Source organism: Pelodiscus sinensis, chromosome 10 (genome assembly GCF_052426305.1).
Source record: "Pelodiscus sinensis isolate ZL-2025 chromosome 10, ASM5242630v1, whole genome shotgun sequence".
NCBI lineage: Eukaryota > Metazoa > Chordata > Testudines > Trionychidae > Pelodiscus > Pelodiscus sinensis.
The window spans coordinates 21,383,683-21,455,771 of record NC_143061.1 but is presented as its reverse complement, the minus strand read 5'-3'; the positions used below and the strand labels follow the sequence as shown (position 1 = coordinate 21,455,771).

Sequence of the window (72,089 nt, the reverse complement as noted above, 5' to 3'; positions counted from 1 at the left end):
ATGACAGTTCAGAGGATTCCCTTTCAAGTGCAGATGTAAAAGGTCTTTGTAGCAGAATGCAGGTAGTTAAGTCATTGAGACAGTGTCCTTTCTGGTTGAAATGGCAAGAAATTGTTTTTTCTTTGTGATCCTGTCTGGCCCACGAAAGCTCATCATCTAATAAACCATCTTGTTAGTCTTTAAAGTGCCACATAGTCCTGCATTTTGCTTCAAAGGAAGAGTAGGCAGAGATCTAGCTCTTCCCTACCTCCACCTACCACAGATAGGCCAGAAGAGCTGGTCTGTTATGTGGGGAGAGTATTCTGAATCCATAAAGAGAGTGGGGTTTGACTGCCTCTTGGTGCCTCCCCAGATGTATTTGTGCCCCAGCCTTTATCTAAGGCTGTGTCTACAGATACAATCTAGCCCCTTATGTGGGGGACATGTAGGCTATGTCTACACTGCAGGCATTTTGAGAGATCTTCCACAAAAACTTCTGCCACAAAAGCACGTCCACACTACAAAAGCGCATCACAAAAGTGATGCACTTTTGCGCAAGAGAGCATCCACACTGCATGGATACTCTTGTACAAGAAAGCTCTGATGGCCATTCACAGAATGGCCATTAGAGTACCTGTGCTTTTTTGCACAAGAAACCCCTGCTGAGCTCTGTCGATGGAGCCAGGTAGATTAGTTTACTCAACAAAGGGAAATGAAACTGTGATTTAAATAATCGCTGCTTCATTTAAATCAAAATGGTCACCACGCTGTGCCGATCAACTGTTTGTCGGCACAGTACGGCAGTCTAGGTGGGGATCTGCCAGCCCCAGAACCCTTTGTCGGCAGATCCTGTAAGTCTCATTTCATGAGGCATAAAGGATCTGCCGACAAAGGGTTCTGGGGTCTAGACCCCGTCTAGACAGCTGTTTGTCGGCACAGCGCGGTGGCCATTTTGATTTAAATGAAGCGGTGATTATTTAAATCACAGCTTCATTTCCCTTTGTCATCCTGACTCATCTACATGGCTCCATCAAGAATTCTTGTGCAAAAAGGAGTTATTCCTTGTAGAAAGAGGTGTACATATACCGCAAAAAGCTTTCTGTTCTGCCATTTTACTGTAAATTTTCACGTGCAAAAACACACTTAAAGTGTGGATGCTCCATGGGGTTTTGTGCAAAAACCCTGTAGTGTAGACATAGATATAGATGTAGAAGTGTTAATGGGCTCACACCTCAGCCCAGCATAGTAGAATTCTAGCAACTAATTATTATTTGGTGAACAGTTTTTCCCCAGATGTTTTTTGCTGCTAATGAACCAAATTAAAAAAAAAAAAAACCCTAGAGAGTCCTAAAAGAATTTTTAAACAAAATGATAGATGCACGAATTAGCCAGGTTCTGGTGTTAATAGGATTTTTCTTATAGTTAAATAAATAACTTGTCCATACTGCTCTGGAGAACACATTCAAAGGGAAAATATTTGGATGGGAAAATGTACAAATAATTATTTGTTTTTTCTGAAAGACAGACTGTGCAATCTAAGCAAGCAGAAATAACAATCTTAAAATAGCAAATATTGTTTCTGTTTGTATTGCTTCATCAGCTAAACTGCTTCATGATACTGTTTCTTTATCAAAAAGACATTTAAATCAAGGCAATGATTTTTAATACTAGGGCAGAAATTAATTTCATGCATCCGCTAGCAAATGCCTACTCTCTAGAACTGAATAAACAAACATTTGCACATCTGCTACTGTTATATGCAATCAGAATATAAAATTGTAAAGGGAGCTGGATCTTCCTTTTTATTTTATAATCGTGTTTTACACTGTACGGAATACATGTCATGACATAGAGTTTGGTAGGATAAAGTCACCTATCTCTGTCTTGGCAGAGAAGGGAGGAAAAGATTACAGGGACTTTCACTGGGCACTTATTGCTGGATTTTATCCATTTATCTTCTGAAATGGGTGGGACTTGGAGAAGCACACAGAGGACTAAGCTTGAAAATCCCACCAAGCTTATTTGCACCTGCCTGCACAACCACATGTGCAATGCAGTTAGGAGTGGTTCTTTCAGAATGTTCCCTAACCTCCATTCTGATAGCATGGTGCCCCTAGGAGCTATGGTCCCATTGTTTTTCCTTTTCACAAGTAAAAAGTGTAGTGGAATGTAAATGTTGGTGAGCCCATCTTTAACTACAATGCCATTTGGATAGGGTGCCATTTGAACGGCTGTCTAACCCTGGTGTGTTCCTTCTAGCCAAATCCATGGAGCTTTTACCAGGTGGAGGGTCTTCTGTTGGCTTCCAAGGAAGGAAGAGCACAGACAGCAAAACTCCTACCTTTCTTTCTTGTGCAAGAGCATCCATGCAGTGTGGATGCTCTCTTGCGCAAAAGTGCATCACTTTTGTGATGCGCTTTTGTAGTGTGGATGTGCTTTTGTGGCAGAAGTTTTTGTGGAAGATCTCTCAAAATGGTCTTGGGGCCATTCGATCCTTTCTTATGGCCTTAGCTCCCTTTTATGTAGAATGGAAGGAAGCATATTGCACAGTGGTGGGCACCCCACTGGGCCCATCAGAATTCCAGATGTAGCCCACAGGACATTTTGTTTACCATTGCTCAGGGTTGCCAGATGCTGCTGATTTCTTTCTATGTCTTTTTTTTCATACCAGTATCACAAAAGTGGCACACATGTAAAGCAAGGATATGTGAAGTGAGATGCATGCTGATTGTACACAACAGTGACTTAAAAAGCAATGTGTTCCCTCTGCATCCAATTAAGCATGACTAAGGTTCAATCAGCACACTCTACAAATTCTAAGCACGCAAACACAGTTAGCAAAATTACCCTGTGTCAGAAGACCGTCTTGGTTATGACAATCTTGTGGCTCATTGAGATGAAGGAGGGCCATTTGTGCAGTCCATTCATTAACCTAGGTTGCCCATTGCTCATATAATGTATTATGATCTCTTGCATACTTGAGAACTACTAATGCATTCCAACTGACCGGCTGTGTCTACATTGGCACCATTTTTCGGAAAAGGGATGCTAATGAGACCAGTTGGAATTGCAAATGCCGTGGGGGATTTAAATATCCCCCGCAGCATTTGCATGAACATGGCTGCTGCTTTTTCCCGGCTCAGGGTTTTGCCGGAGAAAAGCGCCAGTCTAAATGGGATCTTTCGGAAAATAAACCCTTTTCCGGAAGATCCCTTATTCTTACTTTCAAGTACTCATTGCAGAAGGAGTAACGGTAGTTCGAATTAGGAGCTCTAATTTGAACTACCTAGCTCATGCCATGTGCAGCCGTGGGCAGGAGGTTTGAACTACCGGGCATTTAAAAATAGCGGCGCCCGGGAACATGCGAATAAAGCCCAGGATATTTAAATCCCGGGCTTCATTTGCAAGTTCGAATGACTACATTAGCCACCCTAGAACTGGGGTGGCTACTGTAGACATACCCTTACAGAACTGGACAAAGTGGGAAAATGATAAAATGTCAAATTTGTTCTCATGCTAAATCCAAACTCTTGATAGACACTCTCTTCTGGAATTAGAGTAGCCTCTTGTGCTGTCCAGCTGAAGCTCCCAACAGCCAGCCCAGAGCAGTTCATCCACTGGACCATGTGGTCTTTTCCTGGTGTATCACCTCTTCAGCACTTTCCCACACCTCATCTACTCCAGTTTCTGGTTAGCTAGTGTAGCCAGACAGACTAACCCCATATCATCCATCTTATTTGCCTCTCTGAAGCACAGGACAGAGAAGGAGCAATAAAATCAGCATAGTTTATGCTGGCTCATCTGATCCTGAGAAGCTGAAACATAGATATGAGGAGAGATCAGGATATGCGAGACTGCCACCGGCTGGCACCTATGTTGATTCGAACACACACACAGTCCCTGGAAGAGGAATTTCCCACTGAGAAAAGAATCCCCAGTAATTCCAATTTAGTTATCTCTCTTACAAGTGTAAATTAAGTTCACAACTCCCTTGTAAGAACTGGTCTCACAAAAGACAGACCAGCCCCATTTGGCATGACAGATAAGAAAGAGAAATACGTGACCCCATGAGTATAAAAGATGGGCCCAGCACACACTCACTTTGAGTGTCATTCTACCCTCTACCTGCTGGTCGGGTTAGGTGTTTGACCTCCCGAGGTTCTATGGGGACGCCCACCTCGTATTTTCGTCTTTCCTAGGAATTGAGGGACCGGCCCTGGCCTGACATGCTGGAGTCGAGAGGCACAGAAGGGGGTAAAAATTGTACCTGGATGTGGTCCTCTGTCTTAAGTGTATACATAGAAAGAGTAAGCTGTTACTTGGTACCATTATTTCTATTTTTCTATCTTTATCTTCTTTGTAACCATTTTTAAGATCCATATTTTGCTAGCAGTATCTATATTTTGCTAGTAGTTAAGAAATAGAACAATAGCCATTGCAACCATATGATTTATAAGCTTCTTTAATAAACCTGTAACTGTTTAAGCTTTAACCTGACTCCTTCAGTTGCTGTAACAGAACCAAGCACAATTTAAAAGAACTTCAGCCGGTCTTAGGGAAAGATATAGGGAGAGCTTGGGCGTTTGGATTTGTGTCACACCCAGGTGGCACAATCCACTGGGGCACCTTTCAGTCTTTCCCCAACGCTGCCCGCTGCAAAGGAATTATGAATTCTAGCAGCTGAAATCTAAGGTGTAATAAGCTCTTCCTATATAACGGGGTGTCTGTTGGCCTGCTGGCCACCCTCTGTGATGGGACCCAGGTCCTAGCAGTAAAGGCACGGACGTTAAACCTTTTCTCGGAAACATACACACACACACACTGCCCTGACCGTCGGCTGACAGCTAGCACCTATAACAAAGCTTGGCTCTCATTTAAAAGAAGCATGTTAGAAAAGAAAAGGAGTGCTACAGTGCAGAGCAGGTAGAGAGCTGCCTGTGATGGAGCTACATGTAACCAGAAAAATCCACAAGAAAAGACACTGCTAGGTATTGAACAAGTGCAGTATCTGCTTAATGTCTGTGTAGAAGCCACTATTAAGAGCAGGAAATCTGGCATGTAGTTAGCCCATACGCTCTTTGATAAAGTTATATAGGGGTGTGATTTCCCATCCAACTGGATGAAGGAAAACATGCAGCCAGGAGGACATGTCTGCTGCCAGGACTATGTCTGAAACTTGTAATATTCAGGCCACAGGTAAGAGTCCTTTCAGACCAAACAAACTGAAGACATTCCTCAGCAGAGGACCAAGTGCTGCTGACAAGAAAGATCCAGCATTTCTATTTGCCAGAAATGTTGCCTTTGGACTTGCAGTTTGCTTTTGGTTTTTGAAAATTCAGATTATACGTGACCACATGATAGACAAGCATGAGCAGCCAGCGACCCAGCCATTGGAGAGACCATCCCCTGCTCTTCTTCTCAAGGCCTCCTAGCCTCCTCTCATTTTGTCTCATTCCCCTGAAAGAGCCCAGAGTATCCTCACCCCAGTTTCAGCACCAGGTGGCATGACTGCAGAACCCCAACCCCAGCGTGCAAGGTGGCCAGGAAGCATAGCCCTAGTCCCCATGGCAAGCCAACCAGTGCCAGCCACAGCCAGAATGGGTGAGTGCAGTGAGCAGAGAACTGCAGGAGGTAACCTGGCGATGGAGCGTGGGCAGAGCTACAGCCTCCCCCCAGCTTGTGACATCTACCGCCATGTAGGCAAGGAAGTGGTCTCTAAGGAAGGTGTTTTGTACATATAAGTGAGTGTTAAAACAATGGTAAGTGAGTCTTCTACCTCATCTCTGTATTCTGACACAGGATTATATAAATGTGTACCGCAGAAGATCAGAATGAGTGAAAGTCTATACAGGAAGGATTTCATTGGTCATCTTATTCCCTAGTAGCTGTTTTAGAAATAACTTCAAATATTTTTAAAGGGCTTTTAAAAGTCATTATTACACTAAAGGTAAACTTTTGTAATATGCAATTCTCCCTCAAACAGTGACAGGAAACCAGTTAGTAAAACCTAATCCCAAGGTTTAAACTCAGTTATCTTGAGTTGGATTATGTAGCCAGTTAGTTTATTTTATCATCCATTTATCATTGTTTTATGTGATATTATGGACAGTTCATATGCTATTTTATATATTATCAATGAATGCTAAATAGATTTAAATTGTAGGATTATAGATACATAAGTTTGACAAATATTTATGAATGTGTATTGCGTATATAAATAAAGCTAAATAATGACTAAATAAAAGACCTACAGAAACATGTAGATTTTAGTTTAGTTTTACTGGGTTATAGATTTAAAAATGCTTGTCATGACCAAGGAATAACCCTATGCCAGTAAGGGCACAAGGCTACTTTAAAGATGTGCTAGCATATTATCAAATTAATAGGGTGCTGGGTATGGTCAGAATTTCAATATAAGAGAGAGTTCTGTGGTTGGGTAAAAGTGGGAAGATGCAAGGGGTGAGTCTTTTGAAACCCCAGCAAGAACTATTCTTCTAGAAATGATAATCTATTGAGCAATCCACTGGACCCTACAATATCTTTGAAGCTGTATGGATGACTAAGTATACCTCGTGCATGGGTTTGTGTAGGATTTCTATATGTCTAAATAATTGTAACTTTACTTACATCATTATTAAAACTTCAGTATATATAAGACTTAGTACTTGTGATTATGTCTGTGGTACTTGTGATTATGTCTTTGTGTTTCCTAAAGTCCCCAGATTTGAGAAATTTGAGGAGGTTTTCACTCTATTGAACTTGAAAAAGTAGCAACCAGAGTCAAACTCATGGTGAGGTAGCATAATATCAATTACATTCATTATAAACAAACAAACAAAGAAACAAAAGACACAACTTTGTATATTGCTTCCTGAAAAGAAAAATCTGCCATGTGCATCATCAAAAGGTTAAGTCCAAATAGAGGTATTGTAAAAGCAATGAAACATAATTAGCGCTGAGGTCCCAGATAAGATTTTACCCCTCCTGAGAACTCGTGTAACATAGCTTATAGACTAAGAAGAAAAAACAAACAAACAAAAAACAATGAAATACAGGGTAATGTAAAGAATGAATGGTAATAGTATGTGGACAGGGTCACTTGAACAGTTTTCTATAGTGCTGAGAACCATTGGACCAGATTGTAAATTGTGTATATAATGGAATCAAGCCAGAGGGTGAGGCAGCACCCCAGTTACACAAGTTCCAGCAGCTATCCTGTGTATATTTTGTATGTATAAGGAAAGAAGGCAAAAATAACTCTTATGCAAAAAACAGAAACTAATACTGATACAATTGATTCAGGAATTTACTCCTTCACAGTTTGGTTTTGTGTTAATCCAGCATTTAATAAAATGTAACAAAGCTTACAATAATTAATAAATCAGAGGACTCAAATTCCATCCTTTTGTAAAATATTGCTATCATCTATCTGGCTACTGTTTGTAGTATTCTGTCTATTAATAGCAGTGGGTAAAAACCTGACCCCAAGTCAGAGTTTTGTCATTTTATTTCATTAAGGCCAGGCTCTCACCCTATACATTTCAAACACAGAGCCTGATCTAAGATGAGGTAAGTCAGTGTAAGGCCTTTTAACGATGGGCCTGGTCTACACTAGGACCTTAGTCCAAAGTAATACCCCCACCAGTTCAAATTTGCAAATGATGTGTCCACACTGCCAAGCCTGTTATTTTGGAATAAGGGACCATGGAATTCAAACTCTGTAATCATGATTTTCATGAGATACAAGTTCAGAATTAGATTGTAAGTCTGAAATCACATTAGTGTGGTGGCTCTGGTGTCCTTATTCGAAGTAATTGACCTCCAGGAGGGTTCCCGCAGCTCCCCAGAATGCATCCTGAGTCCGAGGTAGCACATCCAAATTAATGGAGCCTGCCTCGGACTACATTTGATGCTTTACCGTAGACATGGCCTTAGTGTAATGTATATAATGGTAACTCTTGATGCTGAGCTCTCATAGAGATATTTTGAAAACCATAAAATACATGTTATCAACAAGAAATCTGATGGTTTGAGGGGCTGAATATCTACAGCCCTGATGACTTAAGAGACACAAAGTTAACGGGCTTCACTTAAAATAAGGCTGCAGATTTAAAAAGTAACCCTAAATAAACTTGTTAGGTGCTACAGTGTGGAACATGGAACATGTTTAAACTATGACTATGGAGAGCTCACAGAGAAAATAAAAGAAGAAATAAGCCACAGCTTATTCGGAATTAAAGGACCCAAATCTTAATAGGGAAAAAAAGTGTAAGACACAAATCTCTTGAATTAAAATAACTGACTCTCAGGAGGGGTGAAACAGAGCATGGAGTAAATCTCCTCAAATGAAATACCAGCACTCTAGAGGATTAGTTGCATGCTCTATTTCCTTCTTATAAATGTGCCTCGGGGTGATGGGCAATCACCCTTATTCACTGCTAGGGAAGGTGTGCTATCACTGTGATGCAGAGATAGTCAATCATCATAAACCTCTTGAACTAGGTCCTTAAATTGTTGTTGCCTGTTAAAGATTTCAAAACGATCGGTCTGCGGAAAATAATGAATTTCTCATTGCACATTTCAAAATCATCTGCTGGACTAAATAGCGATGTTTCAGTTACTTGGAGCCCATCATACACAAGCAATGCAGGACAGTTGCAGATATCTCAGTTAAAGATCAGACTAGCGTTCCCACTGAGATATCTGTTGCGCTCAGTTTGCGTCTTGTTACTAGTAAAATGTATCTTACAGCCTGTCCTGTGCAAGGGAATGTTTCTAGACATTTTGCTGGCATTCCTATTCCGTCGCTCCCTTGACCCAACCCTAAGTGAACAAGCAAAAAGAGCTCCCCAAATAAATGAGCAGCACAGGAAATCCAACACTGCCTACCTGTGCATGCCTCTCACACCTGTCTGATGAAGAAGCTCATCAGCCAGGTGAGAGTGTAATGCATGGAATGCAAGTACTTTCTCCTCACTCCCTTAGCATTTGGGGAATGGGATGAAAAGCAAGCCCCATCCCAGAGCATGCAGCTGCTGCCCCCCTACCCTCCCGAAATTTTGCCCTTGTGATTCAGTAGGGGCAGATGTCTTCCTTCCTGCTTTGCTGCATACAGTTAATGTAGAAAGTGCAGGGGAGTAAGAGAACACCTTCAGTTTCCCATTTTGGTGAACAGCAAGGGTTGTTAAAATGGAATTTTGGCTGAGAGTACCTATCAGGAGTTTACGGATCAAGAGCATTATAAAGATGTTGCAATTATCGTAGAATGAAGCACTAAAAATACAGGACATTTAGAATTATATTTATGCTTCAAATTATTCTACATATGTCATGGTAAACCTATATATGTTATGGTAAACCTCAGATAACCTCATCCCCGCTTTGTAGTGATGCCCTACAGAAACTATATGATTCTGATTAAGGTCCTTGATTTTGTAGTCCCAAATTAAACTAATTTTTTTAAAGGCACCTTAGATTTTGTTCATGTGTGTGCCTTATCCTCACCCTTGCTAGCATAATAGATAATAAGCTTGTCTTGAAGACTTTACAACATAAAAAAACAAATTGCATTTGAGTGATGCATGGTGGCTGGGTGGAGGGGCAGGGCAGGGATACAATTAAATATCAGTATTTATATCCAGGCCTGAAGAAGAGCTCTGTCTGTGTCGCCAACAGAAGAGGTCTGATAAAAGATACTATTTTTACCCACTCTATCTCTGCATAGTTGTAGATGTTCTCAAAGTTTAAATAATTATAATGTAAAATCTAACTATCTCCTTTTGCCCCAAGTCCGTCATTTAGTTGGTGTTTCCTAGTTGCCATTATAGTAGGTCTTGAGGAGGACATCTGAGTGCCTTTCCTGTACTCTAGCTTGAATTCAAGTCAAGCAGTTGGTAACTGTTGAAGCAAAGGCCATCTTGTAGAGGTCTCGCTCAGGCATTCCTGAAAACAAAGTGAGACTTGTATTTTATAATACCATTTATAATGGATAGAGGAAAGGATTTCAATCACTCTATCCCACGCATGAAAGCATTTTTGCTTACATAATAGCTATCAAGATGTACAAATGTGCATCAGTGAATATCATGATCTCATTTTCTCTTAGGTCACTTTCTCTACATACTAAGAAGCAAATACTTTCTAGTTCTAACCCATATTTTGTTTTTTCTAATATTTTCTCATTTTAATGTACAAGAGCCCAAAGCCTCTAAAGTATGTAAGCAGCCAAATCAATGGGAGCTAGGTGTGTAAATATCTTTGGGGATCTGTATGCCTTTCAGTAAAACAGTAGCACTAAGGACAGGCTGATGCCCATGTGTTCCTGATTATGTAAATTCAAGATTACAACTTTGTATTGTTCCTTTAACATGTGAATTACAAAAATGTGCAAGTCAGCTGCTCTCAACATTTCAACAAATTTCATGGGATCATAGGTTTGTGGACAAAAAAAAAATTCTCTTTTGACTGGTCTCCCAAGCTGCTAATGCTGCCAACACTTGACACTGGTTTTTTGCTCATACATCCAACAGCTCCTATATGATCCCAACATACACTCTTCTCCTTCAGCCTGCATGTGTCTGTAAAAGGCAAGGAGTGACAATGGTGGCCACTAAGGGATGGAGCTGGTGGCAGTAGTTATTTGGCCAAGGGATGCTCTCCTGCCAACACAATGCTGTCCACAATGTGGTGGTGTAACTTATGTTGCTTGGGATGTGGTTTATTCACAACGCTAAGGGTTTGTCTAGACTACATGCCTCCTTCGACGGAGGCATGTAGATTAGCCAGATCGGAAGAGGGAAATGAAGCCGCGATTAAAATAATCGCGGCTTCATTTAAATTTAAATGGCTGCCCCGATCTGCCGATCAGCTGTTTGTCGGCAGATCGGGGGAGTCTGGACGCGATGCCCCGACAAAGAAGCCTTTCTTCATCGACACAGGTAAGCCTCGTGAAACCAGGTTTACCTGTGTCGATGAAGAAAGGCTTCTTTGTCGGGGCATCGCGTCCAGACTCCCCCGATCTGCCGACAAACAGCTGATCGGCAGATCGGGGCAGCCATTTAAATTTAAATGAAGCCGCGATTATTTTAATCGCGGCTTCATTTCCCTCTTCCGATCTGGCTAATCTACATGCCTCCGTCGAAGGAGGCATGTAGTCTAGACACACCCCCAGTGACATGACTTATAGTGACCTAAGTTGTACTGTGTACAAGAATGTGTTTGGTCTATCTAAAAAACTCCTAGAGCTGGTCAGGATTAATTTATTAAAGCTACAGCTACAGTTAAGATTATGTGAGCACGAATCTGCTAACTCATTATGAAACAGATTGTGGGAGTTTCACTGTAGCTTCTGTTCTTTTGTACCATCTGCTTCTGCATGACAAAGTGTTTTCATATATACCTTGGAGGGCTTGGCAAGCAGTTTTCCCACAGCAGTGGTAACTTTGTGTTGTAAAGCCAGTAAGAGGTGCTCCAAGAATATGAACTGGCCCACCATTTTCACTACAGCATCTGTCTCTCTGCTTCACTGGGTTAGGAAGGTATAATCTGTGTCTATTCCAAATGGGGATTTCACACATGTCAAGATGAAGAACTGCAGTCCTCACAGAAAAACAGCTGCCATTCCCAAGTGCCCAGCCTGAGTGTCTCCAATGAGCATTTAGGAGGATCTGCAGCAGAAAGAGAGGGAAGAACACTGTCCTGCCAGGCTGTAGAGAGGACACGAAGCAGCACCTCATACTTTACCGCAGCCCCAAACACAAAGAGTCATTGCAGAAAGAACAGGGTATGGTCATTTAGATATTGCTTTTGGGAAAACATTTCTGTGAACAGGTCACTAAAATATGAGGGAGGTAATTGTATCAGTTGCTGGCAACTCTTTCCCAAAAGATCAAATCCAGGAGGTTGTGGGGGAACTGTAGCGTAAGCAAACAGTTATGCCTATAGATGCTTTTCTTATTTATTCCATTTTTATATAATCTTCTGCTGTAGCAAGAGATAATAAATGAGCAATTTGAAACAACTAAAACAGCATCTGTCTCATCCTGAAGTGGTGCTTCATAATAATGTTGGGTTACTGTAGATTACTTTTGTGAGTATAAAAAAAAATACAAGAAATAGGTGTAGCTGCAGCAGTCAAACCTTTGATTGCCCCCCAGATTAAAGTGAATTAGACTGGAGTCTAGCATAAAACTAGAGCAGAGAAATGCAAAGACAGTTTCTTACTTGTATAGGACATTGTACTGCAATGCAACAGAAATAGAGGTCTTAAAATTTAAGGATTATAGTGATAATAAAAATTTAAATTTGGGGCAGAGCCATATGAATTAATATAGGGCCATTAATTTCAGTAAATCAATGCTGATAGGCCCTTTGAAATTGTAGGTGCTCATGCTGGTGTAGTGCACCTGAGGATCTGGCTCATATATCCAAATTCCCTGCTGAAATACAGTGTGTGTGTGTGTGTGTGTGTGTGTGTGTGAGAGAGAGAGAGAGAGAGAGAGAGAGAGAGAGAGAGAGTGAAAATTATGACTAATATGCTAGTTAGTGCTTTACACAATACTAAGCTTAAAAAAGAAAACCTGAGTTTTTGGAGCCAATTATCTTGTATGGCAGTAGTAATCGCTTTTTTATGGCAAAGAAATGCCTTGGAGGAATAGTGCTTAAAGAAAGGAATTGTAAAAGACATCAATGTATTGCCTGTGACTACCTAAGATATAACTTAACTGCAAGGTAATTAAGAATGTCCAAAAACTAAGTATTTTCAGAATAGATTTTTATCTTTGTCTTTTTTTAAATTGTAGTACAGAGGGAGGAAATATAGTATTACTGATTTTGGGACTCTTCATATTGTAAATGAACTAATTGTTGACCAAAATGCCAACATTTTAGGCATTTAATGTAAGCCAACCTAATTTAGCAATACTAATATTATCTTCTTTTATTTAATATATATTTGAACAGATTTGAACAGTTAACTTTAAAAGTAGTTTAATGAGTTACTATTGGCAAATTGAATTATACATTATAGAAAATACTTGCTTACAGAGAGCACTTAGATCATTCTCCTAGCCTTTCTAGCGTACACAAAATTATTATTGATTGGCACTTTTTTTCTCTGCAAAGCTCTCTTCATGTTTTCTCCACTCAGGCAGAACTTTCAACATACTTCCAAAAGAATGGGTAAGGAAAACAGAACCAGACCTGTTATTACTTGACTATGGAGATGCAAACTGTAGGGGAAGGTTAAAGATTAAGGAGAAAATGATAGGATTAGCAAAAAAAATAGTAAAGAAAATTGATTCACAGACAAAATATTCTGAACATAGATAGTCTGGGCTTCAGGGATAGTATATGTTGGTAACTTAGGATTCATATAATATGAGCTACAATTTATATAACATGCAAACCAAGCTGACACTGATTTTGTCAGCATTACAAGAGTCTGCTATACCATTGTTTATGAATGTCTACACTGTATGAAGCAAATGCTTTATTTGCAACAAAAATAGGCTTTATTTGCAACAAAAATAGGGTGTGAGACATTGAAAAAAATAATTATTATTGGGAGCAAAAAATCCTTCTAATTTACACTGAATTCTCCCCGGTCTCTCTTGAGGTTTTTCAGGGTACTGTATAAATACTAAATATTATTCCAAGCTCACATTTGGGTTATGTTGCTAGCAAGAGTAAGTCTCAGGTCCGACACTGGGTTCTCAAAGTACAAAAACATGCTGCACGGGTATCTGTCAAACACAAGCAGTTTATTTTCTGACAGCTATAAGCTGCACCCCTTAACTAAAGAACAACATGATAGGAAAAGCAACGTTTTACATCCCTTCTGCAAGCTGGGAACCCCCTTTCGGCTGCAGATGAAGCGAGAGAACATCTAGGCACTGGTACCAAAGCCCATTGGTGAGGTCCAAATTGCTGTGCTCTGGTGCAGCTTTAAATACAGTGTCTCTACCTTGTTTGGCAGTTTGGAAGTTTCCAGGGGTTACTCATTACTTGTCACATTATGGTTCAGCTGTACTGCTTGTCCTTTGACTTTGTTTACGTGATCAGTACATTTGGGTAAGCAGGATTGTTATGTTCCCGCCCTTATCTATAATTCATTCTTGCTACAATGGCGTAAGTTCCTAGAGGCTTGCTTCTGGCTCATCAGATATAAGGGAAGAGGGGTGGGAGAATGCAGGCCTCACTACCCCTATACTTCAAACGTACAGAGCTCTTCTGCGATTAACCGCTACATTCCACCCCGGGTGGTGGGGCACTGTACCTCACCCCAGTATACCCCTTAATTAGGGTGTGAGACATTTGAGGATGACCTGGTGTTTTATTTGTTGAGCCAATAGTGTTGTGCGGTGGGCCAGATGACATACATAACATGTTAGCATACTAATTTTAATAAAAACTATTATAAAACCTAATAATACAATAACCATAGGATGGAGGATCGGGTTAAAAACACCGGTCCAGAAAGGGTTATCTCCCCCAGAAAAATATCATACCAGTGATGCCCCTACACTGATTCTAGCTCTGCTGTTAGTTTAAGTAGTTTCCCCTTCTGACGTATTATGTGGAGACTAGATGCTCTCTCATTAGCAAGGGCTCCCTCATAATGCCGTATCATTTTGTTAAGGGTATGGAACTGATGCCACACTGTTTGCCATTTTGGCCTGAGGGAAAGAGCAATTTAGGGGAAACATTTTAGCCAAAACCTCAGACTGCTGATACACTGGCTTGACATAAATGTGGCTGCCAGCTTCTAGGGCAGAGGCATCGTACCTGCATTCATGGATGGAGGGGTAAACTAGGAGGCTAGTCACTCCAGGTAACATGTAGTAGATACCACACATGAGCACCACAGTGGTCTGATTGAATGTAACACACTCCCCCACTGTATCAATTTCTATTCTATAAGCATTCAGAATATGGTGTTTAAAGGGACACGTCCATTCATTCTGGGGTGTTTACACAAGCGTGCCTCTCTTTGGATGTCAGTCTCCAGCTTCTGATTAGCTCACAAGCTTGGATCCCGGACGAACCCCCATATTCTGATTGGGTGCGTAGGAGTGGTAACGGTGTCTTCCCAATAGGTGATAGGTGTGGTCCATAGGTGCTTGTCTAGTGGTATAAAGCAAAAACAAAACAAAGATATGCAGCAGTGTTTATAATATGTCTTTGGTAAATTAGCAAATTGGGCTTGAGAAGGGGGGGCCCTATTTCTAGTTCCTTAGCAACAATTCGTGATTGGCCTTAAGAGGTCAACTGGGTGTCTCTTTCCCATGCAAACTGTGGGGCACCTCGCAGGGCCATAAACTTGAGTGTGCATGTGAAATTCATGATAGTGGTATCCAATTATGGCTGTCTGTTTGGTGTTGTGCTGCTTAGTTGATAAACAGACAGGGCTGATTTTCTGTGTCCGTCCTGTTTTCTCCAAGCTTCCTGTTATCTGTTTTGACTTCAGCTAGGCCTGCTAGGCCTTGTCTCTTTGCTCCAACTGAACATCAGGCTTCTGGGGGGACAGCTTAGCCACAGATCATAGTTTAAGGTTTTACCTATATATCAAAGGGCTATTGGCTACAGTGGGTTAAAAACCTGTTCCTAGAGTCCCTCCTCTTACCCTAAGGTTCTTTAACCCACCAGGTTAAATACAGCAATGTTTTTAGCTTACTTTGGAACCATTGGTATAGCACTAGTACCAGTAGGAATGTTATAATTGATGCACCCTACATAATTTGGCAAACTAACACCCAAATTCGGCCCCAGCGTATTCCGCCCCCCAAGATGGCACTATCCATGATCATAGCTTTAACCTCCACTTCCTGGTTTAGAGCCTTGGAATACTTGGTATTAGCTTGGTCCATGGTTTCCCCATCTGAGTGTACCTCAGTCAGCCTTCCTGAATGCGTCTCTGGGCCTCGGCCACCAACTCCTCAATCTTCGCCTGCAGGGCCTCCTCTAGGTACTTACTGCCATAGTGCAATTCCGGATCCCATGTTAGGTTACCTGTCATTGGTGGAATACGGTAGAGCCGCATCCTGTTAACGGTCAGGGTTGCTTATCGAGGGACCATCATGCACATGGATAAGTGTGTTGTCGGCAGGGCTTTCCATTTAACTTGATGGAGTGGTTCTGGGTAGTCACACACCAGTAGGTACCATTCATTTGGACCAACTCTGCATGCGTTAGTTTCTTGGTAACAGCCACATCGAACTTAGACAGATTCATTAAAGCATTATATGGACATGTACATCGATTTCTTTGTCAGAGTGGGTACAACATTCACTGGGGTACAGTGCCTTCCCAGGAACTTTGTAGTATGCCACACCTTTTATTCTGGTAAAGTGACCTCGCCTTAACATTATTAGGGAGGTCACCATTCTCACTAGTTGAGTGTGAGGGATGCCCATGGATGCTTGCCCACATTGTGCGCCAGGTGCAAGAAGGGTAAAGATCATGCGATGGCCGGTCCATATCATCCTTTGTATTCTCATGGATTCTCTGTTTCCCCATTCCCACAGAGGGATATTGGGGAGATGGGGGTCTCACCACTTCCATAAGAGTTGGGTGGACTCAGTCATCTATATGGTCTGTTACAATTCCTTGTGTGCTGATAGCTAGAGTTTGCCCCATTCTTATCTTGCTTCTGAGAACTCGGTTAATTGTTCTCAGCAGCGGGCGCTTCAACATGGGCCATTGCTTCACAAAGATTTGCCATGCTTCCAGGGTGACATCTGTCTATGCTTTAAGTGGGAGGCCCCATCAGGAGTGGGCAGGCCTGATTTCCAAGCACACTATGCCAGTGTAATTAACGCATGACTTGATTTCAGTGTTTGGTTTGTTACCTATGAGATCTCACTCAAGTTCTAATACAGAGGATTGTGTTGTTCTTTCAATGCCAGTGTTGTTACAGTATGCAAAGTAGTTGTGTTTAAATGAAGGATAGCTCAGCACCTTGCATTTTCCTTGGCTATCAATACGCAGCTGTCCTCCTTTAAAGGTGATTTAGACGCTGGTTGTATTAATTGCAAATACTGTCCCCCAAGAGGACCACAGCATGGTTTAAGAATGTCTTTCATTATTAATGGGGAACCCATGCAATTCTATGATTCTCTCCAGGGAGTCTCGAGGTCTTTTAAGGCGCCAGGTACCTGACACCAGCAGGTAACTGGGCAATCGGCTGTTATTACAATGCTGAGGTTACTAGTTTCCCTACTGTTGTGAGCATTGGTCTATGATTTTATCCAAATTTTCTGATGTTCCACTTGCCCATGTCCTAGTTGCAGATTTATTGTTACCTCTGGCTAAGCCCCTTTCCTGGTTAGTGTGTGAGTTTTGCAAAAGCTAAATATTTCATTAGAGTGGCAATTCAAACAAAGCATACCTGATGGAGGGGGGTTGGTACCCCACTCCCAGTCCTCCTTTTTACATGGCACACTCCTTGCTTCCTCTTTCAGGCTCCATAGGGGTAGCAGGAGCTGTGGCAAGAACGGCCTCATGGTTACCTGTTAGTTCCTTTTCTTGTTCACCTGTGGAGACATTGTTAGCATTCAACTAACTTAAACAATTACCAAACTCTTATCCTTCCACTAAGTTTTTTAAAGTCGCCGTTTGATTGGGCCCAATCTTTTTCTTTCCTTTTCTCTTGCTGAATAGTTTTTTCCCTAGCTCACACTTTTACTTTACTTAGAATGTCCTTTCATTTAAAAAACAATACACAACATTTCCAATTCATGTGCCAGAAGACAAAACAAAACAAGACAAACGTAGACAGAGCACAAAACACAACTTGTTATGTCATGACAGTAGAACCATGGGTTTTTTCCCCCTTCATCTGCTCTTCAGCTGGTACCAGCTCTTTCTGATGTTCTGAAAGACAAAAGAACATTTTCCTACCCTCATGGGGGTGGCACATTATATTTTGTAATACTCCTTTACTTTACAAGTATTCTTGCTGACTTCTTGATCAGCCTGCTGTTACCCAATAATTACTTATGCTCTTATTTTGTAAACCAGCTTTTGAGGGTTTGAGTAAAGTACTTCACTGCTCAATTATTAAGTTAAAGATGGTATGCCTCAATTTCCCTTTTATATCGCAGACCAGGTTTTTAATCTGTCTGTTATGAAGCTCCAAATTTATTCACAGGTAGTAACTGAAAAGCTTTACTGCTATAGCAATTTTCCTTAGCACAAGGTATTTGCTAGTTACCATTCCAGCAAGCCTAAAAGGCTTTCTCTTTGAAGTATATGAGGTGTTTTACAGGTTGTATGTTGCTTATTAGCATAACAGGTTTTTTTCTTAGAAAAATTGTTCTCTTTAGCTTATGAGTTTAGGACAAGAAGCAATGGGCTTAAAATGCAGCAAGGGAGGTTTAGGTTGGACATTAGGAAAAAACTTCCTAACTGTCAGGGTGGTTAAACACTGGAATAAGTTGCCTAGAGAGGTTATGGAATCTCCATCTCTGGAGATATTTAAGAGCAGGTTAGATAGATGTCTATCAGGGACAGTCTTTAGACAGTACTGAGTCTTGCCATTAGGGCAAGGGACTAGATATGATGACCTCTTGAGGCCCATTCCAGCTCAAGTGTTCTATGATTCTATGAACTTGCTATAGATGATCCTATACTTGAATCAAGTAGTTAGTAGATGTTTCATATCCCCCTTATAACACCCTTTTAGATATCTGAAAACCACTATCATGTCTCCTCTCAGTCTTCTTTCCAAACTAATTAAGCCCAATTCTTTCAGTCTTCCTTCATAGGTCATATTCTCTAGATCTATTCTAAACTCTATTGTACTAAACTCTGTTGAAGGTTCTGCTTCAATAGTTCTGCTTCAATAATTAATAAAAGGCCCACATATAGAAATACCATTTTAATTGGGATTTTGGTTGAGTGCTGAAGTATAATTGTCTATTTACTGCTAGATTAATCAATTTCTTCCTCTAATGTACTGCCTATAGGTGTTTATCAAGCACATTATTTTACTTATATCACTCCTGGTTTGGACAAATGTTCTGTACAGGAACAATGGTGAGGCTGTTATGGGAAATGCCATGGGTCAGTGCAACCTCAAGTCACCTTAGCTACCTGCTTCATTGGACTGGAACTGCCCACTTTGGAAGTCTCACTGACTTTACACCCTTGAAGTTATAGGCACATTCGGATGCCTCATTTTCTATACAGGCAGTCCCCGACTTACGCGGATCCGACTTATGTCGGATCCGTAGTTACGAACGGGGCTCGCCTCGGAGGACACGGACTGCGGGACCTCGCGGTCCTGCCGCCCGTGTACTCCGGGGCTTTCTCCGCGTCTCCCTGGTCTGCAGACCAGGAAGACGCGGAGCAAAGCCACGGAGGGGCTCGGGCAGCAGGGCAGCCCAGGCGCTCCTGGGCTGCCCCGCTGCCCGAGCCCCGCCATGGCTTTGCAAAGCCTCGGGGAAGCCGGCAGCGGGACAGCCCAGACGCCCCACGGCTGTCCCGCTGCTGGCATCCTCAGAGACTTTGCTCCCCGTCTCCCTGGTCTGCTGGTCTCCAGCAGACCAGGGAGACGGGGAGCAAAGCCACGGAGGACCCAGGCGGCGGGACCGCGGTGCGTCTCGGTCTGCCGCCCGCGTCTTCCTGGTCTGCTGGGGTGGGGGGGCGCAGCTAGTACGCCCTCCCCCAGCAGACTAGGCTTTTCTCCGGATGCCTGTGGCAGAGCAGCTGGGGTGCTGACGGTTGGTCCCGTAGCGCCGCTCTGGGCTCTACGGGACCAACCCGGCAGCACCCCAGCTGCTCTGCCCCAGGCGTCCTGATTCAGCCACTGCTGGTCAGTTTCAGCAGTGGCTGAATCAAGACGCCTGGGGCAGAGCAGCTTGGGTGCTGCTAGGTTGGTCCAGTAGCGCCGAGGAGCGGTGCTACTGGAGCAACCCAGCAGCACCCCAGCTGCTCTGCCCCAGGCGTCCCCAAGTCAGCTGCTGCTGAAACAGACCAGCGCTGACTACAGGAAGCCTGAGGCAGAGTTGCTCTGCCCCGGGCTTCCTGGAATCAGCTGCTGATCAGTTTCAGCAGCAGCTGACTTGGGAACGCTTGGGGTTCTTAAGTTGATTCTGTATGTAAGTCGGAACTGGCGGTCAGTTTCAGCAGCGGCTGAATCTGGACACCAGTTCCCACTTACATACAGATTCAACTTAAGAACAAACCTACAGTCCCTATCTTGTACGTAACCCGGGGACTGCCTGTATCTTTGCAGACATTTCATATCCATCCATGTCAATTCTATTATCTACTGGAGAGATCCTTACATTATTTTGATGCCAGAACCTGTAGTACTTAAAAAGAAAATGATATTACATGGTATTTTCATGATAAAGTATGAAAGTAGATTTATGTTCCAGTAAATCTACGTTCAACTTCATGGACTACATAGCTACCGAAAAAAACAAAGATGTATATCAAGAAAGACTTACCTGTTATCTTATATGAGGCCACTCTATCATATATATCATCACACTTTTCTTTATATATTATTAAGCAAAACAATCTCCTAATTTAGTCATCTAAATCACCAATATTGCATGAAGGAGATTGCAATTTAAAAAAAGTTATGAAACAATTAAATGGCTTTTGAAATTGTAACTTGTTGGTATGAATTTTATTAAAAATATTAAACTGTGGAGAGCCTTGCTAAGGTTGATATATTAGAGGGAAAAGCAAGTCCACAATAACTGACATTTTAGGGAACATGCTAATTCTGGAAGTGGCTGATTATTGTTTGAAACATCGTAATATTTCTAGAAATGAATATTCCAGCAAATGATTTGTACCCAATACACCAATTGGAGTCAATCAACACTTATTGATATAGCTAATCAGCATATTCTATGCAGTTTTTTCTTTAATCATAACCAACTTTTCTACTAGAAAACAGGAATTCTTGTGAAAAATTAGAAGTGTGAGAAATCAGAAAAAAATCTCCTCTCTCCCACTGTCTGATGGTTTTCAATTATCAAAGGTAGAGAAGTAGAATTCATTATGCATGATGGAGACTGCATATACTTGCATGTGAAGGACTGAAACAATGACATTTTTCATCAGTAATTATATAGTTAAAATTTGTCTTTTTGTAACTACATACTGTCATCTTTTAAAAGAAGGGAGGGATAGCTCAGTGGTGTGAGCATTAGCCTACTAAACCTTGGGTTGTGAGTTTAATCCTTGAGGGGGCCACGTCAGGATCTGAGGCAAATCTATCAGGGATGGTATTTGGCCTTGCTGTGAGGGCAGGGGACTGGACTCAAGGTTCCTTCCAGTTCTATATCTCCTTATATTACTAATAGAACTGCAGACTTCCACAACCCTCCTCCCCCACCAAAAAAAAATCACTGAATATCTGCAAGATGCATTTGAACAATTATTATTGTTCAATTGGTGCTGTTATCTCTTAGACTACCAGTTTAAGACTCAAGACACCATTATGCTAAGCAGCGAACAAATAACAAAAATATGAGCCCCTGACCTGAATATCTTATATGATTTTCTCAAAACATTATTCAGGGCATAATTTTCACATCATTAGATACTAAAGCTGCCAATTTTAAAAAAAAATAGCACATACATAGGGGATTGCAAGTAGCTAGTTTTTGTTGTTGTTGTTGTTGTTTCTGTAGAATTTGCTTACATATGGATTGATAAATGCCTAGATTGTGCTCAGAACTAAATACCATATTTCCAGCTGGTATAAACCAACTTAGCTGAATTGACTCATTGAGTGAAATCCTGAGCCCATGTCAATCCTGTGTTCATGTCAAAACTCTCATTGGCTTCAATGATCAGGATTCACCCACAGATTACAATGGACCTTTCTGAATAAAAACATAACTCATATACAATTATCTATTCTATATTGCTACATGCAACATTTAGGAACTTTTACATGTTTTTAAATTGAGCCTTAATGTTAAATATCAAACAAGCCATATCCGGACATTTTTGTGAAATCACATTTTCAAAGAGGAGTTACCTGCATTTTCATGCATGTCCGATTCAAGTATGCAAACCCTGATATCTGTACATATATGTCATGGCTGGCATGCAAGACAGACATGTGGGAAAGGGGGTCATGCACATCCTTGAAAATGTAGTTCTGATCAAACACTAAAATTAAATGAAATACCTGAATTTTACTGAACTTCAAACCTAAGTTTGAAGCTATTGACAAAAAATTATCATAGCTCTTTTTAAGACTGGTATTCATATTAATAGAGATGGTTTATTTCAAAATAATTGACTAATCCTGGAAATAATCCATTTAATGTTGATTGTTGCACTGATCTGAAAGCAAACTTAGAGTCACACAAATTGTAGGGACAAACAATTAAAAAGAAATAGATGAGTAATGTGTTTACTTATACAACAAAGACTTCCAGGATAAGAATATGTTAAGTAAGAATGCTATGTGAGAGATGCTGTGAATGAAGATTTCATTATCTCAGAACAAATATTTTGTTTCTGAATATTACTATTAAGGGATAATTCCAAAGTTCTTTCAATACCAATAAGTCTGGGCCCCAAATTTTCACAGTGTTATGTTTTTTTTCAATGTACTATATAAATCCCAGTTTAGTATTCATGGTACAACATCAACAACATTTAAAGCAATTTGTTTAATTTTATGTAATACATAAGCAGCTATGTAATTGCATAAAATGGAAATGATTATTTGGCGACTCAAAATAGGTACAAAGTTCTGCAAAGGATGCAAATTAGTCATTTACATATAAGTCACTAGTTCTATTAATACCGTTACATGGCCAACAGGCCCCCAAAGTAGTTTTCTAGTCAGCTTGGACTTGTGCTGTAATGAAGCATTCTTAAACTTAAATTCTTTCCCTGTGGTAGCATGCTCCCGGAGAGAGAAGGCTAGCCAAGTGGTATTAATCTGTGGGCTAATAGAAACATTTCCCAGGAGAGACATGAAAGGTGGGTTATAGATTTGCAGAGGTGAGACTACAGTAGCTACCGAGTCAATTCAAGCAGCTTTAATATAACCTTCTCGTTGATTAGTTGAAATAAGCCCTAATTTAGGGAGAATGAAAAGGTGATATATTGGTGATTCATATTAAACGCTCCTAATTTCTGATTTAAGAATGATCTGGGAGACTTATTTATGGAGGTTTATTCTTACATAAAATGTCATGAAGTTTAGGTTGATAATGAAAAAGTGTTCAAACGCATGAAGATGGGTGAACACAGTCTGAAGCAAATAGTTTGTGGAAGGTGGGATCATTTTTCTATGTTCCAATCTACAGTCCACCATTTCTTCTGGTTGAGAAGGAACCAACTGACCTTTTCTAAATTATATTTTTCAATATTTCTTACAGAGATTACTCTATACCTTGGCCTCATCCTATTTCATTTGTGAGATAAAACAGTTTCACAGCATGTAGAGATATGGTTGAAAGGCTAGTTCGGACAGTTACAGTTATGTTCTGAAAAGGGGGGGGGGAATTAGGGGGAAAATAATCCACTGGTCTACATACATTGCTTCTCTGCATTCTTCAGCTACCTGCCCAATGACACTCAGTACTACCGTCATGCACTATGAAGTTGGCAAATGGGAACTTGAATATCAAGAATTCTGGGACGAAATTCTTCCCCCGTTTTATTTGACTTCAGTGTAGCTAGGATTTTATCTTTGGAACTTAATGTCTTTTTACCACTCAAATCCTTGCTGTTTGTAAGTGATTTAAAAACAAATACACCGTACAATGAGGTCAGCTCACAAAGGTAACCTAGTCCCATGATATGGCATATGTTACCAGTTTCTCTGAACGCCTGTGTCTAATGCAGCCGTAGCTAGGGCAGCAGAAGCCACATTCTTTGTGAACCAGGGATTACCACTCTCTGATGTGAGATTGATGCAATTGTAGAACTTGCTTCCAAAAGAGATTGGAATGATGATGAAGCTTGGCAACTTCAATGCCAAGTTTAACATTTATTTCTTCAACCTAGTCTTTCCCAAACAATCCCATAAAACATATTTTTAAAACAGTCTCTACAGAATTGAGGCATAAGAGGAATAGGGAAAAATATATGCATCAGAGACTATAGTGGTGGGCACAAGCTAAGAATATATACTTTCACCCTCGCACAATACCTGCAAGAGATTAGCAATTGGATTAAAAAAAAATGCTGTCTGAAAATATACCTAAGCAAAACTGAAGTGATTCTTTGAGGAAGAGAGGGGGAAAAGTGAACCAAGACACATACCTCGCCATTCACTGAAAGCCTCTGTCCTCCAACCATCAACACTGTACAAGTCCTTGGAGTCTTACAGGACTCAATTTGTTAGTGGCAGGAAATAATATGTCCAACTTGACAGGAAGCTTTGTGCCTTCTAGTGCTCATTGAAATATTTTCATCTAATTTTTTTCAACAAAAATAGTTCTCAGTTTTTCATCATTGAGTCTATTCACATTGAAACAAAAATGGGTTTGGTTTTTCAATGCTTTCATGTTTTTTTTCTTTTCTATTTCCAACCCTCTTTCCCCATATTTTTCCGCAGCAGAGGAAAGGCAAAGGAAAGGGAGAAAAGGCTGGGGGAGGGACACAATTTAAAAAATTCGAATGGAATTGAAACAAAGCCCTTTTAAAATTAGGAATCAAAGGTAAGTTATTTTTCACTTCAGAAGTAACATGAAAATCAAAGAGCAGTGGAATAAAACTATTTGCAAAAAATAAATCAAAACATTCTGAGAAAAAATGAGTTATTTTAAATGGGAAGCACATTTGTTTCTATCAGCTCTAGAACCTTCATCCTGAATAAGGGATCATTTGTCATCTCCAGGATTGACTATTGTTACTGCTTGGAGCAGTAGGTAAAGGGAACATGGAAATTTTAGTTTAATACCTTTTGCATACCATTAAATATTGAGAACAGTGTTTTCCCTGACTGTCAACATCTACTCTTTCCAGCGGATGATAAACAACTTCAGAAGACAAATTCTCTATTGTAGCTTTCCCATATAATTCACCATATTTTTGCTACAAAGTGTCTTTCTTACTGACAGCTGATCCTGTGCTTCTGCTGTTGTCCAAAGAATTATTCACCAGAGACAGCATTATTTGCTTGACTAGGTAGGTCAGTCTCACCTACATCAGTTTACCTTTTGAATCAATTTGAGAGCTCCATTAACACAATGTAAAGTTCATTATCTGGCACAAAAGCAGGCTGCACATTTGACTTCTCTGCAAGGGAAAGTAAACAATACATCCTTTCAAATATTAAGCATGCTCAAAATAAGGCAACTTGCCAATTTTCATCTTTATTAAGAAGCGGGATAAAATTATTTTAATTTACGATGTGGTCAAGCATCAACAAATCTTGCATGCAGCACAAATTGTACGTCCTGACCACACACTTATAACCATCCATAATCAGTGGTAGAAAACTTAACCTCATGGTAAAATGAATACAAATATCTGATGAATCAAACTGGTAATAAGTAAATATAGTCTTTGTTTTATTAATAGTGGTAGCATTTAAATTAATTATACCTCTGTTCTTAAACTTGAAATACTGTTTTCAGTCATAACTATATCTCTGTAGGAAAACTGCCAAATGTTTACACTTGTTGAATAGTGGCAGAACTATATTTACAACATACCAAAATGAAATATTTTGCTTCTGTTTTTCATTTTAATAAATTGGAAAGTTCAGAAAAGCTATAATGGGACCTCAGACAAAGGAATGAAGACTTTGAAGCTATATTGGATCCTAAGAACCCAAAACTCCTATGATAGAGACCGTTGTAGATACTAGCTATAACCATGTAATAAAATGAACCTTTGTCTTACCAGCACTCTGCCCCCTTAACCCAGCTGAACTAAGTATGTCTGACATATACATGCTTAGATCTACCCTACCAATTCACTGGTTAGATAGGAGAAGGAATTGTGTTATAGTTAGTAAACACCTGTAAAAAACTGCTCGCCTCAGGTGCAAAGAGGGAGCTATCATACACTGAGGAAAGGTTCCATCTATGCTGGTAGATGGAATGAGGAAATGAATACTATTTACAAATGAAAAGTCGATATAAGAAAATGAAGGAATGGATCTTATAATGTGTAAATTCCTCCCATGACTTTTCTTATAACCAAGGATAGAGAAAATATACCACACAAATGCCCAATTTTACTTGGTCTTAAAATAACAAAACCTTAGTTTTGTTTACTTATGGGAAAGATACAATTATAAGGCTCAAAAGATGCAAGTGAGGTAGGAATATATTGTTCAGAAGAGGACAGGGAGCTGTTCAGTGTGCTCGACCATTCAATAAAATGGATGGAATTAATTGTATTTTTTAATTTAATAATTATTCTGAAGTTCTTTTTGAATTAGTTTCATTGTTTAAATCCCACCCTCCCTCTACACTGCCTTGCTGCTATAGTGAGCTACATTCCTCCCTGAGTTGTCACTGCCATCACTAATTATGTTTTCCATTATTTAGAAAGTTGGAAGTTGAATTGCATCTTTTAGAGAAATGTAAGCCATGCTAGTTGCCAAAAGGGATTTTCTCTGAAAAATGAGATTTGCAAAAACATTAAACCAGACAACATTCCTCTCATAGCTGCCATTTACCTTGCTTTTAATTATTTACAAAAATAATTTATGTGATTTTTTTTATGGAACTGCATGTCTCAAAAGGCTACCGTGCTAAATGGATGAGATACCATTGCTGGTATGTGTAGTCCTAGCCTGTTGACTGGTTTCCTTGGTTGAAAGAGAACCAGTCTAGAGGTTTGTCTCGCCACCTGCATCTATCATTGGGGTTTATCATGATCCAAAATAAAACTGACAAAGGTGTGTGGATATCAACAAACAAGGGTCTTTATTTAAGCAAACAACAGTTAAAGAAGGAAGGATAAACAAGTGAATTGATAAACCTATAAGTACTCCCCGCACAGATGGTACAAAGGTAATTAAAGGTTATAACCAGTGATATGTTGTGACCAATGATGTATTCGTCCCAGGACTGGATCCAGGTATAAGAAATGGAGGAGTAGAGGATCTCTAACATATCTTGCAGCTTTAGAAGGACTTCACGACCAGGATCAGCTCTGGATTTCCTCCAGATGGAGCTGACAGGCAAGGAGTGGATCTCAAGAACATGTATGTGTTGACTCGGCTACAGTGATGATTCTTCAGTTCTTCCTGTCTGCATCATTATGGGTGCAAATAAGTCTTCAAACAAAGATGGCAGTTGGCAGATGCAAGTAAGATACCCTCCCACAACTAGTAGGTGCAATGTTCTGCCACACCTAAGGTAAGTCTAGACTACAGAGCTTTTCTGGGATACCGGAGGTATCCCGAAAAAGCTCTGCCACATCCAAGGAATGTGTCTGCTTTTCCCCAAAAAATTTTGGAAAAACAGACGTGTTTTTTTGGTATCTCTGTAAACCTCATTTTACGAGGAAGAAGGGATGTTCCAAAAAAGGTTTTTTTCCCCCCAACATTTGGCCCCATGTAGACTGGCCAAATTTCAGAAAAGCCTCTTTCAGAAGAGAAGTGGAAAAAGACACACAAATTACCATTCGCAACTTGCATATCTTTTTCTGACTTTTCTTGGTAGTGTAGATATAACCCTGCTTTAGGCAGCCTAGAGACCCCTGGCAGCTACGATGTTCTACTTCACATTAAAGCAGAACAGCAGCACCAAGACTCTACCACCAATATGGACAGCCCTGCCGCTCTGGTGATCTGGCCTTTATATACCCAGAAGTTACTGGGCAAATTTGGGTTCAGTCTATTTTCCTGCCTTTTAGGAAAAAGTGTGCTACAGGGTACTAAAGAAGGGAAGGAGAAGGGCAACCAAAATGGAGTCTAGGTTGTTGTTTGTTGGATTTAAAGGTGGTGTGCATGCAATATTAAACACCACGTTTTTCCCTTACACGCCCACATGCATAACTAAAATGTTCAGAAAGAACACGGCCAAGAACGTATATGTGCAAAGTTGCATAGAGATAACAGTAAAGCCAGAAATGGTCTGATGCTTGGGTTTACCATTGACTAGTTCTGATGCCTCAGCCATTGTCACTGACATTGGTATCCCAGCTGACATCACTATTCTCACTTTGAGTAGCACAGTAATAACTCCATACCTACTTTTCTTTGTTAATTGTGAGAGGTGGACTATGACATTGTGCCAGGTAAAAGTCTGTTAGACTGTGTGCACTTCCTTTTTCCCAGCCCCTTTAGTTTTGTTTTTGTTTTGTTCAACAAGTGGCCATATATCTCTGAAAGTCGCTCTTAACCTTTAGTGCCTTTTTACTTGCCATAGGTATCATTTTTGGACAGCTGAGTCTTTGTTGCACCATTAATTCATTTACTCTAGAAAAAGATGTTTTAATTTTTATTTAGTTTTATGAGAACCATGAAATAATATATAAATATTATAGACTTATAGCTACAACTCTAAATGCCATCCTGTCATATTTGCTGTCTAGATTTAGCGTAGCAATATCTGTTTTCAGAATTACAGTCAGTGAACAAGTTACCAATCTTAAAAATACCAGTCAACTACATTAACAATAAAAAGTGAAACATCGGCGGCTAATCTAGCAAAATCTATTTGCACTGTAAACGTTCTGGATTACACCTGTAATCAAATCTAGTCCAGTGTTTTGTCTCAGAGTGCTGACAAATTAGATGCTTTGGAAGAAAGCGCAAGCAATCTTGCAATAGGGTAGATTTAGAATAAACTGCCATCCAGAAAATACTAGGAAGCTATGCCCCCGTTCACTATGCTCACTAGCCTTCCTCTCTCTGGGGATAGGCAGCTCCAGCTTCCTCCCTCCCCTTCCCCCCAGCTACCAGGCTGAAGATGCACCAACCCTGACTCTTCCCCCTCCCCCTGGAGCACTGGGGATGAGGGAGCGAGGGAGAAAGCTGGGTGGCTGAAGGAGGAGGCAGGCAGCAGGAAAAAATGTTTTATATACATATAGAGTGAGAGCGAGAACGAGAGCGAGATGTAATCCCTAATGGCCAGAAATTGAGTTAAATTCAGAAACATGAGATTTTATGTTCTTTACTAATTTATATTCTAGTGATCCATATAAATGTATAATCATTCTTAGAATCTTACAGTGTTCTTGGTCTCAATTCTATCCTATGGTAATGGGAGCTAAAGATGTGTTATGTGAAAAAAAGTATTTAATCAATCTTCTAGCCTTCTATTATAAAGAATGCCCCAATAATCTTATATTACAGGACTAGAAAACAGAAGTTTCCTTTTCTAACACATTCGTTATTCTGTATTGTTAAATCATGTCTCCTCTTATTATTCTACCTCTCTAAAGTCATCAATGCCAATTTTTTAAATCATTCGCCATATGACTTTTCCATGTCTGTAATCTCTCCCATTTCCAGTCTCTGAATTTCTTTAATTCAGTCTGGTCAGAGATAGCATGAACAACACTAAACACAATAATCCAGATGATGAGTGTGAAACATTGGTTTATATAATGGTGTATTTTGTTCTTTTCTGTATAGTTGTCCATCCCATTATTCATGCATCCCATCAATTTATTTGTTGTTTTTTTACTGCAGTTGCACAATGAACAGTGCCTGTAGTACAGGCAGTCCCCGGGTTATGTACAAGATAGGGACTATAGGTTTGTTCTTGAGTTGAATCTGTATGTAAGTCGGAACTGGCGTCCAGATTCAGCCGCTGCTGAAACTGATCAGTTTCAACAGTGGCTGAATCTGGACGCCAGTTCTGGCTTACATACAGATTCAACTTAAGAACTCCAGGCATCCCCAAGTCAGCTGCTGCTGAAACTGATCAGCGGCTGATTCCAGGAAGCCCCGGGCAGGGGCTTCCTGTAGTCAGCCACTGGTCAGTTTCAGCAGCGGCTGACTTGGGGACGCCTGGGGCAGAGCAGCTGGGGTGCTGCTGGGTTGGTCCAGTAGCGCCGCCGCTGGACCAACCCAGAAGCACCCAAGCTGCTCTGCCCCAGGTGTCCTGATTCAGCCGCTGCTGAAACTGACCAGCAGTGGCTGAATCAGGACACCTGAGGCAGAGCAGCTGGGGTGCTGCCGGGTTGGTCCCGTAGCGCCCAGAGTGGCGCTACGGGACCAACCGGCAGCGCCCCAGCTGCTGTACCACAGGCGCCCGGAGCAAAGCCGCGGAGCACGGGGCAGCGGGACAGCCCAGACGCGCCTTGGCTGTCCTCCTGCCCTTGGGCTCCGCGGCTTTGCTCTGCTTTGCTCCCCGTCCCCCTGGTCCCAGCAGAGCAAAGCAGAGCAAAGCCACGGAGCACGCGGGCGGCGGACAGCCCAGACGCGTCTGGGCTGCCCGCTGCCCGCGTGTTCCGCCGCTTTGCTTCCTCTCCCTGGTCTGCTGGAGACCAGGGAGAGGGCCCCGTTCGTAAGTGCGGATCCGACATAAGTCGGATCCGCGTAACTCGGGGACTGCCTGTACTCATGTCTCATGTCCAGTCTTTTACTTGGGTGATACAGTTAACTTAGAATTCAGTCTGGTAGCTCAATTTTTCCTCTCTAATATACATTACTTTGTATTTATTAACACTGAATTTAATTTACCATCATCTTGCTAATTCACATTGCTGAACTTTCATTGAGATGTAATACAGGCATTGGTAACTGAAAATGCCTTCATTATTTCATTATTATTGCATTTTTGGGTGCTTTTCTTACTTAACATTTAACTTATTTCATGTAGAAATTCCTTATGCTCATTTTGACCCAGCTAGCTTTTAGGACATTACGTTTCCATTGCCATATCATATGTTTTGGGAGACAAATGATTTTCCAAATGCCAGTGGAATTCCTATGCAAGTACACATTTTACTCTCATTAATACCAAGAGAGCTCATGATCATTATTGCTAATACAATGAATACCAATGTGATGTACAATCTGCAACAAGCTCATTGAATGCTGAGGAAATAAAATGGTAATCCTAAATTTACATTCTTGATAGTCCATTACCTCCTTTTATTTGATCATTTGGAAGAGTGCCTGTGTAGCTCTTAAGTATGTAAAGAGGGTTATCAATGAATGTATTCGAAGTTTGGGGTCAGGGAAATGGATTATTTTGGCTGGCATTAGTCATGGTATGCTCAGAAGAATCAGACACAAAGGGCATATCTACACTATGGGGAAAATCAACCAAGGGCAGAATTTTGGGCAGATGGGAGGCTGGGTGACAGCAGCTATGGGCTCGGGGATGCAGCTTGCCTTTCATCTCATTCCCCAGATCCTAAGAGAGTGTGGGGAAAGTCCTTGCATTCTGTGAATGCCTCTTAGACCTGCCCCTCACCAGCCAGGTCTGAGAGGCATGCATAGAATGCAAGGACTTTCCCCTCACTCCCTTAGCATCCTGGGAATGGGATGAAAAGCAAACCATATCCTGGAGCTCATGGCTGCTGCCCCCCCTAGCCACCTGAAATTCTGCCCTTAAGAACAATGCTGCCATGGTCAATCTTCTGGGGTTTGATTTATTGAGTCTAGTAAAGATGCGCTAAATCGAACACAGAAGGCACTTCTGTTGGTGCTGGTACTCCTGCTCTTCACAAAGAGTAAAGGAAGCTGATGGGAACGTTTCGTCCCATCGACTCCCCGCAGCATGGATGGTGATTTAAGACATGTTGACTCCAGCTACACAATTAATGTACCTAAGGTTGAAATCTTAGGGTGCATCTAGACTACATGGCTCTGTCGACGGAGCCATGTAAAGTAGTTTACTCAACATAGTCAATGAAGCGGGGATTTAAATAATCCCCACTTCATTAAAATAAAAATGGCTGCCGTGCTGTGCCAACAATGAGCTTATCTGGCACAGCGTGGCAGTCTAGATGTGGCGCAGTTGACAAGGGAAGCCAAAGTTTTGGGGTTTTTTCTTGTCTTCTCCACAGTGAATTCAGGAAGGGTGTACTTAGTTGGTGGAACAAGAGTTGATTGTGAAACTATGATGTTGCAACTCATTATGTTGCCATGGGGCAGATATTTAGTGCAGGTACTTCCAAGAGGAGGGGTACAATTATCAGATAAATGGATTGGTAAGGGTCTTGAAATAGGTATTTCTTAAATGAATGGAAATGGAAGCAGAGTCTTGAGCTCCTATGACACAGAAGAAAGCTAATACCCCCTCCTATATAACCCACTTTAATTCTCATTTGATGTTGGAGATGGTGTAGTCCCAGAGACAGGGGATAGGAAAGTGAGGGAGATGGCTGACAGAAGCCCTCCAACTATATACGAAAGTGTTCATGGAATTATCTGCATTTTTATCTGCTGGGTACTCCCAGATACTTGTTAATGAAGTTGATGCCTATTTAAACCACATCCAATGTCTCCTATCCCCCTTCCAGCATAGCCTGAAAAAGGGTATATGTGAATTTGAGGGGGAATGGACTATATTTCTGAACTATTTAAGCACGACATTCAGAAACTTGGGGTATTCTACTTTGGAAAACAACAATAGAAATAAAGAATAGCTTCACTATTGTAAATACTTTACTCCCATCTCCCCACATCCACAGTTCCTCCCCACTCCCTGCCAATCTCACAAAGTTTAAAAAAATGTTTCCAGAAGAAACTTTCTCAAAGTGTGTTTTATTAAAATTGTGCTCACTACTGACACATTGATGAAGCTCTTCTTTCAAGTTGAAGCTTCGGTGCTTTTCATTTCATCAAGAAAATACATAAAATTTAGTAAGAGAAAAAAGCATTAAACTCCAATAAATCATTTAAAACAAATTAAAGTGATGACTGAGCTGACATATTCCGTTTTCAATAAGCCAGATTTCCAACAAACTACAGACATTATTACTCACAGATTTAAATCTGGAAAACACAGTTCTGCTTGTTTGTTCACACTTGAGTACACAAAATCAATCTGGTGGCTGGGTGATAAAGCAGAACACTAACAATGCTATAGCACGCAAGATGGTAGCTTAGTGAGTTGGGACACTGCTAGTTCTTTTATTACTCAGAGCTACTCTTGGATCATGTCAAATGGTGGAAGTTCTAAACATGAATGATGTGAGAGATTAATAAGATCAAGTGATTATCTTTTAGGGTTAGATGTAAAGTTATATATTTTAATGAGAATTGAATAGACTGGTGGGAGAAAACTCAGAAAACTATATGCTTGGAATTTCCACTGTTCATATATCATTCTCCACTGAATTATGCTAAACACAGACAAAGAGGAGTTCTAATCATGTTTATAGGCCCCTAGAGTGGATAAATGCTTATGAGCAAACAAAACAATTTAAGACTGGAAAATGCCTGTACGAGTTGCATGACTAGGAAGCATATGCTGTAAATAAAGACAACATTGTACATTTCACAATAGGTAGGGGCCTGAAAGTGTACTACAATGATAGTGACCTTTTCCAACATACCCAACAAGTTCCATAATTCTCAGCACTGTGTGAGTATGTCATTGGCTGTATTTTGACACCAACTGAATCTTTTGTTTTCAAGCTAACGATTTTCTGCTCTTCCAATCATGGAACAAATGTTCACCCTAACATTTTTTGTGATCTTATTTAGCATTGTGGGGAACTCTTTTATTTGAAAAATATTGAAGGGCCAGATTTCAAATAAGCTAACAGTGAGATTTCCAAGTGCTCAGCAGCCACAACTGAAGCTTTTGAGAAGAGCTCAGAACATGTTTAGGCACTCAAATAAAGGCAAATTTCTTAAAGTGTTCAGTGACTAGGAGCTCCCATTGTGACAACAGGGCAAATAATCAAAATTGCTCATCCCCCAACATGCAACTGATAGGTTCAACTTTTCTGTGAGCCTGGCCACGTATGTAGATGCTTGAATTAGAGCCAGTCTTCTCAAAATCCAGGTATTGCTGGATAAGGTTGGTTGGAAAAATTTCTGTCAAAACTGGTTTTAGATGGAAAATTGAGTCTTCAACTAAAAAACATATTGCATTAAAAGTATCTGCTTTCTGCTTAATGTTTAGTTATTTCATTGAAATATTTCAGCAGAAACCTTAAGGTTTTGGATGACAGTGGAGTTGTAATGCCTCCCCACGCCCTCATTCAATTGTATGCAAAGATCTGAAGCTAGACTATGGCTCCCAAAAAGCACCTTAGGAAGGGATTTCATGCTGAACAGCTTCCACTCACAAAAAGTGGAAACTGAGATACAGTTCAGTTTCATGTATTTTAGCAGGAAGATCCTCGCCTATCAGAGGGACTGACAGAATTGCTGGGCCTCAGGGCAAAGTTGAGATGGGGCAGTCTGTGCTTCCAGAAGAGGCAGGACCTCAGGTGGAAGGGACAGAGTTGGAAGCAGCCAGTTCTCAGCACTGTTTCGACCGCACCATGTTCCCTTCCCCCACCAGGCCTCAGTGCCACCTAGGGTTCTGGTGGTGATTTAAAGGCTCCAGGACTCCAGCCTCCACTGCTGTCACAGTAGTGACGACTGTGGCTGGGAGCCACAGGCCATTTTGCTTCACTGGGTCCTAGGGCAGTTGCCCCCTTTGCCCTCCGGTCGGCGGGCCTGTGGCCTATAGGGGAAAATGGAGAAGTAAGGCACAAACTGCAACCGCTGTGAAGCACTACAAACCCCATACTCTACAAAAAGGTTTTGGTTTCAAATTTTCACTGTAAACTTGAAATTTCCTGTGAGGAGTTTTAATTAAAAAAAGATGTTTTCATCAAATTTCCATAGGAAAAAAAGTAGATAAGCTCCAGTGCTGAGCCTTTCAGTAATGCTGACTATATCAGGAATTTCTCCACTATCCCATAAAAAGTGTCTATGTTCAGTGTAACAATAATCTATATCAGTCCCCCATAACTTATATATGGGGAGAAACTTAACTCCAACATAATTTTCTTCTATGTCGGGGTGGAATTCATAAGTAATGGGTTTTTTTCCCTGACCCAAAACTTTTCCGTAGACACACTGCCATAAATTTAGTCATTTTTGAAAAGACAGCATCTAATAAATGTCATTCCAAAAGGAATAACATTATAGCACTAGGGGGAAATGATTTTTAGTTGGTTCCATCATATCAAACCATAGCACTTTGTGGACAACCTTTTCATATAAGGGGGGTTTGTAGAATGCCCAAAAGGACACTGAGATATTAATGGTTTCAACACCTTTCTGTCACAAATGGAAAGATAATTAAATCCCATAACAACCTAGGTCAGCCACACACAAAAAATTACAGCCAGCATACTTTGTCTGCATTACATTCCTGTCATTTGTTTGTCTCTCGCATATGTCACCGTGTCTCATACAACCAGCAATGAGGTGTGTCTGCATTTATGATGAACACCTAATGAGTGACTAAGAACAGCGTCAATCACTCTGACTTTACTGGTACTCTCGGCTTGATGTGCTTCTTATTAACCTAAGAAGCATTTTTCAATCAAGAAGCAATGTTAAAATATTCTTTAAGTGTTGTACAGTAGATGTCATAAATCAATGCATATCTTTTCCATCCACGTGCAAAATGAATTTTTATGTGCACTGAGGAATGTGCAAATGTTCACGACCAGTAGAAACAAAACCTAGCTGTGTGTGCTCTGCTAATCAACTAGGTGGCATTTAGTATCAGAGGGGTAGCCGTGTTAGTCTGAATCTGCAAAAGCAACGAGGAGTCCTGTGGCACCTTATAGACTAACTGAAGTGTAGGAGCATAAGCTTTCGTGGGCAAAGACCCACTTCGTCAGATGCATGTCATGCATCTGATGAAGTGGGTCTAGCATAAGCTTTCGTGGGCAAAGACCCACTTCGTCAGATGCATGTCATGCATCTGATGAAGTGGGTCTTTGCCCACGAAAGCTTATGCTCCTACACTTCAGTTAGTCTATAAGGTGCCACAGGACTCCTCGTCGCTTTAGGTGGCATTTGAATCTCTCCTGAACTGCCATACAAGTACACAGCTTACAGGAAACACTGGTCATTATAATTACAGTTCAATTTGTTCACGTGTGGGATCATAAGTGGACTCCCTATTTTGAACAGTTTCCAAACTTTATTGTCTTCAATGTTTGTGCCAGAATTGGTTTATTGCAATAATGAATATAGGTAACAAAAACACATGGCATGGGTGCTAACAAATGCAGTTTAGGAATTCCAATTTTAATATGGGATATTGAAGCAAAAGGCCTCCTGTATCCCCATGACTCAAATGTTCCCTTTATTCTTAATCTTGGGTGGAACAATGTGGGGTGTATTTATCAATGTATCTATTTATCAGTGTGAGAAGAGATATTATTTTAATTAAAAAAACATAGATGCTACATGAAGCTACTTTCCACTTTTTATGAGTAAAGCTCGGAGAATCTCTTGTATACTGTACATAAATCTTTAGTGGAGATAAGGTATTTGTATGTGTGTCATAAAACCGACTGTTAATCATTTCTACTAAATTGCAACATGATTCAAAGGTCACCCATTAGCTTCTGAGAGGTTAAGAAACGTATTGTTCAGTTACCATTTTTTTCTAGAATTTCTGCCTGATTTCAAATGTCTGTCAAGCATGACAACAGTGTTTTACCAGGAGTTAATCTTCTAGAATTTTTAAGACTTCTGTGACTATCTTGACCTAATCTTTAGTTCAGTCACATAGTTTCACTTTCTAAATTCAAAAGACTGATGTGTTAAACAGATGGATCGTTTCTTTTGTTTCATGTTAATAGTTCTGTTACTGCACTCTTTTGATTCTATTGGTATTGATGCATTCTGGTCCCATCCTATTAACCAAAAAGCCCTGCAATCATGTCATTAGTTTAAAGCCTACTAGGACAATAGTAATAGAGATGTCTTGAATAATTATAGGGGAATTATGTGGATTAAGCAAATGTTCAGTCATTGCTTTACCAAGACTAACACTATAGGAAAGAAAAACCTCCCAAATAATATCAATTCCACAGAAAGACTTACAGTAAGACTTTTATTTCAGAATTCAGTCATTTTTACTGAGCAATATAGTGACATTTAAGGTTATCTGAAAAGTACACCAGTTTCTTTTTTTAATGAATATGCTGATTGGTTATTACAAATCCTTTTTGCTTCAGGTGAAATTGACAGAATTTGTTATGTATCAAAAGTTACCATTTGTTACACAGGTTGTTCTTACTTAAAAGAACACAGACTTTGTCACTCTGGATATATTTTCAGGAAAGAATTTAATGGAGGAAAAGTTGTTATCGCGCCTCTTTTCTGCCTCAACAAAAAGAGTGTCAGTAACTGAGCTTTGTGAGGCATGGCACAACTTTATGCACTCAACCATGGAGCCAATTGCATTGTATCTGGTCTATAAAGCTACTTCTGCATTTCAAAACACTTTTCAGTGCTTTTCTGCACCCCTCCATTCATTATTTATTGTAAGAATCCAATTTGAGTTTGGTTATTCAGATATTTTAAATCAGAAATCAACTATCATGCAAGAACCCACCATCCCACAGAGAATCTGTGAACTTCATAGCAAATGGCTTGAAAATATCAGCACTGGAAAATTCAGATGCCTATGATATTTCTGACCTATATCCCTGCCTGCATGGTGCAATGTTCACATTTCTACTCTTGGTCATAAATGGGAAATTAAAATGTAATAAAGACGGTATATGTGAATATTTTTTATTATTGTAAGTGAGGGGTAAATTGATTTAAGAAATACTGTATCTGAACCTACTTCCAAAACTAGAAGTGAACAGAACTGAGGCTACTCTTGAAGATTGTCAGCAATACTTCTGGCTGTAAATCTGCCATATTTGTACAAATGAGTCCATGTACAAGTTTGCATAATTAGTACATTTGTATTGCTCATTTGTGCAAAATTTCCAGTCAAACCCATGAGCTTTGTCTTCTTGCTCCCCATCCACTAATTCTCTGTTTTGACTCCTCATCAAACCCATAATTCCTCTTTCGAATTTTCTCTCATTTCTCTGCTTTCCACGCTTTCCCCCTCAAGTTTCTCTTATCCCCAACAGCACTTCCCCCAGCTTCCTCTTGAATCTGTCCCTTCACTTCTCTCTCCAGCTGGTTCCTTCTGGTTCCATCCCAGACTCTACCTTTGGTAATCATTGTGAAGTCTCTATTTTACCTGTGGCCATAGACGTATGACTAGAGCAATGTCTAAATAGCAGTATTTGGAGGGGAAATGTGCTGGGTATTGTTCTAGTACAAAGGTAAGGAACTTACAGCCTACGGGCTGGCTTGCCTGGATCCAGCCCCCAGGCTCAGGGCTCATCCCCAGAACTGGGGAGCTCACACTGGCACTCCAGTCTTACCGCTGTCCCCATGAAGGACTGGATCACACAAAATCTACTAGCCTGGGCCCTCCCCTAAGCTCTGGAATGCAAGGGGAATGTGGGGAGTGTCTTTCCCCTTCTCAGTCAGGGCCATATCAGACTTTGTTTTGTTTTTTGATTTTCACTTGTGTGCCCCCCCCCCCCCCTCGACTAATTTTTCTGTGGTTTAATGGCCACCAATCCAAAAAAGATTCTCCACCCCGTCCTAGACACATCTCTGGGGACGCTCGTCAAATGGGAGACTATGCTGTGAGACGGGAGATATTTGTATCTCTGTGCTTTAAGTCTTTGAGAATTTTAGTCAAGATTTTTGTAGTATGGATTTCTATGCCTTCACACCTGGAAAATCAATCAAAAAGGCAATGTCTTGTGCCCCCTCACACAATTCCCTGTTTTTCCAATCAAAATATTATAACAACTGCCTAGGAGAGGTCACCCAAAATGGGGTAACTGAGAAAAAGTTATGACTGATTCTTCATTTCCTACTTTCCTTTTGGACTGAACGCAGAAATCCCATAAGAAAGAGATATTTACAGGATTATTCAAACCTGCTGATAAATTTGTAGACAGCCTGTGTTTTCCAGGTCTCCAGCATATTCTAACTAAAATTAGGATACACATTTACATGTTAGGTTCTTTATCTGAACTAGCCAATCAGTCCTTTAAACAGGTGATATCTCTTCTCCTGTGCCTTCCATTACTATTGTCTCAATAGAGTAGACAATGTCTAGCTCTAGAAGTCAAGCCAACTGGTTCTATGTTTGGCTGATTATTATTATGGGAGAGAAAGTCAAACTGAGGATGGAAAGTAAAGAAACCAAAACAAAACAGAAAATCACCTCAGTGCATAGACACCAGTTTGTTATTGCAGCATTGCTTAGGTTGAGGAAAGCTCATTTACAGAGGATTGAGGAAAAGGGACTGATTGCAACAGTGCTAGTAGTTTCCCCCTCCTTTGCCACTCACACAATATTTAGCCCATACGTTTATCTTTAAATGGCGCCGGAGTCTAGAAGGTGTTGAGCACGTACATTCTTTCAACAATATCTATGGTACCTTCCAGGGTCAGGCCCATAACCTCTTTCACCCTAAGGATTCCCAAAGCACCTTACAAATGTTAATAAGGGATTTCTTCCTCACCTTTAGGGATTATAATCCATAAAGGTATCCAAAGCACTCTTCTCATTAATGATGTGCAACCATCTCTTGGGTGAAATATAGCAACAATTTACTGGTGCAGAGCAACAGTTCATGGAATATGAAAGCATAATGACAATAAAGGTACCCAAACTACCACTGAAAGTCCTCATCTGAACTGTTTGTTTGATTTGAAATAGAGATGATCTTCTAAGTTTAAATCACATTTTATTTTAACATTTTTTCAAGGTTTAATCAATGCAATTTGCATGATTCTACAGTTCCAGCTTATCACTCTTGTTCTTTAACATTGTTTGTTAATTACAAACCCATGTTTAATTATGGAACATTAAAAAATTGCAAGCCAAACAAAATGAGGTTTTCTAAAAGATCAGAAGCAGCAAATATCTCTGAAAGCCAACTTCACTGTTTACAAAGGATAATTAACCAATTAACAACACATATTTGTACTTTAGTCTAAATAAGTGGAAAACTACAAGGAACACTTACCATCACTTACTAGAGTACAAAACATTTTGTATAACAACGAGCTACACATTTTTGATAAGTCTCTATTCTTAATGTATGGTAGATCAAAAGAACCAAGTTCAGGCTTTCTGTACGATACTTGCATGCCTGTAGAATGAAATATTCTTCCGTTATTTATTTTATCTAAAGTTTTCAGTGCATACTGAGCACCAAAGAAGAAATAAAAGTTACATTGGAACAGGAAACATTGGAAGAGAGGTATATTGGAAGAGAGGTACATAAAAAGGATGAAAATGAAAGAAGGTATATAACTATGTGAAAGTGTATCAGACAAAATCCTCTTCTTGGTTTTCTCCTTATCGATAATACTTAACTATGTGTTTAGCTTTATTATGAGTAACATAAAACTAATAATGTACACTTATTCTTTTGGAGAATTGCAAAGCATTTTCTAAAAATTGTAGTAGCCAAGTATTACTGCAATTTGGACAAAGTTTATGCACAACTTACAATATCTACATTATGGAGTATTCTTAGCATTATTTTTTGCAATTATTATTCTGTTAATTGTATTCATGTTAAACATATAGGCTGTGTCTAGATTGGCAAGCTGTCTACACTGTCCGCTTGAATTTCCGCAAAAACACTGACTTCCTACTGTCTGAAATCAGTGCTTCTTGTGGAAATACTATGCTGCTCTCATTCTGGCAAAGCTTTGCACAAAAGGGCCAGTGTTGACAGCTCAGATTTGTTTTGTGCAAAAAAGCCCCGATCGCAAAAATGGCGATCTGGGCTTTCTTACTCAAAACCACGTCTAGATTGGCAAGGATGCTTTTCCGCAAAAAGTGTTTTTGCGGAAAAGTGTCCGTGCCAATCTAGGCGCTCTTTTCCATAAATGCTTTTAACGGAAAAACTTTTCCGTTAAAAGCATTTGTGGAAAATCATGCCAGTCTAGACGTAGCCAGCATGTTTAAGAAATGTTTTCTTTAGAGTCACTCACTATGTTGATCAATATGGAATTTGCAAGTATCAATCTTTATTACAAAGTTGTCTCTACCTGAGTTTATGTATATTATAAAAAATTGAGAAAGTATAGGTAATGGCTTATCAGTTTTCAAGCTTTCAAATCTAATCATATTTTTAGACATGGCATTAAACACTGGAGGTTAGACATATCACAACTCTAGCCCATTCTATTTGCTGTAATAATCCTTCTTGATTAAGACTTATAGTTAAATTATATTAGAGATCAGCAGTAATTTCTCAGTGGAGTGACATTTATATTTCTTTCTTTAAACAAGCATTACCGACATTCAAATGAAAATGAACATTTTAGATGCTTGCATCAGACTTGTCGTTTAAACATTTTTTCCTTGTTTATTGTTTCATTATTTCAGGAAATAATAGTTTGTACCCTTACTTTAGCAGGTGTAAAATAATATTATAATTTCATCTAGCAAATGTTTAAGTCACTATTGTTATTGAAGTATAATGCCCTAAACTGCCACTACACATTTAGTAATTCTGATAAGTACAATATATTTTCACTGCAAATTCCTGAAGCTTAAAGACAGCAGATATTTTAATGAAGGTACAAGTGAGAGCTTGCTATTTATACTTTCTGATCAGTGCAGAGATCTTTACGAAGAGCAGATGCTAGTCTGCAAGACAGCAGAATTGAGTACAGATCATGGAATTCATAGACTAACTGTTGCTTTAATGCCTTTTCCAGTTCCCAGGGAAGTCAGGGGGACTTTTACCACTTTCTTTGATGGGCGTATGATTGAATTCTTTGAAAAGATTTAACAATAAAATGAGAAATAAATACATGGAATTAAATGTAATAGTGTACACAAGCATTCAGCATGGATATTTCCTGGTGTAAAGGACCATGCCGTACCGTGAGGTTGCTTACTCCCACCACCCTATTTATTACAACACTCCTTGTGTCCCTAATCCCAGCATAGTCTTGCACATTGGACAGAAAACCCCCAACCTCTCCCTGCTTTCCAGAGAAATACGTTTTCTTTAAGTCTCGTATGCCCATTTGTGGGACTTGCTTCGCTCCAGAGGATGGAGTAGGGGGGTTTGGGCCCTCCCTCTCTCCGAACCCCGGCCCAGGACCCTAAGGCAGGGATCACCTATCCCTGCTCAACAGCTGGGGTATTGCCCCTAAACCCACCCACTCACGGGCTTCACGACCCTGCCCTGGGCCGCTTCCTACTCCGTCTCTAGGGGTAACTCCATTCCCAGCTCCCCACTCACCGTTGGCCGGTCCCTGTACCTCTTGGTCTCTTCCCTCCTCCCTTCCCCCTGGCTGGGGGGACATCTTTTTAAATCCCCCTCCACAGGGGCCCCAACGTCATGCAGGGTGACTCGGAGGCGCAGGCAGATGACGTCACCAGGGAGTGACTCCGTGTCGGAGAGGCAATGACGTCACCGCTGGCCACACTAGCTCCTCCTCCCGGAGTGTTCCCGGCTGGCTCTTCGTGCTCCCTGTGTACCTCAGGGCCGGTTCGGGGTTCCACACACCCCTCGCCCCGATCCTCCCGAGTGCAGGGCAGGAGCGCCCCGTCACACCTGGGTTTTTCAGTCCAAAGGAATAAAAATACCATGCGGCTGATAAGATTTCTAGATAGGGTGACCAGACAGAAAAGTGTGAAAAATCAGGACAAGGAGGAAGAAGGTAATAGGGACCAATATAAGACAAAGCCAAAATATTGGGACTACCCTTATAAAATTGGGATATCTTTTCACCCTTTTTCTAAAGGCTCCCTATAAAGGATAGTGTTCCATCCAACATTACTAATTTTGAATGTGTGCCTAGATTAGATTTAGAGGGAGGAACTGTATACACTGCAACCAACAAGGGCACTACTGTGGTGTACATCTGAGCAATCCAAAGTAGCACTGTGCTGGCACTCATGATGAATCAGGATGCACAGTCACCCTTTACAGGTTCCTATTAAAGGCTTATCTTCTCCTGAACACACCAGGCTGTGAATTTACAGTGCACTACCTTGCCTCAAACTAATTCACTCTACCGACCCCACAACAGTGCATTGCAGCAGAGCACCATGCAACTTTCAGTGTTCTGCAGCAGGCTCCACACGGTGAGTTAGGGTGTGACAAATTAGTATGCTGGACATTCACACCTTGGCTTGCTACACACTAGCTTGCTATGTAAGTGAACCGTAAGTTCAAAACAGCTAACAGTGTCTTGACTGTGTATACTGGGCCATTTTATTGATAGTTGCAAGGAAAATATTTAGTTCTGATGATGTATTACTGGATGAAAAAGAAGTCAGAGTGAGTAGGTGCTATTACCTCTAACCCTTGGTTTCTGATCATCAAGTTTTCAACCAAGATAGTGGCTAATGATGTATTTATGATGTCAATTTTTGGCTGAGAATCTAGCAAATAATATGAAGTGTTAGCAGTGAAGTATGAAATATTTGGTGCACCCAAGTAACTATGTCTACCAGCAAAATAATCACATTTAAATCAAATAACCTGACATCCTCTACTTCAGAAAACTTTCTGTTGCATGTCTGGTACTAAAAAGAATGCCATAAAATATGACTGGTAGGCATTAGCCCAAATACTATCCTGATCATTCTGCACAATTATGCTATATTGCAAGGAAAAGAAAGAAAACCATGCAACAGGCTTTGAGAAGAGAAAAATACCTGGAAAGAAAAAGAAGAATGAAATTATGGCCTGAATTTCTTTGTTTAAGAAGTTGTCTTTTCATTACTTTGAATACATGGTTAGACCTATTGAATTTATTGAGTCACCTTTCTGGCTAGTATGGTGGATCTGAAAATAATCATTGTAAATAAAATAATGAGTCGGTAGTGCATTATGAAAAGTATTCCAAAGTAAATTCAATAAAACATGCAAGTCAAAGTAATTACGTAACACTAATACCTTCTACCTTAAGAGGGGTCATAAATATTAGAAATCAAACATTTAATTGTAGTTTCTAAAAGATTTTATGTCAGGTAAGACATAAAAAACTGCCTACTCCAAAGAGCTTACCAACTAGATATACATACGAGTAAGCATTATGTAGTATTTAAAGACATCTTAAAAGGATACGTTAGTACAACAAATATTTCAAAATTCTGTGCAAGGACACAAGGAGTGAACTGGTGTAATAAAAGCTGTCATGAATATTCTGAAATAGTATTAAACATAGTTTCTTTATGAAGTGGCTTATGTGTCAATTGAAAGCAGCTATATTATAATTCTTAAGTCTTAAGGATGATTACTTTTAAAGTTAATAATACAAACATTTTCTATGTAAATAATGGATATACTCTTATGCTTAGTGAAAGCAAGGTTTTTCAAGAGACTTGATGTTTTTTTCATAAATGATTTTTATGCATATAAATAATGGAAATGTTCTTCAACATATTACTAGTTCATTCTATTACTTCGGTAATTTGAACTGGATTGTAGTGGTATTACTACACGATATGTTTTATTGCTGTAAATATAGATAATGATAGATTAATGTCAAAAGAATGTAAGAACATAAGAACAGCCATCCTGGATCAGACCAGGACCATCTAGCCCAGTATCCTTTCTGCCGACAGTGGCCAATGCCAAATGCTCCAGAGGGAGTGAACACAACAGTTAATCATTATGTGATCCCTCTCCTGTCATCCATTTCCAGTCTCTGACAAACAGAAGCTAGGAACACCATTCTCACACATCCTGGCTAATAGCCATTGATAGAGCTAACCTCCATGAATTTATCTAGCTCTTTTATGAACCCTATTAAAATCCTAGTCTTCACAACACCCTCTGGCAAGGAGTTTCACAGGTTGACAGTGCACTGCATGAAAAAATATCTTCCTTTTGTCTGTTCCAAACCAAGGCTTGGGATTTTTAAAATAAGCATGTTTTATTATTTTTAATTGGAAAAGAAATGCATTTACCCCACTAAGAAGACTTTTTTTAATTTTTCATGTTTTATACCAGAAAAATGGGTCTCCTGTTAGATAGCTGTCTTATACTAACCCTGAAAAAAGGTTAAAATTCTTTTTTACGGTTGTTCAAACCTCTCATATTTATGGTAAGTATAATTTTATATTAAATTCCTTATAATGGAAGAAGCAAAAGCCTCAGAACTCAGCTATCTTTGGTCTATGTTTGAACTAACACAAAGGGCATTGGTCCTCCCCTGAGAGATATATGTCAAGCTAACAGCCTGGGTTTACTATGTTGCAAATCTACAGCACTTTTTATTATGGCATATCTAGAGTTCTGTCTCAGTTGTTCTCCACACATTTCTTTTATAATCATGAAGGAATGTATTTCTCTGAAAATAATTAATATGTTATTTCTATTCAGTCTACTGAATAAGAGAGCATTCTTGTGTATACAAGTATATCTGTATGATAACAGCAGGTAATTGCTCCCTGATGCTTATCTTCATATTTTTTTAGCAACTCAATTCAAACATCTTTGTAATACAGTTCAAAAGTAAAAAATCTTTTTTTAAGTGAAGGGAAAATATCTATGGTGTGGCAGATACAATTTCAGTTGGCTTTCTAGAAATAGGCTTTTTTGCTAGATGTGCTTATATCTACTTAGTATCCATTTACTTCTTAAAATCAGTGCTACTCCCTGAAGCTCAGTGCAGAACATGGCATTGCCAATATGGATAAATAGTGATGTAGGATAGATTCTTGAAGTCTTTTTTAGTCCTTATTGAGGCAAAACTTCAGCTTACTTCAATGGGAGTGCTATTGGAGTACTCATTGGACTGAATAAAAACCTATCCAAAACACAAAAACAAAACAAAACAAAAATATTTTTCCCTAACAACAATTCTTCAAAAAAAGCATGCTCGTAGCGTATCACCGCCAGGTTTAGGTACCTGTGGCAACTATATTTACAATAAACTCATCTAGTAGCTTATGTTCTATGGCCAATTAAGAGCATAAAACCATATCTTCAGAAGAATAAGAATGGCCATATTAGGTCAGACCAAAGGTCCATCTAGCCCAGTGTCTTTCAACAGTGGACAATGCCAGATGACCTAGCTGGAGTGAACGCAACAGGTGATCATCATGTGATGCTTTTCTTGTCATCCATTTCCATCCTCTGACAAACAGAGGCTAGGGTCACCATTCCTACCCATCCTGTCCAATAGCTATCGATGGACCTAATCTCCATGAATTTACCTAATTCTTCTTTAAACCCTGTTAAAGTTCTGGCCTTCACAACATCCTCTGGCAAAGAGTTCCACAGGTTGACTGTGAATTGAGTGAAGAAAAACTTCCTTTTATTTGTTTTAAACCTGTTAACTATAAACTTAACTTGGTGACCCTAGTTCTTATATTACGGGAAGTAAATAATTTTTTCTTATTCACTTATTCCACATCAGTCATGATTTTATAGACCTGTATCATCTCTCCTTTTTTCCAAGCTGAAAAGTCCCAGTCTTTTTAATCTCTCTTCATATGGGACCCATTCAAAACCCCTAATCATTTTTGTTGACCTTTTCTGAACTTTTTCTAATGCTAACATATCTGTTTCGAGATGAGGCGACCACATCTGGACACAGTATTCAAGATGTGGGCGTACCATGGTTTCATATAGAAGCAATGAGATGTTCTCCATCTTATTATCTATCCTTTTTAAATGATTCCTAATATTGTTTGCTTTTTTGACTGCTGCTGCACATTGGGTGGAGGTTTTCAGAGGACTATCCACAATTACTCCAATATCTCTTTCTTGACTGGTTATAGCTAAATTAGTCCCCATCATATTGTATGTATAGTTGGAATTATTTTCTCCAATCTGTGTTACTTTACATTTATCAACATTACATTTCATTTGCCATTTTGTTCCTCAATCCATTGAACAACATAGTTGGGTGAGATCTTTTTGAAGATATTTTGGTCTTAACCATCTTGAGCAGTTTAGTATCATCTGCAAATTTTGCCACCTCTTTCTCCAGATCATTTATAAATAGGTTGAATAGGATTGGTCCCAGTACAGACCCTTGGGGGACATCACTACTTACCTCTATCCATTCTTAAAACTTACAGTTTATTCCTACCCTTTATTTCTTGTCTTTTAACCAGCTATCAATCCATCGGAGGACCTTCCTTATTACCCATAGCAACTAACTTTACTTAGGAGCCTTTGGTAAGGGACCTTGTCAAAGGCTTTCTGGAAATCTATGTACACAGTTTCCACAGGATCCCCTTGTCCACATGTTTATTGACCCCCTCAAAGAACTGTAGGGCTATGTCTATATTGGCAAGATTTTGCGCAAATACTCTTTAACGCAAGAGTTTTTTGCATTTGAGTATTTGCTCAAGAGAGCATCTACACTGGCATGTGCCTTTGAGCAAAAGATGTGCTTCTACGCAAGAGCATCCGTGCCAGTGTAGACTCTCTCTTGCGCAAGAAAGCTCCGATGGCCCGTTTTAACCATCGGCTTTCTTGCGCAAGAAATTCATGTTGCCTGTCTACACTGGCCTCTTGCGCAAGAACAGTTGTGCAAGAGGTCTTATTCCTAAGTGGGAGCATCATAGTTCTTTTGCAAGAAGCCCTGATTTCACACATTAGAACGTCAGTGTTCTTGCGCAAGAACTCCCTGCCAGTGTAAACAGGCAGCAAGTTTTTGCGCAAAAGCAGCTGCTTTTGCGCAAAATTATGCCAATGTAGACATAGCATAGTAGATTAGTAAGTGATGATTTCCCTTTACAGAAACTATGTTGACTTTTCTGCAACTAATTATGTATATCTAAGTGTCTGACCATTTTATTCTTTACTATAGTTTCAAATAATTTGCCCAGTATTACTGGTCTGTAATTACCAGGATTACTTCTAGCACCCTTTTAAAATATTGGCATCACATTATTTATCTTCCAGTCATTAGGTACAGAAGTTGATTTAAATCATAGGTTACAAACCACCATTAATAGTTCCGCAATTTCAGAACAATGACATTTTCGAAGAACTGCAAAAAAAGGTTGGTTTTTTTTTTTCAGATTTCATATCAAGGCACCAATATTTTTGGAACTGCAACCTGTATACTAGTTCAGAACAAGAACGTGGCAAAGTACTCAAGTGTAGTTATACATTAATTTCATTGGTTGCGTGCACACAGAGGACAAGAGTTGCCTAGACACAGCAGTATACTAAAGTCTCTGAATTTTAACACATCTGCAGCAACAATTGTAAGTGTGTGGATGTGAGCTGAAGCATATGAAGGTGCACACAGTTCTTAGAAGCAATATGCATCTTTGGAAGGCTCTTGTGGCTAGAAACCCCAAAGCAGTTATAACCTTATTTACCAATGGTATGATGTGATTATACTGAGTAGACTTTCCAATCCCCCTGTTATCTCCTTACAATTACAGATTAAAAACTATTAAGCCAAATACTACATCTGGAACAGTTGATGGACTATCAGCTGTCCAAAAGAACCGTTTGATGCACCCAACTTTAGGCACATCTCATACATTCTTGTTATTTTGTCTGATGTTTTTCCTATCTTTATTCTTTGTAATGAGAATGAGACACTAAATTGAATTTCCTGAATATATATGGGAATTTAAATTGTGCACTTTAGGTATTGACAACTCATCTCTGTGTTCTGTGATTAACAATGCTGTTTACTAAATACTGCGTGCATAAACATCTTCAGGGGCCAGACTACACAATAACTACAGCAACTTTATTTTTATCTGTCGGTAGATATTATACCTAGGAGTTGGTTACTTAACTGCTGTCCTGCTCTGATGTGAGCATAGGTACTTCAGTGGACAAACCATACATAGTCAAATATGCTTTTATGTGGTGTAGCAAGGCTTTTACCCTTGCCAGAGTCAGCTATTCTCCCTTTGGTGAGAAGGGCCTCAGGCAATGCACCTCAGCTGCATCTAGACTGGCAAGATTTTGCTCAAAATCTTGCCACCTGTCTACCCTGGCCACAAGTATTTGCGCAAGAACACTGACTTTGTACTGTACAAAATCAGTGGTTCTTGGCAAATACTCTGATGCTCCCGCTCAGGGATAAGCCCTCTTGCGCAAGTATTTCTTGTGCAAGAGGGCCAGTGTAGACAGCCAAGTTAATGTCTTGCACAAGAAAGCCAGATGGCTAAAATGGCCTTTGGAGCTTTCTTATGCAAGAGAGCATCTACACTGGTACAGATGCTTTTGCACAAAAGATGTCTTTCACGCAAAAGCATCTGTGCCAGTATAGACACTCTCTTGTACACATGCTTAACAGAAAAGTTTTTCTGTTAAAAGTATTTGCACAAAATCATGCCAGTCTAGATGCAGCCCTCCTGCCTCTCATGACAGAGCAGTTAGCTTTCTCCTCAGAAGTAGATTATTTTAGTAGTCTATCCCCGGGGGCAGGAGGAGAAGGAAGCCCAGCCTCTTCTCCTAGAGCTCCTCACTCCCCTCCTGTTTCTCAGGTTAACTACAAGCCTGTCTCTATGCTTCCCTCACTTCTTTCTTTTTTTCCCCCTCCTCCTCCTCCCTAACAGGGGAGGCTTTTAAAAGGTCTCTAGCAGGCCTGAAGTGAAGTCAGCTGGCCCTAACTGAGTCAAAGGTAGCCCTGTCTCAGCTGATTCCTAATCTGCCTGAGCCAGTTCCTTCTCAGCTGCTTCTAATTGGCCTACTCATTAGCAAAGGAGTTGGCTTTTTTTTTTCTCCTAGGGCTGACTTTCTCCAGCCCTCTGCCCTAACTGTGTCACAATAGATCTACCTATCAAGGGAGCTTAGTAAGTTTTCTGGCACTTATGTAAAATGATGTTAAAATATCATTAATTTAAAAATTTAGAGATCTCAAAATATGACCACATTTTAGGCCACTGTCATCAAAGTCAATTTATCTGACTGATGCAATGACAAGCCTTATTTCTAAAACCTGCTTTCCCCCACCCAAGTATCATTTGTTGACTGTGAGTGTTACTCATGTCAGCATAATATCTGTCAATAACTTGCCATTGTGATGGTTCAAACAACTTCTTTCCTGTCTAGAATCGCAAATGTTATGAAAAATTGATTCAAAACTTTAGGGAAAGTAAATTTGTATGGCAGAAGATTAATATTTTATTAGGAATGATAAAATGTGTATAGAAGGCAATGTACAGAACAATAAAATCAGATTATAAAACAGAGGGGTTCAAGACATCCAAGGTAGCTTCAGACAGTCAGGTACAATAGGATGAGGAATACATACTAAAATGAAAGGTCACATAGTAAATTATACAGTAGTGAACCTGTGGCAACAATGTGATGAAAGAGTGAAAAATAACTTAGGACAGAAAATTAAAGAACAATACAACAAAAAAGCAGAGCTATTGGATAAGATAACTGGGGGTTAGCAAACCAAGCATGTGGAAAAACTAATGAAAGGGGAGGCAAGCCGAAAATTAATTGCATGATAGACAGCACCAGCTACAGTGCATTGAAATGCTGAATGCTTCTTATGGAATGATGGCCTTAATTGCTGGAGAGTTTTAGCAGAGTCAGGCCTGGTAAGACAGAATCAATTTTGTAGGCAGAGGGTAGCTCTCAATGGCCAAAGAAGGCATTCTTTTATTGGATATATGGCTTTGCTACTACTTAAATTGGAGACCTTGCTATCCACTGGAAGATTTATTTATTTTTTAATACTTAGACTCTGTGTTATTCAGAATAGGGACTGTCTTTTTGTTCTTGACTCACACATACCCTAGTATAATAGGCTCCTAGGCCAAGGCTGGGACTTTTGAATACTACTGGGTAAGACCCAAATTGCCCCCTGCATAATCAGGATCTGATCCTGCTTCCAGTGAAATCACTGAGAATTTTGTCTTTAATTTCTTTGGAAGCAAGACTGGGCTGCTAGTTGTAACTCATTCGTAACTCCACTGTCAGGCAATCAGTGGAAGGGTAGCAGTCATTCAGATTTAAAAGCAGAAAGGTGAGTCAGTACAAATTAACATGCTTTAAGAATGTTTAAATTGCGCAGATCGCCTGTCTGTAATAAGAAAAATTACTACTGTGGGTCATGATGCATTGCAGTGGGTTTTCATTGTATAACCTCTTGGCAACCCCGTGGCATTTTCCTGCATTCATACAAGAAAAAAGATGATATTTACAAATGTAGCATCTAATCTACAATGCAAAAATCTAACAAACCTTTAATTTGAAATACTTGCTGTGTAGTACAGTATTTGTCAATATTTTCCTGCACTCAATTAGCAATTCCTATGTATCTCACTATGATATTTTGAATCGTGTAAGGTTAATTCATGTTTTTATTTTAAGCTTTAAGTAGAGTTTACTAAATAACTAATATTTGCATTTAAGTTCATTACAGAGCACTCTAAATTCATAATTAATAGCTTTATTGCCATATCACTTTTTACTGGCATTTTATTTTTCACTGTATTACAACCCATCTTATGCTAATGTTTGAAATTACCATGATCGGGAAAATTCAGTAAGAATCAGTTTGGCTATAAATAAACCAGCCTAAATATATAAATAAACTGGCAACTAGAAAAGTGCTATGTGATAATGGGAAAATACACGTTTTTATTAGGTAACTGTGCTTGTTAAATTAATGACTTTTCATTATGACCTATCTGTTTCAAGTCCTTGAGAGTTGCAGAAATTATTTCTGGATTTAAAAAATGATTTTTCCCCACTTGCTCTTTGTCTATTAATGATTTTCTGACAAATTCTTTTTCTAATTTCCCACATGGTACATTTGGCTGTTAGGGTCTATTAGCCCCATGTCATTGTCATTTTCCTTTTAAAGTTATATGGACTGATTCTCAGTTGGGGTAAATTGACACAGCCCCATTAACATCAATGGAGCTTCATGAATTTATACTATCTGAGAATTTGAATGATTAAAGGTACTTAAGTGCTTAAAAATGAAAATAAGCACCTAGTGGACTTTTCAAAAACTTCTAGGTGCCTAACTCCAACTGATTTAATTGTAAGTTAGGCATTATGGCGCTATTATAAATCCCACTAAGTGCTCCTCTACACCCTTAGGCACTGAAATATATTTATAAAGTCTGACAACTTATTGAATATACAAAAAGGACCTGAGTTACTCATTCTGTGGATGAAAATCCCTGAAAAGGACTCCTTAGAGAGGAGAGGGATATTTTCCCTGGATTTTTTTTTTAAAGGACTGATCATAAATAGGAGATTTGGAACCCAGAATCCAAGTTCTTACAGAGCCTCAGAAGCCAAGTCTATCAGCATGGAGGTCTCAAAACTTCTGTACTGGCTCTGGATAACCACTTCCCTGTTTCCTGCTTCCCTTGATAGCCTCCTCAGTAGTAGATTTCACAGCCTGAAAGGTGAGCATTAACTCAGAAGATCTATCTCACCATTGCTTGTGAGAGATTGTGTGTTATTACTACCAAGAGTGAACAAAATAAACATGATTTATTTAAGTGCCATAGGCACTAAGAATTCAGAGTAGTCTTTGAGTGCATATCAATATCTTTGATAACAATATATGCAACACGTTTACAATTCTAGTGCCAAATTCTGCATGTTCATATCAGAAATCAGAGTTATTAACAAACAGGAAATTCTTCCAGCTCTCTCTCTCTCTCTCTTTAAATAAACTGACAGAAACAGAACATCAGCAGTAGGTGTACTACTGGAAACAGTTTGCTAATGAGTCAATATTTCAAATCCCAAACTTATTTAGTCTAAGACTCATGGCAAGATTATCGGAACTGAATGCTCTTTAACCAACGGTTGTATGTCTCCTCCTTCTGTTGAGGAACTGACAACAAAGTGCAATAAGATGCTCATGTAATGAAACACTACAAAACAAGTATCAGAATACTGTGATGTGATGATCTTGACAAAAGGAGTTACTTTGGCTTTATGGTGATACACAAGACGGGAAGCTGGCCATATACATGAGTCAAGTTTTTTTCAAGGCCAGATCTGGTTTTATGCCTGAAATATTTGCTCAGACCCACAGAAGCTACAAAAATTTTGGGGAAGCCATTAATGTTATAATCCAGATTTCATACATAAATCTACCAAACAATATAGATGTGTAAAACACTTGATTTGTGAAGATTTTAGTCTTCACCGAACACATTTTTTTCTTTCAACCATCAATTCTTCTTTGTCTAGGGAAAAGAACAGTAATTATAATCACAGAAAATCTGTTTAGTGCTTCCTTTAAACTGCAAACTATTATCTATTCAGTACCCAAAATGTACTTGAAGCCTAATTATATTTCCATTGGGTTCTCAGTAAAAGTTCTGATCCAAAATGAATCACAATATAAATGTGTAAGTTTGGTTCACTATAACATCTCCAATAGAAAGACTCTATTTTGAATGAATAACTTCTCTTCTTAACCACAGATTCTAAAATACAAAGGAATAGATAGTGATACTAGGGGCATTTGATTTACTTTGGATGTACATTTGATACAAACAAAAGGAGCCGAATAGTTGATGCGAAGTCAAAGAACATCTATCTTCAAAATATGAAGATCTGCTGGTATATCTCACTTCCTGGGATTCACAATATACTATTGTTATAGTCTACATTGCATGCATGTTAGACGTTTGTGTGTTTCCTTTAATGTGGTCTTTTCTTTGGGTTAAATACATTGCATTTTCCTATGTGTATCAGTAATGGCTTTTTATTTATTTTTACAATTGTATGCTACAACTGGGATTTTCTTTGGAATAAATATTAATGTAACATCCACGATTCTTCCAGGTCCCTTCCATTACCTATCTTTTATTTCAGCATTCTCAAATATAAAACATTTTAGACCATGAAGAAAATGTTAGATTTATGGAGAAGTGCACTAAACTTTTAGACATTTTTCAGCTTTATTTCCTGTTACAATTTTGAATGTGCATTCTGCAATAATGACAGGAGTTGGAGGGTCAGAAATTTGAGCTTTGCAAACTAGAGAACACCGTAGCAAGGAATCTCTAATAAAAAGGATTTTCAAGTCTTCAAGGTTTATGAGCCTCAGCAAAAACTCAGCATCAGTATATTATTGAAAAACAAGCCACAACATATTAGATACATAACAATGCTGTTTGAGGATGAAAAAGTAATTGAAAAGATTGCTATTATGATTTTGCTTGGGAAATGTATTGCCTGATATTGGAGTCCTCAACACACACTTCTCAGTAGTGTTTCTTTTTCTCCATTTGGTTTAAAAATCACTTTCCTCCTCCTCCTCTTAGTCTTTTCGATGCTATACTTGGAGATAAGGGAAGTACTGATCTGTGATGCTCAATTTTCCTTCTCATTCTGTTACCCTTTTTATGCACCAATCCTGTACAGACTTATCTCAAAAAATATAAAGCCCCCAAACAAACCCATCTTAAATGTCACCTTCACTGTAATATTTTCTTTGATTATGGCAGCTCTCTTGGACTCTCTGCATTCCATGGTTATTCTGGCAAGCATCTGGACTTCACTATTGTTTATCAGGCATTTAATGGTGATGTCCAATCGCATGAAGAAGACTGAAGCTTACTGCTTTTTGCTCGGAAAAGCCTATATGACTGTGTCAGTGGCACCCCTTTGAATGTGCTGCTGCAGCAGCTGTCACTTAGGAACCTAATTGAAATCCCATTGAAGTCAATGAAAAGAGTCGCTGTGATTTCTGTGGGCTTTGGCTCAAATCCACAACGCAGTTGTAAAAAATGTTATGGAATATATGTTCTCAGAATCCAAAGTGCTCCTCCTTGCTTTTTTCCATGATAAATAATGAATATGTGGGAGCCATGGATTGACATTGTTATTTTGGAAAGCATTGTACAGGGTGTTTCATGCAAGTTCAGTTGGTTTAATGAATTTCACATGGTGATGATACACTTCAGTCCTTGGCAACTCCCATTATAACCCACATGCCTTAGGCCATTATTCTTGAGAGACCCCATTAAACAAACTAGTTCTGAAGCCAAAACTTGCTCACCAGATATGGACAATCCCCATGAGAGATTGACATTGACTTGCTGGTACATGGATAGATTGTCCTTTCGGGAATCAGGGTGTTGGGTTTTTTGTTTTTTGTTTTTAAATAAAACACCTCAGGATAGTCCTGGCTCGGATGAGGCACTTGTCAGGGATGTCTGTGAACAGAAAAGGAAGCTGGCATCCTACTTCCCTACTCTGTTGATTCTGTGGCACAATGAATCTTTTTGCTCTGTGTTTCTGCTCCATCTAGCACAATGGCATCCTGGTCCATAACAAGGGGTCCTCCATGCTAACACAATAAAAATAAATCACATTAAACAGCATAATAGGAGACTTTTTGCTTATTTTAAATAATGTACATTTGCAAAAAAGTGCACAGAAATAATTGATTCTCTGGTAAGGAGAGTGGAAAGCTTCTGTTAAGTCTGCATCTGCTAATAATTTGTAACATTTCAATTTAGGTTGCATTTAGTGTTGCGGTACTTGTGTTGTCTCATACAATTTCTTTGAAGGAACAAGTTGTTATTGCGGCTGTTAAATGCTTAACTCCAAAAGCTTTTTGGAAACAATGAAGATAAGCTAATGTTTCATCCTTCTGTAACCTGCATTTACAAATGTATACATTCATATTTATATTCCATATTTTATTTGTGTACTATGTGAAGAACTGATTTTACATCAGGTTTGTTGGTATAGCAGAAAGGAAAGTTATTTTAATAGCAGATGATAGTGTTGGGTGTTATTTTTTTATTTTGTATTTTTTTTGGAGGAAGAATGGTGCTTGTTATGTTAGTTTCAATTTAAAAAATGCAAGTGCAATGGTAAGTTCACTAGTGGGAATGAAAGCTGCTTTGTCTGAATTTGAACTGTAGACTGCAAAACCACGAACAATAATAGTTTGTGAGTTCTGTGCTGAGGCTTTGCATATGGCACAGTACAGAGTCAGAGCACTGAACGATTGGTTCTAAAGACAGTCTATGTTAGTGCTGCTGCTCTTCACATATATCGAAATATTGTGGAGTGCTCTAGTTTTGCTCTCTGGATTGGTGTGGCCTGTTTCCATTTCTGGTAAGAAGAGTGGCAAGAAAGGTCCAGAGAGGGATTGCTTCATGGATGCTACTGAGCCCCCATAACTTTACCACACAGGCTGGTTCACATTTACCCCTTCCCTGATCTGTCTGTATTTCACCTCCAAGTTCCCACTGCATGAAACTAAGCATTGAGCTGCACCAGAGCTGAACACTGTTTAGCTTCAGAGGTACTTGTCTCCAAAATCTGATCCAAAATGTTGCACAACAAAAGGTGTGCTGCAAGGTGCCATCCACGTCAGTGAGGTGGGGACACAATTGGTGTCATTGTTCCTTTTAATCCTAAATATTCAACGGTATAAAGGGAATTTCTGCACTCAGTTCTCATTCAAAACCAAAGGTAGTGGGGTGCCTAAATCCCATACATGTATTTAAAAATCTTCCTTTTTATAAATGTCATGGAAAATTTTAAACCATAAGGAGTCATTTAAATTAATACTGAAATGCACCAATTCTAGGTGATGTAAGGTACCTCTGATGCAGCAAAGAAAGAATTGTTACTTGAGATGTGTTTTGTACTTTAACCTGAAGACTTTCGTGACTTTTCTTTTGTCTTGGTGGTCTTACCAGAAGCTCCAAATATTTATTCATTATATTTGTTTTTTTCACATCATAAAATCTGCTCCTTGTGGCAATGAGACATTCTAAACTTAATGTGTTTATACTCAGACAGCTGTGTAGTGATGAAAATGGTGCAGATAAGTGTCTTGGTTATGTGCGTGCAGTATAACTCATTTTTATTAGATCAGTCAGGATCTAAATAGATGTAATTGCTAACTGTTTATTGATTTGAATACATGGAAAAATACTACTTTGTGCTTTTTTCCCCATTACAATATGGCTACGTCTAGACTGGCATGATTTTCCGCAAAAGTTTTTCCGTTAAAAGCATTTACGGAAAAGAGCGTCTAGATGGCACGGATGCTTTTCCGCAAAAGCACTCTTCACGGAAAAGCGTCCGTGCCAATCTAGACGTGGTTTTGCACAAGAAATCCCCAATCGCCATTTTCGCGATCGGGGCTTTTTTTTGCGCAAAACAATACCGCGTTGTCTACACAAAAGCATTTGCGCAAGAGGGCTTTTGCCCAAATGGAAGCAGCATAGTATTTCCACAACAATACTGACAATCTTACATGAGATCGTCAGTGTTCTTGCGATAATTCAAGCGGCCAGTGTATACAGCTGGCAAGTTTTTCCACAAAAACAGCTGCTTTTGCAGAAAAACTTGCCAGTCTAGACACAGCCTATATGTACAGTAAAACTTCAATTGTCCTGCATCCAGTGGTCCGGGACCCCCAATAGTCTAGCACCAACTGGAACCCAGAAGTGCTCTGGCAGCCGGACAATTGGAGTTGCTCTACGCCACTTCTCCAAGTCCACTGCTGCCGCTGCTGAAACTGACCAGCTGCAGACTTGGGGAAGCAGTGTGGAGCAGAGCAGCTGGGGTGCTGCCCGGTTGGTCCCACAGCGCTGTCCCTCACTCCCCTGCTCGGCGCCCGGCAGCACCCTAGCTGCTCTACCCCACGGCTTCCCCAAGTCCACTGCTACTAAAACTGACCAGCTGCAGACTTGGGGAAGCAGTGTGGAGTAGAGCAGCTGGGGTGCTGCCCGGTTGGTCCCACAGCGCTGTCCCTCACTCCCCTGCTCGGCGCCCGGCAGCACCCTAGCTGCTCTACCCCACGGCTTCCCCAAGTCCACTGCTACTGAAACTGACCAGCAGTAGACTTGAGGAAGCCATGGGGCAGAGCAGCTGGGGTGCTGCTGGGTTGGTCCCGCATCACCGTGCCATTCCCCCCCAACCACGCCCCCCCAGACCCGTCAGAGCCCCCCTGCTGGAGTACCTCCTGATACTCCGGCATATCTGATAATCCGGAAGCCCCTAGGTCCAAAGGTGCCGATTATTGGAAGTCTGCTGTATTGGCTTTCAGTTTATAGAGAGTACTAACTTAGAATAAGTTGATCTGGAACATAGGAAGGTTTTTTTTCCCCCAGAAATTGCTTGGGGAGTGATCTTCCAATAGAACCTTTTAACCCTGAAATGATAGTTATTTTTATTTTATTTTGTTCTAATAGTTTACTTTTTTTTTTGCAAGAGAACCAGAGAAAGTACTCAGAAACAAAACTCTGTCTTCAAGGGGAAATTGCAAAGGACAATCTTTTTTTGTAGCATTAGAAATAAAGTTCGATTAAAGCATTTGGATATTACAAAAGTACTTCTACTTCAGAAGATCCAGTATTATTCAAAATAAACTTGTTAGCATTAGAGAAACAAATAATTTTACCCTGTTGAAGCTAATGAAATGGCATACTACATTAATGGCATATAAAAGTCTAAAGAAAAAAATTGATCCCCATGGTCAATAGCTAAGTAGTTTGGGTAAAACCCTGACCCTTTTGAAGGCAATGGGAAATTTTGTTGATTTCAATGCCAGGATTTCGACCTTTGTGTTTAGAGAGGTACTTTACAAATAATGTAATTGAAATTTGGTAAAGCAGATAGGGTGTTTTTTTTAAACAGGTTAGCATATGAACCATCAGTTGGGAAATCAATGGGTATCAGGCTTTGAAGTGTTTTTGAAAACTTCACTAGATGTCTAAATTACTTTAAAATCTGTCCTTAGTAGGTCTTTTGGTTGGTTGGTTACTCTACTTCAGGTGTGGGCAATAATTTTTGAATGGGGCCTCTTCACAAATTTCAGAAGTGGCCATGGGACAACCTGGATGGGGCGGAGTTGAGAGCTATCCTACTGGAAGCTTTGCTTGGCCTGGGGTCCTTCCCCCTTGACTTCTGGCCAATGGAAGGGACCTAGAGAAGCTGGGGGCTAGCCTCCTCCCAGAGCTTTCTGAGGTGGAGGCTTAGAATTCACATAACACCGCTCGCAGCTCCTGGCCCCTTTGTGAATTCTAAGTCTTCACCTCTAAGTAGTCCCCAGTCCCTCCCCCATCTCTCTCAGGCAATTCAGTTGATCAGCAAGTGAGAGCCCTTTAATTAGAAGCAGTTGAAAGGGCCCACATGTCTCCAGCTCCCTAGCAATGTGCTAGGGACTCTCATGTTCCCCACAGATGCCCAACAGGCATGGGGAAGGCACCTTTTCTGGTTTCTTCTGATTTAGTGCCAACAGCTGTTTTAGCATTGTGCTGGTTGACTTCTTCTCATGACTTAATCATCTTGCCAGGTCACTAATAGTGTCCCACCTTCCTCCGAAAAGGTCAATAACCTGAACAGTGTCCCACATGACAAAAGTCATCAATGTGAAGTCCTCTGCCCCTCAAGGGCTTCTTTTATCTCTTCTGTCTGAGTAGTGGACCTAGGTCTGCTCCTGAGAGTGTCTCAACCAAATAAAAAGTTAAACAAAAGTAACTTCTGCCACTTCCTTAGGCTAAAAGTTTGAGCCCATCCTCCACTGCTGTCCATTTTCTGCAAAACACTGGGTTTCAGGGATTTCCCCTCTGGACCCTTGCCCCTAGTTTGGATCCTCTCTTCCCACCTGCTCCCAAAAGTATCTGCCCTCAGATTGACCTTTTCTCAGGCCCACTTCAAGAGTCTCCTTCACCTCCTTCAGGGTGTGTGAAGGGAGGGAGGGAGGGAGGAAGGGAGGAAGGAAGGAGCCTGCTACATCCACACTGGAGTGTAGCTCCCCATGTCGGTGAAAAGATTCTGGCAGGGAACAAACAGTAAGGAAAAAGTTCAACAGCTCCTCTCTGCCACAGTCTCTTCTTCTTGTTAATGTCTTTCCATGAGGCAAGCAAAGGATAGGCTCTAGCAGGAGGAAGATGGGGGAAGGGGGCGAGGGAAAACTTCATCTCTTTCCTGCTACTGGAACCTTTCACTGCAGCAAGGAAAGGTTCTGGTAGGGGGAGTCATCAGGGAACTGGTAAGCTTTTCCCATTGCTGGAGTCCTCACTGCTATGGGGAAGGGCTCCAGGAAGGGGAACTGGCAGAAACTTTGTCCATTACCAGCATCTTTTCCTCTGTCAAGGAAGGGGAGGCAGTTGGAATCTGTACTGCTAAAAGCAGATGGGGAGGTACACTTGGGAAAGTAGTCACATACATATTCACATTCTTCAGATGTGTATTCTGCATGCCCCTGAAAGGAGCATGCAATGTAGAAATAACTTCATCTGAATACTTCCCTGAGTTTCTTTTCTCGAGGTCCAAGCCCTGCCTTTTTTATCAGGAGCTTCAGAAGGGTAGCCGAGTTAGTCTGGTTCATCATGAGTGCTTGGCTCTGCCCTAGTTGCCAAGAAGGGAACTACAACATTAGCGATTTTATTTTTCTTTCTTCGTTTTCGATGCAAGACCTCCTCCTTTTATAGTAACCAACCAGTTCCTTCCCCAGCTGTGACTCATCTTTAAATGGAACAAGCCTGCACACCAGCTGATCTGTCATCTCTTTGCAGAAAACCTCTGCTGGGTTCAATCATTATCCAAAACCACCTTATCCCAGCTGATACTCATCAGAGACCTGGCTGAATCTGATTCTCCTTAAAACACTATCCTGCCTATAGCAACCTCTTGCACTTGTTTTGGCTCTGAATTGAAGGTCAAAATATAGACAAAATGCTTTCTTGCCATAGGTCACTTGCTCTATGATATTCTAAAGCTCCTCTGTCATATACTCAGCAGGATTTTGACATTAGGATGGAGGAGTTTCATTTTATGTGCATGTATGTTATCCTGCCCAATGGGGCTCTGATCTTAGTTGGGACTTCTGGGTACTATTGTAATAGAAACCTATTGGACCTTTTCCTGCTCTTGTGAACATTAGTATGTTGGTTGACACACTAGGCAATGCTATCTGAGTCTTCTACCGGATGATCTAAAGGGCTAGGCTTTGTCATGGTGAGGGGAGAAGCTAGGCAGACATCCTCTGTAGATGGCAGAGACAGAGAGATTAGTAGGTTACACAAGTGCTTGGAGTCCAGAATCAGGCTCAGCCTGTGATCGGGCCATGGTGCAGTTGCTGCTGCTGGATTAGACTTTTAACGTGTAATTTTGTTCAGCAAGAATAGTTGTTTGGTAAGAACTGTTATTGCTTGGAATAGTGCAGAGTACATCAGACCCCAGCGATAATTAAAAATACATAATGAACATGCACATACAGAGGTTTGTAAGTAAATGCCATGGCAAGAATGAGTTTATAATTCATGAGAAAAATATTGATTAGTTCATCAAATATAAAAGAAGAGGTAATGGTGGTATTTATTAAAATCTTTACTATAATGCAGAATTAACACAAACACTGCTTTCATTTCAGATACTTCCACAGCAAAGCATGGCTGCTGGGCTAACTAATAATAATAAAAAGAATTAATTATCAACCAAAGAAGTGGGTTGTACCCACGAAAGCTCATGATAACATCTACACTTTTTTTAGTCCTGAGAGGCAGACTAATATAGCTCCCTCCCCCCCCTCCGAAACTTGTGCAAGGGATTAGAGGTTTGGTAGTCTGGTTCCTTAATATATTAAATTGATGTCCTTTCCCTAGGTTGGTAGGTCTCATCTTGTGTTCTCATCAGATAATTGTAAATCAACTTTTGCTGAGCTCATTGCAGACTTGCCTCAACTGCTTTTCATGGTATTTTAAGAATACATTGTATTAAGCACTCGAAGCCAATAACATCCCAACACAGTTTAGTTATTACAAACACCTTTCTATCTTTACCTAGTTGTTCTCTTCTGATTCCCAACTAAGATCATCCATTCCATCTTGACATCTATCCCATCTTTCTAACAGGGAACCTCCTCTGACTTCAGTTAGCAGAGCAAGGTCAAATGACTCTCAGATATTTGGTTGCTGCAATCCCAGACAGAGAATTGCTTTTGCAATGACTATATCATAAAAATATCATTATTCACTAAGTGCTATCACATGCACATAGTGCTCTACAAATTACTGCATGCCAAACTGGTGTACTGAAGGTTAACTTCCTGATTTGCCATGTGGTAATGTAGAAGCCTCAGTGCCTAAGATGCTTTAGAAAACAGGACTTAAGCTCATAATGCACATGGATGCTTTTGGCAATTTTATCCTTGAATTGTAAATAATTGTATTATTTGAACATTATTTCTTAAAAATGGTTTTTCAATACAGGACAAGGATCCTGCCCTGCAGAGCTTCTACCCTATCATACAACATTGATACACTGGGACAGCAGTGAAGATATGGAGACATTGTAAGTGTTTGTGAAATAAATGGGTTTCCAAGAGAGGCACTGGAAGTGGAAGGCTGGTCCAAGTGTAGAGGTAAGCACTGAAGACAAGTCACTGAGTATGAGCAGGAGATGAAATATGTGCCTTAGCGAACTGGTGTGGATGTGGTTCGGTGGGAAGCATCAAAACAATGTGACATAGATGATCTGGAGAAAAATTGTAACCAGGAAGCGGCAAATCCTAAACCTAACTCTATCCACAGAAGATTCCTTGGTTATAGATGAGTCAACGTTGAAGAAATGAGCAGGTTCATGGATGGAAAATGGGAGGGGATTGAGGAGACAGGAATCCTCATTAGACAGATCCTTGCATCCTTCTCCTGGGAGGTGCTATGCAAGGAACAGTATAGCATCCTCCATTTCCATACCTGATAGAATTCATACTGGGCATCATATCAGACCTGAGATCAAAGGATCATAAAGGTAACAAAGTTATTAAGTGCAACTTGGTTTGACCACAGGATTCAGCACACAGAAACCTTTGTTCCAAATATTCATGGTAAGATCATTTCTTTCAATTCCAATGGATTTTGAAACCAGAAACTGTTTCAAGGCAAGTTGAAAGGCTTATTGTATTTATTTAGTAAATGACTACCTAGTACTCTGGGAGTTGCATGGAATTTTACAATCAATGCATTTCAATAGACCCTACATCCTTTTGGAGATGTGCACTTTGGGCAGCTTTTACAATAGATAAGCCATTAATAGCTTCATACCTAAGACTTTCCATTGTCACTAACAGAGTCAAAAAGGTCCAGCGAGAACCTCTGAAAAAACTTAAGGCTTTATAATGGTAACAGCGATTGACCCTAAACTGAAAGGTCAGAAATGCAGTTGTTGTAATTAAAATGTTCTTTTGTACTGTTGACAGCATATTTTTCTCCCTATTGATACAGGCAGCAGACATAAATCCCAAAAGATTATAGCTCACTCTTGTCAATCACTGTATATATTTTTCTGAATGGAAAAAAAAGGGCCTTGTATTAAAATTACAAGAATAAATTCAGACACCTGAATATCATATTTACAGTGGAAATGAGAGAACATAGCTGAGCAGATCCTGCAGCTTTTATTCATAAAAGCAATTCAATTGAACAGAATTATGGCCTCATTTGTGCTTGTTTTACACAGTTAATTCATATGAGTTGAGTGGAATTAATCCTGATTTACTCCGGTGTATACATTTGCTTTGCATTTGATTACAGTCACAGAAGATAGAGTATAAATGTGGGTCATGTAGTTCAGTGCCTCCCAGGGCCCAACACTGAACAGCCAACCACTTTATAGAGTGTTTATTGAAATACAATGTATGAATATGCTCTGGCACCAAACCTGCATTATGATTCTCTATGAGAGACTCCTCCTGCAGTGCAAAGCTGATGAAAGTTGTGGAATTCTACATAGGTTCCAAGGACCATGATAATGTTTCCTGGTGCAGGATTATGATGTATTTCTGGAGTTGTCTGTCACAAAATAATCCCAGTCAAAACTACAGGATGAAATCTAGGATTTGTCTACATGATAAATTACTGCAATTAAAGCCAGCATGTGACCTTATTGCACAAGACAGAGTTTGAATCTAGCGCATGCCATCTTGCCATGCAGTAATGTCCCAGTGCACTGAGGATACATCTATAGAGCAACATTATTTCGGAATAACTAACGTTATTCCAAAATAACAAAGAGAGCGTCCCCACTGCAAGCCATTATTTCAAAATAATGGCAAGCTGGAGGACTTCTTACTCTGACTCCTGTAACCCTCCTTTCAAAATGAGTAAGGGAAGTTGAAGGAAAAGTGTTCTTCCTTCGACTTCCTGCTGTGTAGACAGCACCAAATGCCAAATTAAGCTATTTTGATTTCAGCTACGCAGTTGACATAGCTGAAATTGCATAGCTTAATTCGACTTTTCCCTGCCGTGTAGACATACCCTGAATGTCATAAATTGAGGTGTATAGTGCATTCTATAAGTGACCATACTGCAAATTACTTCATGCAAGCTGATAGGTTCACATCCTGACGTGCCACGCAGTAATGTAGAGTCCTCAGTGCCTAAGACACTTTTGAAAAAAAGGATTTATGTTCATAAGTCCTGTGGGTGCTTTTGTCAATTTTATCCTTGGATTATAAATAATTATATTATCTGAACATTATTTCTTAAAAACAGTTTTTCATTCTTTGTTATTTTCAAGGCTGTTCCCCACTCTGACTCTTTGAGTGCGGAAGGTGTGGGCCTGCAAGACACCTAAAAATACTCTGCCACTAAAGGCTTCTGCTAAAAAGCTCTCCAAGGTCATAGACTCCCTGACCTCTGGTGGTACACTACCACCACCCAAATGGGAAAAAAAAATCAATAATCTTGAAAGCCAGGAAGAAACACTTGGGAACTTCTTCCTGTGGGGTAAATCCAAGCTGTTTAACTCTTCCTTAGGAGAGAGCTTGAAAGCAAACTGTAACTTCTTAATTACAGCTGCCCTTTCAGTCTGAGGCACATGCTCACTGAACCTGCTGCTTTTTTAGAATACAAGGAATCAGCTCATAGTCTTAAGAAAGGTAATTTTATTAACAAAACAAAGACATTCTTTGTAAAGCATACTTGGTTGCTAGGTGTTAACAGAGCAACAACAAAAAGATTAAAGCATAGACAATTGCTTCCCTGGGATTTAGTTTGTTACAATCTACAGGGGTGAAGGAGGGTTAGTACAGAGGAGTTTAACCTCCCTCTCCCCCCCCCCAAAAAAAACAACAAAAAACAAACCCCAAGGAAAATAACCTGATCGTGTCTGTCTAAACATTTCCTGTTCTACTTTTGTCCGTTGCTCCAAAGTTTAGGTTTCTTCCTTAGACATGGATTTTTCTGGGAAACCCATGCCTTATTCCTGCTTTGTCCACTTTGTTCCCAGCTCCACTCTGAACTCACACACAGGAAGGAGACCGAAACAAGCAAAACTTTTTCATTTAAAAAATCTTTCCTTTCTTCCTATTGGCTCTCTTGCTTCCCTTCCAACACTTCCTGGATACCCTTTATTTACTGAATACTGGGGTGTTTAGAAAAGGATAATAACCCTCACATCCATCAGTCATGTAAATAAAAGCTGAATATTAGATGATGTTGCATAAAGTCATATGTGATACGTTATTTGATGAGAAAAGAAAAACTACGTAGAAAATGTTTCTCAATGGTAAATGTATAGGCTTTATTCTTCACTTCATTACTGCAGTCTTGTAACAGTGTGACCTATGGATGTTAATGGAATTACACTATTTCACTGACATTATAAAGTAGTAAATTCAATCTGTAATGTTTGCTCTCATTATCAAAATGCTTTAAAACAACATTGATATTAAAGCAAAACCATCAGATGTGAGTAGATATTGCAAATTAGAGTGTTTGGCTAGTGTGTTTTTAATATATTATTTTATTCATCTTGACTTGTGGTACATGATATCAGGAAAACAACCAAAGCCTATTGCTTCCTGTGTTGTAGTAATGTGTGCTGTAGTACTATTGGAGACAAGATAGGCAGGTAATAACTTTTAATGGACCAACTTCCATTGGCGAAAGAGATAAGATTTTGTGCTATGCTTTTCACTTTATCAGACATTCAGAGACCCAACCTGGTTCCACAACTTCTTTCGGAGATGCCTTCCTCTTACGCCCCTCCCAGATATGCTTTACAAAGAACCAGACTCCTTATTGAACAAGTTCATACACCTGAATTTGACCGACTTGAATTTTACCTCTTACCTTACCAACCAAGAGGCTGCACAATTGTGTGAAGGCAAAGAGAGGGAAAAATTCCATCCCAGACTCAATTCCTACAGCAGACCCCTTAAGCTCAGTCCTATACCTAACCCTGAGGTATGAGCTGCTGTTTTGGCAATGAAATGGTGCCTTTGTTGATGGGAAAAGACTTATGTGACTGTCCCCTACAGTGCAAGGGAGCAATGGCCTTTTGCTACATCCCTAACAAATCAGCTAGACTATTTCTCTTCCCAGACCCACGTGATACCTTATAATCCAAGAGGAGGCAGGATAGGTGATAGGCCTTTAAAAGAAGCCACAGAAACCCCTGCTAGGCCAGACACAGTGTCATCCACCTCTGGAAGTGGTTAGCAGCTGGTCTGGCTCCTAGGCAGAGGGATGAGGGGGAGGGGCTCCACACTCCCACTGGCCAATTCCCAGCCAATGAGAGCTGGGGGATTTGCAGGCAAGAGTAGTATGCAGAGCTGTTTGTGTGCCTCCACCTAGGTACCAGACCTGCTGCTGGCTTCTTCTGGGGCACAACATGATCCATGGTATCAGGAGAGGCAGGAAACCTGCCTAAGCACTCCTGCTGTGCTGCTGATCAGGAGTCCCTGGCAGTAAGCCTATGCGCAACCACAAGCACCAACCTCCCTGCCCTAGCACTGAGCCCCACACGCAACTTGAAACCTTCTCCTTTACTCCAGATCCCTCATTCCCCCACACGCACAGAGCCCGCACTCTAGTCAAAAGATATAATTATGTCAGGTCACAGACATCAACAAGTGAGTTGCAAGAAAAAATATTTGAAACACTGGTCTAGTCTAGAGTTCTTGTTTAGTTGGTTGCTTTTTATTTTATAGGAAGGGAATCATTCAGTTTTTAAACCTTCTGGCTGTGTCTACATTGGCCCCTATTCCGTAATAGGGATGCAAATGTAGCACTTTGGAATAGGCAAATCCACGGGGGATTTAAATATCCCCCGCGGCATTTGCATTAACATGGCTGCCGCTTTTTTCCGGCTTGTAGATAAGCCGGAGAAAAGCGCCAGTCTGGTCGCAATCCTCCGGAAAATAAGCTCTTTTCCGGAGGATCTCTTATTTCAAGTAGGAATAAGAGATCCTCCGGAAAAGAGCTTATTTTCCGGAGGATTGCGTCCAGACTGGCGCTTTTCTCCGGCTTATCTACAAGCCGGAAAAAAGCGGCAGCCATGTTAATGCAAATGCCGCGGGGGATATTTAAATCCCCCGTGGATTTGCCTATTCCAAAGTGCTACATTTGCATCCCTATTACGGAATAGGGGCCAATGTAGACACAGCCCCTGTGTACCAAATAATAGTTCTGCATAGAATTCACTATATCCTTAACTAGAGATTTTTCTTTGAAAGGAATCCTCTAAAACCCTTCCTGGTTACAAACTGTTTAAGCATTATTCCTTCAATTATTATAACAGCATTCAGACATTCATGCTTGCCAGGGTTGCTATCAGCATGTGAAGCATTCAGCATAAGCAGAGAAGTTTCTTTCAGTGGTAGTAAATCCTTAAATAGTTTGGAAGTGTTAGATAATCTTCTAATGCACAAAACATAAAATTCTTGTTCAAGGAGGAGATGAAACCATACATTTAGATAAGATCTGGATAAGCTTTTTCTGTAAATATGAAAGACATTATGACAGAGTATGAAAGATTTAATAAACTGATGCCATTTTACCTTTTTAGGCATAATAGCATTAATATTCCTGCAAATCCCCAGACATCTATGTCTGCAACATCATAGACTGCATAATGTGCAAACTTGTTGGTGCTAAATTATACAGCAGGTCACCCGAACTATAGAGTTAAAGAAGTTTGAAAACAGTTGAGCAAAGTTACGTAGAGAAAGAGCAAAATAAATCACTCTTTGTTCTGTTATACTACATAATTGCTTGGATTTTTATTTTTCATTGCATTATCCTTCCCAAATAACTTTTAATTTGTGAAGTAAAAAAAAGAAAATGGCAGATTCAGATTCTGAAATTAAACAATTTAAATATTCAACTTTTTCCAGAATCATGAAAAGTACATTCTTCAGAAAATGTAAGTACTTTTGAAGATTCTCATGTTTCAGTATTTTTGACAGAAACTTTATGTAGAAACATATACTCTGGGATTTTTGTTCTCTTTTTTTATTGCTACCATGTAAATTTTGATTGGTCATTTTCAGACTTTTCAATAAAAGTCTGGAAAGAGTTACATTTTGGCAGAAAAAGTAGTCCAGCTTTGCTAAGAAGTAAAAAGAAGAATAAATAACTATTAGCCTGGCTGCAGATGGCCACTGAGGACTTCCAGGGCAATGTAATCAGTTAGCTGTGCCATGAGCTTTTTTCTGAACAAAGAATAAGAAAGCTTCGTAAGTGTGATGTTCGTAAGAGCTCCGTAAGTGTGATGTTCTACATTGGTTTCCCTTCCCAAGGGACTAAAGGAGAGAAATCAAATGGCACAACACATGAAGGACAGAACTCCCACAGAGACATTGAAGGATTAGACAGTACAGGGACTAGTGATGAATGTGGAAGGGAAAATAGAATCAAAGGATACATAGAAATTGTATGTAAGACTAATGGACAAACATCCATGGGAACTTTCAGTCTGTCTTCCTCAATGAAGTTCTCCGGCCCTTCATGAGGGTTATGAAATGGAGACTGAAACTCTGGTTCATTATATCTCTGTAATTCTCTTCTGTCTCAACTTTGCAACTCGGTACAGTAATCGTCTACTGCTGGTTGACATAACTATTGATGTGTAACAAATTAGTTTTAAAGGACTAGCTCATTCCCCTTTCTGGTTCCAGAAAAACACTGCAAACCTGTGCAAATTAGCATGCTTCCATCAAACCTGAATTCTCTTGAGTTGCTAACAATGGGATTGTTCATGCAAACCTGATCTTGGGGGAAAAAAACCTGTGCAAACCTATTCTGAGCTAATTTTGGATTGGCTCACATAGCTTTCATTCAAAAGGAACCTAATACTAGTCAATTTATCTTAGAAAAATGATGATGCAAATTAAAACTGAAAGATGACCTATATCAAGCAGTTGCAGTCTATAGTGTGAAAAATTGTTATTAGTGTGCAATTCTGTTTATAAAATTCTTGCTGTGAATTTTAATATATGTGCCCAAGGCTGTGTGTGCCGAATTCCTAACCCAGTCATTTCCATTATATGGAATGTAACATTGTTTTAATTCAGATTTTAAATTACTCAGAAACTATGAAGTGGAAGCATTTATATTTCTGGTCTGTGGGGAATTATATATGCACACTATTTGTATTTAGCTATCAAACTATTTTCAAGTATTTCTTGCCATCTTTGCTCTTGCTTAAGATTAAAATACAGCACAAGAGCAAAGACAGGCATCATGCTGTCTGATGCATGACTGCCTACCTCAGGTCAGACTGTAAAAAACAGGGCAGACACCCCAAACTGGTGGTATGTTCTGTAATTAGATTTCACAAACCAATAACAAATACAAACAAACTCCTGGATCATTATCTCAGTCTTACCTTCTAGTTACAGACAGCCCCTTTAACCTCTCTAGTCTATCTTGCCACCGAGGAAGGCTGTACTTAGTGATAAATGCTCAGTTACAACAAAAAATCACAAAACATTTAGCATGTTTCTACTTCTAAGAAACTAATTGTTTACCTCAGATCAACTGGTAGCCATGATCCTACATGAAAGCCACCACTGATAGCTAATCCTATAATAAACTATTTAAAGATTTATTAAAGAGGAAAAATGAGGATTATTTACAGGTTAAAGCAAGCAAACATACACACACAAATGGGTTGCCTTCTATTGGTGCATCTACACTGCACCCATAGCTTGAAATAAGCTGTGCAATTTGAGCTATGCAAATTGCGTAGGTTACTTCAAGTTAATTTTTAAAAATATGCCACTGTCTACATAGCACTTATTTCAAAATAAATTGCTATTCCAAAATGTTCCTTACTCCTAGTGGAATGAGGTTTACAGGGATGTCGGAATAGCAAGCCTGCTATATTTTGAAATAATGGGTGTGCTCAAAAGACCCAGAATAGCTATTTCGGGAGACCTCTGGTATCCTGAAATAGTGCTGCAGTGTAGATGTAGTGTATGATTCCTAATGATTGCCACATTTCTGTCATCTGTCCTTTCACCATGTTTTTCAGTGTGGGCTCAGACTGTCTCTGAGGATCTCTGCTTTAGCATAGAGTCTCTGGCTCTCTGAGAGTTCAAACATCAAAGATATGATTATTCCTGCTGAAGAATTTTTTCAGTCTTCTCTCCTCAGAAATCAAGTTGATAGCAACAAACAGGCCCCTTCTTCATGGAGTTGATGAAGAAAGGAACGCACTTAACAAAAGTATTTGATCCATAATCTTTCACCATGGATCATTTGTGTTTAATGAACAGGATTTAGCATCTTCTAGTTAGAGAACATAATTTCCATTATATAAGATTTTTTCGCTTATTTGATGAGTTACATAGTACTCTCAGCCATTTACAGTAAAAAAAAATCTTGCTGTCAGTTTATAACATGGGGTATATTGGAGTGAGAGCAAAACATGCAGCATTCTAAAAGCATTTTCTAAAATACAAAACAGTCTTATCAACCTCCCATCTAATATTTACTTTGATAATGCTAGCTCTGCAGTTGTAAGTGTTCAGTGAAACCTGGGACTGTGGTATGAGCTGGGGTCTGATTTCCCACTCTCACAATAGGAAAAGCTTTAAAAGAGAGAGAAAAATTAATTATATTTTGAAAATCAAATAAAAAATTATAGCGAAGCTAGAAGTTCCTCTGAATTCACGTGAATCAGAATTTGAAAAAAATCAGACACCTATATTGTAAGATGTCCATTTAGAGATTTGTCTTCTTCCATCTCTAGAAAGGCTTCTGCCAATAACAGTTGACCTTTTTTCAGGATGTCAAATTTGCATATGAATTCCAGCTCAGCTGTTTCTTTCTGCAATCTGTTTTTGAAAGTTTTTTTTTGCTTGAGAATGGCAAAGTGCAAGTCAGAAACTATGTCCAGGGAGGTAAAAGTGCTCCCCCACTGGTTTTTGTAATTTGACATTCATGTCTGATATGCATACATTTATTCTTTTGCATAGAGACAGTGCAGTTTGTCCGATGTACATGGCAGAGGGGTATTACTGGCACATGATGGCATATATTACATTAGTAGATGTCAATTAGTGAATGAGCCTTTGATCGTCTAGTTGATGTGGTTAGGTTCTATGATGGGGTCACTAAGGGTGTGTCTAGACTACAGAGTTTTATCGACAAAAGTTGGCTTTTGTTGACAAAACTATACTTGTGTCTACTCTACTGCTGCATTTTGTCGACATTTTACGAGGAATAACGCCTTTTTTTGAAAGTACTCTTTCAAAAAAAGGCGCTATTGCATGCAAACTGTGCTTTTTTGAGAGAGCGTCTAGACTCTCTTTCGAAAAAGCAGCTTGCTTTGTCAACAATACTGATTGTAGTCTAGATGTCTTTTTTGACAGAGGCATTGTCAACAGTATGTGTCAACAAAGCCTCTGTCGACAGAGGGATGCAGTCTAGACGTAGCCTGAGGTAGATGTGTGGACTGTGTCGGCAATAGGGTTTGTTTCAGAGATAGTTCCTGGATTATCTGTTGTGGGGTGTAAAATTGTCTTAAAACTGAAGGTGTCTCCCTTCTTTGAGCCAGGTTAAGTATAGTCTTTCTTTTCTGTATTACCATAACATTTACAGACATTGCAATTAGTATTAACAAAATCTGTGACCTAACAGCAGCCAAGGTGATAACAATGAGAAAAATGCCACTCCATCATCTGAATATCTAACAGCTCTAAGCAAGGCAAGAGAAATTGGTATTACATAAATGCACCCAGGGTCGATTCCCCTCTTCCCAGCTACCTGTCCGCAAACCATTCATTCAGATCCTGCTTATACTTGTTTAGACTGGAACAGTCAAGAAAGCCAATGCACTTTAATGTCACACTTTTAGTTCATTCATCTTAGCTTTCCTTAGTGCCCATACATAGACAATCCAATTTGCCTAAGAGTCTTGTACCAGTTTGGCATCATGGAACAGCTCTAACTCCCATATAAGTCAATATATGTCCTCTTTCAATTGATTTCATTGGACGTTATGTGGATGAT

The 72,089-nt window shown here is 39.8% G+C and overlaps 1 long non-coding RNA gene across 1 annotated transcript; it reads right to left on the bottom strand.

Moving 5' to 3' along the window:
* Positions 1-12,794: 12,794 nt before the first annotated feature.
* LOC142830788 (uncharacterized) lies at positions 12,795-42,313 on the bottom strand. Its single transcript, XR_012906275.2, has 3 exons — positions 42,172-42,313; positions 17,366-17,510; positions 12,795-15,102 (listed from the first exon to the last, which is right to left on the bottom strand). It is a non-coding gene; the product is annotated as an uncharacterized LOC142830788 (long non-coding RNA).
* Between the last annotated feature and the right edge of the window lie 29,776 nt (positions 42,314-72,089).